Source organism: Lolium perenne, chromosome 3 (genome assembly GCF_019359855.2).
Source record: "Lolium perenne isolate Kyuss_39 chromosome 3, Kyuss_2.0, whole genome shotgun sequence".
Lineage (NCBI taxonomy): Eukaryota > Viridiplantae > Streptophyta > Magnoliopsida > Poales > Poaceae > Lolium > Lolium perenne.
This window is the reverse complement of record NC_067246.2, coordinates 311,674,809-311,746,897: the sequence shown is the minus strand read 5'-3', so window position 1 is coordinate 311,746,897 and position 72,089 is coordinate 311,674,809. Positions and strand designations below refer to the sequence as shown.

The window sequence follows — 72,089 nt, the reverse complement described above, 5'->3', positions numbered from 1 at the left end:
CGTTCCTCTCCCTCCAAATGGTCTCAAGATCGAGTCTCCTCCTCACACTCCACCCTACCCCGGCGCTCCATCGGATCTTCCTCCCGGCTAGGCTAGCGCCGACCCTTGGGACGTGTAGTTCCTCCTGTTCCTTTTTGGTGCCTTGGTGCCAAAGGGGGAGAGTGAGACCTTATTAGGTTGCTCTCCGTTGGGTATTTTCATGGGGGAGTCATAAGCTCGTGTTGTCTTTGATTTTTATCGCGTGTGATTCCATTTATCTTTGTGGTGTCGAACTTTGTTCCTAGCTTTTATGTGGTTTGTGAACCTTATCTATGTGTATGGAACCTTATCGTTGTGTATGGTAAACTCCGGATGTGAGTCTTCTATGGTTATCTATGTGTGCATGATCTATCTATCTATATGCTTATCACTATGTTGTATTGCTAACCCATGGAAGATGGATGCAAGATATAGGGGGAGCTTCTTATTTGTTAATGCTTGTTGTTTACGTTATTCATTCCTTGCAAATACTTGTGTTGTCATCAAACACCAAAAAGGGGGAGATTGAAAGAACATTTCCCGCCCTTTTGGGTTTTGTGTGTTTGATGTCATCACTAGGTATATATTTATGTGTGTTGATGTAGATAGGTACATGGTTTCATTATATATTCATGGCTGGTGAATTGGAATGGCAAATCTGAAGCTGCGGCTGGTTTTTCACTTCTGGCGGAAGTTTCGGCCCCTGCCGGCGGAACTTCCGCCCAGATTCTCCTCTCAGCAGTCCCACAGCGCCCCTCACAGTTGGAGCTTTCGAAAGCTGGCCGGAAGTTCCGGTGCAGTTGGCCGGAAGTTCCGGTCAGTGGAACTTCCTCCCAACTTCCGGGCAAGTTTCGGAAACATGACACTTGTGGCTCAGTATGTTCTGTAAGGTTTTCTTGGTTTTCCGGAACTTGGCTGGAACTTCCGGTCACCGGAAGTTCCGCCCTAGTTCAGCCTGGATTCTGCCTGCCAACTCGTCTGACGCGGAAGCATCCTGTCGGAACTTCCGGCCCTCCTGGCCGGAACTTCCGGTGTCCAGCCCGAACTTCCGGCCCTCCTGGACGGAACTTCCGGTGTTACTGAAATCGTCCATAACGGTCAGATCTGAGAGCTCCACTCATATAAATAGCTCTCTTCTCTATTGGGACAAGTTGCTCAATCATTGGATAAAAAATCTGCCAAGCTTCACCACCATTAGAGCCACCTCAAGAACTCAAGATTTGCAAGATCTCCTCCCTCCCCCAACCAAAGCTCTTGATCTTTGGAGATTCAAAGGAGAAGACACCGATCTACATCCTCACCGAAGCGATTTACATTTCACCCTCATTTTCTTGAGGGCCCTCTTGCTAGTGTTCCTCTTTGGATCCCTAGTTGATTGTTGTTGATGTATTGTTGTTGATTGTTGTGTTGTTACAGATTTGGGAGCCTCCAATTTGGTTGTGGATGTGTGCCCCAAGAACCTTGTAAAGGCCCGGTTTCCACCTCGAGGAAATCCCTTAGTGGAAGTGGGCTAGGCCTTCGTGGCGTTGCTCACAGGAGATCTGAGTGAAGCCTTCATGGCTGTTGGTTTGGCTTTCGTAGAAACCACACTCCTACAAATGTAGACGTACCTTTTTGCAAAGGAAGGGAACTACGAGAATCATCTCCGTGTCATCGCGTGCTCCACTCTCGGTTACCTCTATCCTATTCTATCTCCTATATATTGCGTAGCTATATCTTGCTTAGTTGGTAACCTTGTCATATAGGTAAATTCACTTAGTTGCATATCTAGAGAATTTACCTTTGTGTCAAGCCTAAATTGAAAAAGAACTAAAAATTGGCTAGGACCTATTCACCCCCCCTCTAGGTGCGGCAAACGATCCTTTCACAAGCACAAAGTAAAAATAGAGTATCGGTAGTTCATGCTAGGTAATTTCCTCGGGTTTGGGCACAAATTTTGTATTCGAGTAGATTTCCAACAAATGTGATGTATGCACAAACTCTCTACTCCCTCCGTCCCGGTTTATAGGACTTACATCTTTAGATCATCAAGAGCAAGTCTGGGGAAATCTCCACAACTTAAGTTGTGTCTTTGAAGGTGGCAAATGAACCTTTACAACAAGCATGGGGAAAGCTCCATAACTTAAATGGAGTCTTCCAAGAACCACCATGAAGCTTTACATCATACAGATTGAGCTTTGAGGTGTCATCAACCATCTAGAGTTCCAATAAATCAAGAGAAATTAATAAGCACAAAAACTTTCATCAGGGAGAACTCAAAATGATGCAACAAGTGCAATGATAATAACACAATAAGTGCAGAAGTCCTTCTCTCGTAAATCCCACCAAACAACAAATGCTATGGAGGAATAATAGAGAAGGAACAAGGGAGGAAATCAACAAATGAATTCAGGATCTCACCCTCACAAAGAGGAAATATCGCTTCGTGGAAATATATGTCTTCATCTCTTCTCTCTCTTTTTCCTCAAATAGATGCAAGAACCATAGAAATGATCGAGAGATGGAAAAATCAAGAGGGTCAAAAAATTGAGGGGAAAAGCAGGCTAAAAAACTTGGGAACCATTGAGAAAAAAGAACACATTAAAAAGGTTCCCTGAAAATACAACAGTTACAACTTTACAGCGCGAGGGCCGAAACTTCGAGGGCAGGATCACCAAAACTTCCATCCCTAAGATCCAGTACATAAACATCCACAATTTTTGCATCCTCACTCCAATTTTGGTAAACTTGTGCTCGTTTTGAAGATAAAAACAAACTCTAGAACTCCATACAAAGAAAAACCAAATAAAACCAAAGCAGGAAACCAAAAGATGATTTTTTATCTCTTAAGATTTTTTAGCAAAATCCAAAAAACAAAAAAAAGCAACAGATGTGTCATTTGAAAACCAGTTTTGATTAACTTGATCTTCTCTTGGAGATAACCACAAGCTCTAAATCCCCACAGAGATAAAATAGAAATAAAACAATTTGTATGAAGTTAAGATTATCTTCATGCAAATGTTTGATCTCTATACGAACAATGAAATCAATTTAATCACTTGAGAGCCGAATTGATAGTACAAATATCAATTCTATAACCTGATCTTCCAACTAATAGAGACAGGTAAAAGGAAAAACCTATCAAGGATATCCCTTTTCCTTGCGCATTCCCCTTAATCCAGATGATCACGATCTTGACCTCCTCAAGTAGCAACACCTTTTTGATTATGCTCGCTCGATGAAGACTTTTAAATTGCTCCCCATAGAACAATATGGGAGAGCCTATCTTAGGCACATCTTCACATGACCATTATCACCAAATGGAAGAAATTTTTTAAGCATACACATTTTTTCAAGATGTTCATCTTGAACTTGCACTTCTCAAACTTCTTGAAAATCACCCATTTATTTCATCCTCCTATGGTTATATGAAATCTTCATTTTGATGCATGCCCATATAGAGATACATAAACCCACATGGAAACACCAGACCCAAAGATCATGGGTTAGTTCACAAAGTGCAATCATCAATTTCTTACCATACCACGTGAGATCACTTGATCCCACTCGGTAAATCGTCTACGCCTTGTGTGTTTTGATCAATTTGAATCCACTATTTGCACTTTGTATGTATCAAACATGTATCATTTGTTCTCTTTTCATCATCTTCTCCTCCTCCTCCTCCTCTTCCTCATCCTCCTCCTCATTCTCATGCTTCTTCTTCTTCAAGAAATGCTCAACATTAGCTCAACTCTCCCATGACCAACTCCGGACAACTCCTTAAAAAACCCTTAATCATCACCTAATATTCTTTTGTCAACCTTGAAGCCAACATATGGTTCAAGAATTATACATAGACAAACCCTTCAAGTATATATCAATGCAAACAATAGTCCATAGAGATTTTTCATTAATTACTAAAACCACGCATTTGGATCAATGCTCTTTCAATAAGTTTTAAAGAATAATACGATGAATTTGGTGACCGCATCATCATTTGTGTCTAGTATAATGGGAGAGTATGATCGGAGTCAAGGATTGTTTTAATCTAAGAAAAAATAAGCTATTTTGGGATACGCCTAGTATTGCTAGATCTTTTCACACGACCCGCAACTTTGTGGTGAATAGGTTATCTAACTCTTGGAATCGTGTAAAACCTTTCAGTTATGATTGCCTCGATCCTACATAGGTGAACGACTTGACCACCAACACTTGTGTCGCATCGAACCCTAACCTAGTATTGCACAAATCCAATTAGTGTAGGAAACTATTCCAGTTCCACTCGGGTCTAGCCCTCGTGACCTGTTTCAATCGGATCATGTATAAATGTTCCGTTCCCCTTAAGTCTATGACCTTGTATATGTTCATTACCACTCGAACATGACTGGTGAGATATGCAACAATGTCTGGTCCTCCTAATTTCGCTTGCACTTTGTTTGGATGAAATGAATCTGAGCTGGAATTGAATTGGACTGGGAATTCCAAATGCAATATGGAAATGAATTAGCCACCAATTCGAATTATGTTGTTTGGGTGTTCTTGGAATTTGCTATTGGAACCAAAGGGTGTACCCAATTCCAATTCTTATTTGGATGTACATACCATGTAATTTGATGTTTGTTGAGTTTGAACAATATAAACTTGTGTAAATGTATAAAAAATAGCATATGTATAATAGAATTATATATATTATTTTCCACACATAAGAAAACATTAAAATATTGGAATAAGGAGAAAACTACAACACACATGACACAAAATACTTTTCAAGTATCGAAAACATAGATAATAATTGTTTCTCTAACAAATAGCACAAAGTGGGTAGTTTATGTTTGTTATAGAGAACACACAAATAGCACACATGTAGTTCATAAACAAGAAAGTAGATAGTAGTTTATAACAATGACCACACATCATAGCAACCATCAAGGCAAGGCCAAGATACATGGCTTCTTCAATTCCTCCAGAAGCACAAATGTCCTTCAAACAAGCGCTCATTGATGATCAACTTTATATAAGCTCTCACCATATCAGAATTCTTTAAACCTACCTTATTTGGCGCATCAATGATTTTAGTTGGAGGATTCACCTTTGGCATAGGAAGTGACTCGGTTGTTTTTAAATCTTCATCAAAAGATGCCCTCATTTATACCATCATGCACAAGATATCTTTTCTGAGGCACCTCTAAAGATTCTTCAGGAACTAGTGTGTCTTGTTTGTCTAGTTTGTGAACAAACTCAACTCGTGTCCTAGCACTTGCACGAGTTGCATGGTCTTTTGAATATATAGTACGAACAGCTTACTAATTCATCACCACCTTGTTTCTATAGCAACCCACATCCTTGTTGGCCTATATGTGTGTATTGTATAGGGCAACATAACTTTCTTCTCTATTCAGTTGGCGACATGTAAAAGTCTCTTCTCAACAATTTACATTTCTCCTAGTCAAAATGTCCTTGCCATAACCATGAGGCCATTGAAAAGGTGGCGAGTTCTACAACGAAAAAGGGGGAAACAAATAAAGAGTAAAGTGCAAAATAGCGCATTTGAATACTCAAAATAGACAAGTGCTTGAACAAATGAGACGTTACAACAGGAAGTAGGGCTCGTTTGATGCACACAACTGTCGAAACAAAGCAATATAAAAAACACAAAGTTTGGATGGCTTATACTCTTGAATCTTATATGATTTGAATAGTAATGGAACTTAGCTCAAAGAGTATTTGACACCACATGAGAAATAATTAAACTCTAGCAAGAGTTCCAAGTGGATGTAGAATTTTCCTCCAAAATAGAGTCCATATAAATCCCTCACAAAAAAACCCAAATATGTCAGCCCAACAAATCAAACAACTAGCATCCAAAATACTTGTAAGTACTGTATAAAAATCTTCCAAAAGGTAAACAAAATTCATGTGAACCAAAGAAGCCCTAAGTAAATAATTCAGTAGCATCACAAGCACCCATGATCCAACATAACCTTACAAATATGAATACATGTTGTTTGTTTAATATATTTCCTCCTAGAACCCAAAATACAGCAATATATTTCCCCTGGTAAATACTGTATGTTCCACTTGGTAAATGCCAAAAATACAAGAGAGTGTGGAGTCTGAACAACACGGAGTCAAAAAGTCCAACGTGGAAACTGCCAAACGGTCGTCACAAAAGACCCGCCGCTGTCCGGCGTCGGAGACCGGTCGCCCATTTCCCTCCCTCCTTCCCTTCTCAGCTTCCCGCTTCCTCCCGTTGTCTACTCTCCGCCCTGCTCCCGACGCCACATGACGCGGCGCGGCCATGGGATGCACCCTCGGTAAGCTCGCCGCCTCGCCGGGCTGCTGCTCTCTCTTCTTCCCCTCCGTCACCATCGCCGCGCCTGCCCTTGCCGGAGGAGTCGGAGGGGCTGACAAGGTGCAGCTCAACGCGCCGCCCCCGGAGCACATCGCGGCGGTGAAGAAGGATGCGACCGGGTGGCCGCTCTGGCTGTCCTCTGCCGCCGGTGACGCACTCCAGGGCTGGGCGCCACGCTCCGCCGACGCCTTCCACAAGCTCGAGAAGGTGAGGATCGCTCCCTGACCATCTGTTAGCTGCTTCTAGCTGCTTGGCTAGCTAACCCGTCCGGCCATCTTTGGTGGTTGCCGGAAAAGCTTGGCCTTTTCTTGGAAACGTCTAAACGGGAGGACAGAGTAGTTGGTGATTGCTGAAAGTTTTTCTTGAAATTTCACCTCCGTTTTCCTGTGTGTTCTGATTCGCAATTTCGTTCTTCCCCAGTTGCTCTGTTTGTGATCCTAGATTGCTAAAAACAAGGCGTATGGAGTATAATTTTAGTTTTAGAACTTACAGTTCGTGTTCTTGCTAATCTGAAAAATCCAACCTCTTTTGCCAAGTTGCAAAGAAGTAAAGAACAAGGGTGATAGGACAGAAAAAGTAATCATTGATGATGTCTTCTTATAGTTCGACACATAAACAAACTCCAAGAGCCGAACCGTTAAACTAAAACAGATATGAACAAATCCCAAGCTCTGTTCAGGTTTAAGATATCAGCGACCTCGATTTCCCTTCATATTTTTTTCTCTACTGTCCGCATCGCAAGAACCCGTAAGCCTGAAGTGAAGGTGTCAAAAGTCAACTAGCGGTGTTCATATAGTATAGTATTTTCATACTCATACACTTTCTTATTTCTTCCAAGAAAAGTTCCATTCTGTTTATTAATCTATTTTGATTCGGATATCTGGGGCGTACTAGGCAGAGAAAAATAGAGAAATTATTAAAATTTGGAACATGTTCGAGCAAATAATTTGTGATCGTGCAGATTGGTTCGGGGACTTACAGCAACGTGTACAAGGCGATCGAGGTGGAGAGCGGCGCTGTGGTGGCACTGAAGAAGGTACGGGTGGATGGCGTGGGTGAGGCCGAGAGTGCGCGGTTCATGGTGCGGGAGATCGCCCTGCTCCGCCACCTCGGTGCCCACGACAATGTCGTCCGCCTCCACGGCCTCGTCACGTCCCGTCTTGCCACCGCGCCATCACTCTACCTTGTCTTCGAATACATGGACCATGACCTCACCGGACTCGCAGCAGCAGCTGCTGCCTCCGGCGCCCGCTTCACCTTGCCCCAGGTTCGTACGTCCACTTCACCTGCATCTTGATACATTGATCTGTTTCTTAAAAAACAACTATATGTACCATTTAGAGTTCAGTACAACATAGAAGCCAACCACTTTGTTAACCTGGTTCACGAACTGGATGTTTGTGATTTACGTGGGATGATCTGTATTTACATTGACTAACATGGACTGCTTTGTTGTTAAGATAAAATTGAACATATCTTGAAGCACTAGAATTACTGTATGTACAAATTTGTAATTTCAGAAGAAATAAGGAACATTTTATATGTAGCATCTGGATTCAAGTTCTCATGCACACCAATTATGTTTCCTACATATATACTGTCAGGGTTTTTCTTACAGTCTTTTAAAAGGAAAAGAAGAAATAATTTATATTCTACAGTAATTTCGAAATATAGTTGATCAACACAAGCAGAATTTTCTTCTGTTCTAGAAGAAGAATCATTGACTGATCACGTGCAGGGAATTAGAGTTTTGGCTTTTTGTGAACATGCAAACAAATTCGTCGCTGAGAAACACGTGGACCTGGAAATCTACTAGGTTTGAACTTTGAATGCGAGTTTCAGTCCGAGTGACAGAGACAGGCACTCCATGATATATGTTCACACAATGCTTACAAGAAATCCCTTCAGATGTTTCAACTGTCAACATTGGCTGCAATTCACTCATTTCACATAGAATTGTCAAAAGTGAGAAGATGCCTATCTTTTCCCAAAAGCAAGGCTGCACTGCAACAAGGACTGATTTTTCCAGGAAAACAGTATTGGACACAATTATGATCACGATTGAATTTTGTTTCTTTTATTCATAGTCTTATTGTTTGTGTGCAGGTAAAGTGCTACATGAAACAACTACTATCTGGAATCGAACACTGTCACAACAAGGGTGTCCTTCACCGTGACATCAAGAGTTCAAACCTGCTTGTCAGCGATGATGGGATCCTTAAGATAGCCGACTTTGGACTGGCTACTAATTTTGACCCCGATAACGCGCGGCCCATGACTAGCCAAGTGATCACGCTTTGGTATCGTCCGCCTGAACTACTGTTAGGTGCCACTCACTACAGCGTTGGCGTCGATCTTTGGAGTGTGGGCTGCGTGTTTGCGGAACTCCTTCTAGGCGAGCCAATATTCCCAGGAAGAACAGAGGTACTTGTTTGGTCCTTATGGATACCCGTTTTCCATAATTATCTGCATAAAACTGCACACTTTGGGGACTAACTTGTGTTAATCAGGTGGAACAACTGCACAAGGTTTTCAAGCTATGTGGTACCCCATCAGAAGATTACTGGGACAAAATGAAGTTCCCGCATCCTACATTCAAGCCATATGAACGGTGTATAGCTCAAAAATTTAAGGATGTGGCGCCATCTGCCCTATCACTACTAGATACTCTACTATCTATTGACCCAGATATGAGAGGCACGGCAACTGACGCTCTCAACAGTGAGGTTAATACTACTGAACCATCAAGGCATCTATTTGAACCTGTAGAAGTCAGTCTTAACTTCAAACATTGTTAAAATTTGACCGAAAACTAGAGATAAATTCAGAGTACTCAGCAAACAAGAAGATAATTTATGATCAAGCCAACAAATAGTAGTAGTCTTCTCCTCACAAGTACTTACCAGTTGCTGCAAATTCAGTTCTTCAGGACAGAACCATATGCCTGTGAGCCATCAAGCCTTCCGCAGTATCCGCCATGTAAAGAAATAGATATCAAAATGAAGTATGAGAAGCACAAAAGGTCCTGCTCACTTATTTTCGAACTTATTATGATACTTCCTTATGTCAACTAGAGCTTCAATATCTGTTATGATATGTCTTTCAGACAATCAAGGGCAAATGGGTCAGTGGAACGGCAGACAAAAACAAGAAAGCCCATGCTACAAAATCATGGTCGCAGAAGGGTATTTACTCCAGATGTCAATAATAAGCCAAATGGAAATCCAAGGGTATGTTCCCCCTCTTTTTGCTTCTGAATTATTATCCTGAGCTGTATCATACTAAAATAAAAAATACCCCTGACAAAAAAATCATACTGCTATGTCTTCTTCTCGTGTTCTCTGCTTATCTGATACTTTTATCGAAAGCTCTATTTAGAGTTTTAGACATATATTAGAGCTATGACTAAAAGGCGAATGTGCTTATTATTGTTCTCCAGATACCAAGGCTGGTGACAAGCACGAGCACAACCAAACTCGAGAGATTTCCTCCGCCGCATCTGGATGCATCAATTGGTTATAGTATAGATTCCTCAGCTGACGGAAGAACCAACGAGTTCTTCACATCATCGGTTGTGGAGCTAAGGAGAATGCCGAGCCTATTATTTGGTCACATGAAATCTTACCTTGGCAGTCCAAAGAACGGAATGCACAAGGCCAAGCCAAGCCTCAAGATGGCACCTTCCACGGTTCTCATAGGTGCATTTCGGCCTTACTCGCTTGGCCATCCAATGGAGGTGAGAAGAAAGAATAGGGATCAGCTTAGAGCTAAAGGAAAAATTGCAGTAGGTGCAGTCAAATGACAAGCTAATTGTGTCCCTGTTATTCCAATCTTTCTTTTCCTTTTCTTTTCTTACATTCGTCTGTCCCGGTAGCAGTTCATCTTAGTACACGATTGATAGGCAATACTTGTATAGTTAGAGAGTATATAATAAAGGAGAGTTGTGAAGACGAACTTATGTATATATGAGAATTCACCAGTGAAACAGATTCGGGTGATATATTATCGTCAGGCAACTCTGTAGGTGTCTTCTCGCAATATATACAAATCAGAGAAGAAGAGTGAAATGGGTAGTGCAGATAACAGAATTGATCTTAATCTTGGGACATGCTTGCTTCCAAACTTCAAGCATTCAGAAAGGAATAAAAAGTCCCAGAACAGAAGGCTTGCATGAACAGCTTCCAAACTAGTATGATTATCCTTTTTCTGTAACACTAATCAGTATCCTTGTCTAATAACCAAAAGGTGCATTCATGCACTGATGCTCCTTACATCACAGACGAAATCAGTTAGTTGCTCATATGCAGGGTCAGCTTACAAACGACGGCCAGGATCAAGTACAGGAGGTGAGTGAATCAGCCGCATTTTACACGCTACTGAATGATCAGAAAAAGGGTCGTGGAGGAGCAGGTCTAGGTGGCAAAACAACATGGGGTTGATCAGGTTTTGCAGCAACAACAGCAGCAGGAGGAGGATGAGGATGAGGAGGATTGTGAGCTGAAGCTGCCTTGCTGCGGCAGACGATCAAGCTGTACAGCGCGTCGACGAGCGCCAGGCCTCTGAACTTCATCCACCCGCTTTGCTCCTTGGATTTGGACAGCTGCGTTTCGTATGTAGGCAAGATTTAGAAACAGCAGCAGGGAAGCCGTAGCTGCATTTGCAATTGCTGAATTTGCCTAGGTATGATCATGAGCAGATCATGTCTGAACCTACCTCGTCGGAGCCGCCTGCAAGATCGTTGTTCCTGATCGCCAGAGACGCCTCTGCCAAGGTGTAGGGCGAGTCAAAGTGTCAGCGCAATGCACCTGAAGAAATCAGATACGGTGCAGAAGAAGCAAGCAGCACAGTACGGACAAAGAAAGGGAACTAACTAATTACCCGTGGCCCTGGCGAGCTCGTCCCTGTCGTCGGCGGCGTCGGAGGCGGCCACCAGGGCGTCGACTCGGGACGTATCCTGGCAGTAGATCCTAAAGCTTGGAGATCCCGGCTGCGCCGCCGCCGGCTCTCCACCCTCCTTCGGCTCCGGTGACACCTTACACCCCCTTCTCGTAACATCTGCGGCCTCCGTATCCTCCGGAATCGTCACCAGGGGCCCCGCGGTGGACGCGTCGCCTTGACCCAGCGGCCGGTCCCGCCTCCGCCGCTCGGCCCTGTCGGTCGACGCCGCGGATCCCATCGCAGGCGAAGACGAAGGGCAGGGTGGGCGAGAGGGGGGACGGCTGCGCCATTTCTCGCGTGTCCTTAGTACCGGAGGCGCACGAGGTGGTTGCGCCGCTGTGCTGCAGCGAGCGGCGGCGAGGGATTCGCGGGAGGACGGAGCCCAAATTTGGCGGGGAAAGGAGGAGGTGGCCGATCGCAGCTTGGTCCCACCAGGCAGTAAGACTGCTGTATTTGGGCTATCCTGGGCCATTTTCCCTTGCCTTTTAGAGCCCACGTAGGAGATAGGTCGATTTCCTTTGTTTTTGGCGATAATGAAACTAGAGAAGCTGATGTGTTTAAACTAGATAATAAAATAGGATTTCTCAAAAAAAAAAAGATAATAAAACAGGAAGGATTGAGTATATTGACGGACCCTTCGGGATCCTATCCTAGCACTTGTCCTCGGTCTAGGCGAGGAGCATAGGGGACCAAGCCCATGTGCTCTGGCGACGCAATAGGCGACGCGAGAGCCCCGTCGGCCGCCGCCGCGGCGGCCGCCGGCCACAGCCAGACACCACCACCTCCACTCCACCACCCCCCTCTACCCTCCACCCACCCTGCTGCTCCGTTCCTTGGCGGCGGAAACCCGGAAAGCTCCCATCTGTGGGATGGTGGCGGCGCGGTCACCGGTCGCGCTCGCGATGCCGACAAGCTTGTCCCAGGCCAGGTTTTCCGGAATATGTCCTTGCCCAGTTCTCTTCTCTAGTGCCCTTCTCCCCCCAGCTCCCGCTGATCTCCGGTGAGATCTGGGTCACACCACCCTTCTCCTCCCCGTGTTTCTGTCCATCTTCAATGGAGAGCATCCTCTCCTTCTTCCTTTGCGGTCAGGGTGTCCGCCTCTCTGTCGAGTGCGTCTCCAATGGCGTCTTCCACGTCGTGGTTGCCTCGCCGGCGGTGGCGCGCTTCCTCCTGCGCTCCGGTCCCAAGCATTGCGAGCGCTTTCAGCTTGGATTTCACGCCTCCCTGCCTGCCGCCAGAGACGCTGCTGCCGCTGTCACCCTGGCCCCAACTCCCCCGCCGCCACGTAAGCGACGTGCGCGTCGCCGTAAACCTGCATGGTCTCGCTTGCCCGCCTCCTCGGTAGGGTTTGGTGGCAAGAGTTTAATTCCGCTCCCCCGCGCCGGAAACCTGGAAAGTTTACGCGCCTCGACCGCCGTCGCTCAGCCTGTCCCGTCCCCGTTTAAGGAAGCCGCGTCCGCCGCTGCACCCCTACCGCCCTACACCGGCGAGCCCATGCATCCTCCCCTCGAGCCCAACGCCACCAGTTATGGCGCTCCCCCTTCTCCGGCTGCCAACCGCGTTGGATGCTTCAATGCTCCTGCCGCAACCCCCGCTCCGCGCTCCTATTTGGACGTCGCCAGCTCGCCTCCCTCGCCGTGCCCTAAAACCCCTGCAGCCCCTTTCAAGCTTTTGAGCTTAGACGGCTGCTTTCGCTGCCTCTCCCCTCTGCACCTCGTTAGAGAGTGTCGCGACCCCATCCGCTGCCGTGCTTGTGGCCGTTCTGGTCATCGGCGCCGCGAGTGCACCATGCCGTTCCCGCAACCCACCTTTGTTCCCACCGTCCGCACGCCGCGCCCCGCCGCCGCTGTGACTGCGCCACCCCGCCGTGTCACGCCTTACCCCTCCGCCCTGTCCTCGCCACTGTCCCCGTCCCCTTCCGCCCGGCGTGCCAGATCCTTGTCGCCTCCTCGCCGCATGGGGCCTCTGTTTGAGGTTGGGGAATCCAGCCACCCGCCCATTCCCGAGGAGGAGCGCCTCATCCACGTTGTCGAGCCGCCGCAGCCTACCCGTGCTGAACCTGTTGGGTCGCTGGTCGATGACGAGGAGGAGGTGGAGTCCGGCGACGACTCTGACGAGCCTCCGGATGAGGTTTTCATGCCTCCCGACGACATGTTCACGGCCCGCTGCATGGCGGTGGCGTACGTCGAATTGCTGCCGCCGTTCACCTCCCCCGGCGCCGCCATCGCCGAGGCCATCTTCACCGAGCTCCCAGGGCTTCACGTCACGCTGGTCCCGTCCTCCCTCGGTGACATGTACGCCAAATTCCTGTCGGAGGAGGAGAGCTGGCCGTTCTCCACCAGCCTTTCCACCTTGACAGGGCTACCATTCGCCTTGTGCGCGAGGAGGAAGCCGACCGCGTCCCCTGTGACATGTAGTGGGTCGCTCTCGTCGTGGTTCGGAGAGTGCCGGCGGAGCACCTGAGCTAGCTCAACATCTCTGCCGCCCTCAGCAGTTTTGGCACTGTCCTTGAGGTGGATGGGGCTTGCCTGTGTGGCACTGACTACGCCTTGGTGCGCGCCGTTGTTCTTATTAAGGATGCTCAGCGCGTGCCGCGCGAGGTCCTCCTCACCAGGCTGCCTTGGGGCTCACGCCTCATCACCATCCGCAAGGTCAGAGTCTAGCGCGCCACCGACTCCTACAACGCGGACGGCGAGTATGTGCATGATGACCCACAAGTATAGGGGGTGTATCGTAGTATCTTCGATAAGTAAGAATGTCGATCCCAACGAGGAGCAGAAGGTGTTGACAAGCAGTTTCGATGAAGGATTCACTGTAAATGCTCACAGACAAGTATTCAGGGGGTTTTGATGTAACAGTTGAATTAAGTACGAGTAAGTAAAGTGCGAGAGTAACAATTGCAGCGAGTGGCCCAATCCTTTTTAGCACAAAGGACAAGCCGGTTTGTTTACTTATAATGACCAAACGTTCTCGAGGACACACGGGATTTTAGTCTAGTGCTTTCGCTACATACGGCTAAATAATCTTCATTGTTGTGATAAGTGTTGTGTGGGTGAACCTATGCTAATGTACCGCCCTTCCTAGGACTAATACATACTTGTGATTATACCCCTTGCAAGCATCCGCAACTACAAGAAAGTAATTAAGAATAAATCTAACCACAGCCTTAAACTCTGAGATCCTGCGATCCCTCCTGCATCGATATACCAGCGGGGGTTTAGGTTTCTGTCACTCCGGCAACCCCGCAATTGGCAAACGAGTACAAGATGCATTCCCCTAGGCCCATAAATGGTGAAGTGTCATGTAGTCGACGTTCACATGACACCACTAGAAGAATAACACCACAACTTAAATATCACACCATTGAATATTACTCAACCATAATTCACTACTAACATTTAGACTTCACCCATGTCCTCAAGAACTAAACGAACTACTCACGAGACATCATATGGAACATGATCAGAGGTGGTATGATGATGAATAACAATCTGAACATAAACTTGGTTCAATGGTTTCACTCAATAGCATCAACAACAAGTAGAGATCGATACCGGGAGAGTTTCCCCTATCAAACAATCAAGATCAAACCCAAATTGCTACGGCGGTGACGGTGTCCAGCGGTGATGACGGCGGTGATGATGGTGGAGATGATGATGATGGTGATGGCGATGATGTCCAGCTCGATGATGGTGACGATGGCGTTGATTTCCCCCTCCCGGAGGGAATTTCCCCGGCGGATTCCTGCCCGCCGGAGAGCTCTTTTCTCTCTGGTGTTCTCCGCCCCGCAGAGGCGGCTGTAACTCTTCACGAGGTACCCCTTCTGGCTTAGGTCTTCGGGACGAAGGGTTTGGCGAAGAAAAGGAGGCGAAAAGGGTCGTGGGCCCCCCACACCACAGGCCGGCGCGGCCAGGGGCACAGGCCGCGCCGCCCTAGGGTGTGGGCCCACCCTGGCTGCTCCCGGCTCCTCCTTCCGCTTCCTTCGTCATCTTGAAAAATAGGATTTTTGGTATAATTTCCTTCCAGAGTTGATCTTCCGAAATATTGCGTTCTGACGGTGCTTTTTCCAGCAGAATCCTGGCTCCGGTGTTCGATCCTCCAATAACGATGAAACATGCAAAATAGATGAAATAACATAAGTAATGTGTCCCAATATGAAATATATCAATGAATAACAGCAAATTATGATATAAAATAGTGATGCAAATTGGACGTATCAACTCCCCCCAAGCTTAGACTTCGCTTCTCCCCAAGCGAAACTGAGCTCGATAGACATGACCACATGTTTATGGAGTGAAGAGTCGATAAATAAAATACGGACAAGAAGCATCATATTCATTCACACAGGACATTATAGTAGACAACCTCTTATAACTCATATTGAAACAAGTATAGGGTAATCACAAGTAAAGATGCATGAGAAATCATGATTGGTGATGGCAAACTTCGTTCTTGGTCAGAGAACAACTAACAGATTATATTTATCTTATTGAGCAGCGCTCTCATGTTAAAGTTTATAAGGCACAACTTGCATACTCAATCATAATGGTCTTCTCATGGTCATTGATAACTTGCAAAGCTATATTCATTCAGATAAAACTTGTACTAAACAAGGAAGAATAAAAGACATGATGTAGCAAATCGCAATATAATGGTTTGATCACAACTACTCAAATGCTTGCTTGAGATGGAGGGAAATAGGTTTACTGACTCAACATAAAGTAAAAGACAGGCCCTTCGCAGAGGGAAGCAGGGATTAAATCATGTGCTAGAGCTTTTTCAGTTTTGCAATCATATAAAGAGAATAAAAGTAACATTTTGAGAGGTGTTTGTTGTTGTCAACGACTGGTAGCGGGTACTCTAACCCCCTTGCCAGACAACCTCCTAAGAGCGGCTCCCATATTATTTTCATTTTGTGTGGCACTCCTTCCAACCTTTCTTTCACAAACCATGGCTAACCGAATCCTCGGGTGCCTGCCAACAATCTCATACCATGAAGGAGTGCCTTTTTATTTTAGTTTTATTATGATGATGACACTCCCCCCAACCTTTGCTTACACAAGCCATGGCTAACCGAATCCTTCGGGTGCCGTCCATCAATCACATACCATGGAGGAGTGTCTATTTAGTTTAATTAATTTGGGACTGGGAATCCCATTGCCAGCTCTTTTTGCAGAATTATTTAAAGGTAGCACATGAAGTATTTACTTGGAATGGCAGAAAATACCATTTAGTAGGTAGGTATGGTGGACACAAATGACATAGGTTTGGGTTAAGGTTTGGATGCACGAGAAGTATTCCCTCTCAGTACAGGTCTTTGGCTAGCAAGGTTAATTAGCAAGCATAAGAGTCGAGGGAAGCAAACAAATATACATGTGATAGAAACAATCATGCATCTTCCTTGTAAGCACAAACAATTTTAACTTCAGAATAATAAGCTATGAGCTAACAAGAAAGACAATGAAACATCTACATGTATTTCTCTTTTCTATTTAAACCTTAAAGTGTTGTTGCTATTGACCCATGCTAAGTTTGCCAAAACCAAATAGATTTATTCAATGCTCCCAAAGTGATACCAATACTAACAACAAGGTAAATCATATAGTACAGATTGCAAACTAGAATAGGATGTGCAATATGTAAATGATAAGGCTTCTCATTAATATTCCATAACGATAACTCACACCAAGGGATACATAGATAACCAACTTAAAGGAGAGATACTTCCAAACGCAACCCATCTTATATGATAACTTCCCTACTCATGATATGACACTACTTGACAATAAAAGTAAAAGGTAGTGATAATGTGATACCGCGGCACTCCCCCAAGCTTGGATCAAACCAAGGGGATGCCAATACCGATGATGAATTACTCCTGCGGAGATGGTGGTGATGAACTCCTCCCGCGCTTCTTGATAAACTCCTTCAACTTCAGTTTCTCAGCTTGACAATTCTGCACTAAGATGCGAAGAGATTCATTATTATCTGAAGTTGGCGATGACGACCTTGTGATGCGAATCGAGTGGTATTCCAGCATTCTTCGGAGACGACAATTCTCCTCTTGGATTATCTCCACTTCTCTTCTTAGGGCCCGATATTGATCACAAAACTCATCGGTAGTCCGTAGAACTTCTTCCTCCGAAAGCCCCTTGCCCTTGTTGTTGGAGGTCATGGTGCTTCTAGACCGAAAACAGATCCTGGCAGAAACAGCTCGAAACAAAACACGTCGAGAACACGATATACGGACCTCCAGGGGTCCGGGAGATTATATAGCAAAATTTTTCACGACAAACGGAAAGTACCAGATCGAACCAGAGTCGGAAAGGGGCGACGGGGCGGCCAAACCATAGGCCGGCGCGGGCCCAGGTCAGGCCGCGCCGCCCTATGGTGGCACCCCCTCGTGCGTCCTTTCCACTCCGTTTCGAACTCGTAATTTCTCATATTTTCCAAAAACAGCAAAAATATAGTTCGGAAGGTAAATTGCGTACTTTTCATTACCAGTACTGTTACCTATTCAAAGTCGAGTTCTGGCGGACTGTCAATTTGCCCTTTGATGAAAGCTTCCGGTGTTTCCACTTGAATAATATCAACATCAACATTATAGGAATCACCTGAGATATAATGCTTGAGTCTTTGTCCATTCACCACTTGTGTAGCATTGCCTTGGAGAGAGCTAATTTTGATTGCTCCTGAACGATACACCTCCTCGACAACATATGGTCCTTCCCATTTCGAGAGTAATTTCCCTGCAAAGAATCTGAGACGAGACCGATACAATAGGACTTTATCCCCAATATTAAATTCTCTTTTGATAATCCTCCTATCATGCCATTTTTTAACTTTCTCTTTAAAGAGTTTAGCATTTTCATAGGCTTCACTTCTCCATTCATCTAGAGAACTTAATTGCAACAACCTCTTATCACCGGCAAGTTTAGGATCTTTATTTAATTCTCTAACAGCCCAATAAGCTTTGTGCTCTAGTTCTAAAGGTAAATGACAAGCTTTCCCATAAACCATTTTATAAGGTGACATTCCCATGGGATTTTTATAAGCAGTTCTATAAGCCCAAAGTGCATCCTTCAATTTACTAGCCCAATTCTTTCTAGTTTTATTAACGGTCTTTCCCAAAATAGATTTAATCTCTCTATTTGATAATTCTACTTGACCACTAGTTTGAGGATGATAAGCGGAAGCAATTCTATGATTAATACCATACCTAGCAAGAGTTTTTCTAAAACCTCCATGAATAAAATAAGAACCTCCATCAGTCATAATATATCTAGGTACTCCAAATCTAGGAAAAATAATATCTAAGAGCATTCTTAAAGAGGTCTCACCGTCAGCACTTTTTGTAGGTATAGCCTCCACCCATTTAGTAACATAATCAACAGCAACAAGTATATGAGTGTTACCTTCTGAAGACGGAAAAGGTCCCATGAAGTCAAATCCCCAACAATCAAACGGTTCAATAACAAGAGTATAATTCATAGGCATTTCATTGCGTCTGGAGATATTACCAACCCTTTGGCATTCATCACAAGATAAAATAAACTTTCTCGCATCTTTGAAGAGAGTTGGCCAATAAAAACCTGATTGTAGAACCTTTTGCGCGGTTCTTTCTCCGGCGTGATGTCCTCCATAAGCACTACCATGACATTTACTCAATATCTCCTGTTGTTCATATTCGGGGACACATCTTCGCATAATACCATCCACTCCTTCTTTATATAAGTGTGGGTCATCCCAGAAATAATGCCTCAAATCATAAAAGAATTTCCTCCTTTGCTGAGCTGAAAAGGTTGGAGGCAAGTACTTGGAAACAATAAAGTTAGCATAATCAGCATACCAAGGACTGTCTCGCGAGCTCACCTTTATTACAGCCAATTGTTCATTTGGAAAACTATCATTAACAGGAACAGGATCATAAGCAATATTTTCCAATCTAGACAAATTATCAAGCAACGGGATTATCAGCACCTTTCCTATCTACAATATGTAAGTCAAATTCTTGCAAATGTAGTACCGATCTAATAAGCCTCGGCTTAGCATCTTTCTTTGTCATAAGGTATCTAATTGCAGCATGATCAGTATGAATAGTAACTTTTGAATCAACAATATAAGATCTAAATTTATCACAAGCAAAGACTACAGCTAATAATTCCTTTTCAGTTGTAGCATAATTTCTTTGAGCAGCATCAAGAGTTTTACTAGCATAATGAATAACATTCAGTTTTTTATCTACTCGCTGTCCAAGAACAGCGCCTACAGCAAAATCACTAGCATCACACATAATTTCAAAGGGTAAATTCCAATCAGGAGGTTCAACTATAGGAGCAGTTGTTAAGGCTTTCTTAAGAGTTTCAAACGCTTCCTTACAATCATCATCAAAAACAAATGGTACATCTTTTTGAAGAAGATTAGTAAGAGGCTTTGAAATCTTAGAGAAATCTTTAATAAATCTCCTATAAAACCCAGCATGACCAAGAACACTACGAATACCTTTAACATCCCTCGGATAAGGCATCTTCTCGATTGCTTCAACTTTAGCTCTATCAACTTCAATACCTCTCTCAGAAATTTTATGTCCCAATACAATTCCTTCATTAACCATAAAGTGGCATTTCTCCCAATTAAGAACAAGGTTAGTTTCTTCACATCTCTGCAAAACTTTATCAAGGTTTCGCAAGCAGCTATCAAAAGAATTCCCATAGACGGAAAAATCATCCATGAATACCTCTACAATACTTTCACAAAAACCATGAAAAATAGCAGACATGCATCTTTGAAAAGTAGCAGGAGCATTACATAAACCAAAAGGCATGCGTCTATAAGCATAAGTTCCATAAGGACAAGTAAAGGTGGTTTTCTCTTGATCCTTAGCTTTAACAGCAATTTGTGAAAACCCAGAATAACCATCAAAAAGCAAAAATGAGTATTTTTAGACAATCTTTCTAGCATTTGATCAATAAATGGTAAAGGGTAATGATCTTTTTTAGTAACTTTATTAACTTTTCGAAAATCAATGCACATTCTATACCCTACAACTACTCTTTGAGGAATGAGCTCATCATTATCATTAGGCACAACAGTCATACCTCCTTTCTTGGGAACGCAATGCACAGGACTAACCCATCTACTATCAGCAATAGGATATATAATACCAGCTTCAAGAAGTCGTAATACCTCATTCCTTACCACTTCCTTCATCTTTGGAATTAGACGACGCTGAGGTTCAACAACAGGCTTTGCATCATCTTCCATATTAATAGCATGTTGGCAAATAGAAGGAGAAATCCCCTTCAAATCATCAAGAGTGTAGCCAATAGCGCCTCGATGCTTCTTCAATATTTCCAATAACCTTTCTTCCTCAATCTCTGAAAGCTTAGAACTAATAATAACAGGATATATTTTCTTATCATCAATATGAGCATATTTAAGATTATCAGGTAAAGGCTTTAAATCAAAAACAGGATCTTCCTTTGGTGGCGGTGTTGTACCCAAATCTTCCACCGGTAAATCATGCTTGAGAATAGGTTGGCGAAGAAAAATTTCCTCAAGCTCATCTCTTTCTTTCCTGAAAATTTCGCTCTCGCTATCCTCCAAATGTTGCTGCAAAGGATTATTAGGAACAAGAACAATAGATGCACATTGCTCCATTTTAATATCATTACTAGGCAAATCAGCTTTATAAGGAGTTTTAGTAAATTTAGAGAAGTTAAACTCATAAGATTCACCAGCAAATTTAGTCAAAATTTTCTCTTTCTTGCAATCTATAATAGCTCCACAAGTATTTAGAAAAGGTCTACCAAAAATAATAGGACAATAATCACTAGCAGCAGAACCAAGTACCAAAAAGTCAGCAGGATATTTAATCTTACCGCATAAAACTTCCACATCTCGAACAATACCAATTGGAGAAATAGTTTCTCTATTAGCCAGCTGAATAACCACATCAATATCTTCAAGTTCACAAGAATCAATTTCGTGCATAATCTCCGTGTAAAGCTCATACGGAATAGCACTAACACTTGCACCAATATCACATAATCCATAATAGCAATGATCACCAATTCTAACGAGATAGCATAGGAACACTAGCTTGTTTGGGTTTATTAGGATGTGAAACAATATTAGAAGCATCTTCACGAGAAAATAATATGACCATCCTCCACGTTTTCAGTCACAAGATCTTTAATTATTGCAACGGCGAGTTCAACTTTTATTTGTTCTTCGTGTTCTACAGGTTTCTTGACACTATTATGACCCGCACGATTTACAACCGAGTACTCCTTCCTATTGGCAGGGAAAGGAGTTTTTCAATATAAACCTCGGGAATAACATGATCAGCGGTTTCAACTACAACACATTTATTAATAGATGAATCAATTTTATCTTTATACGGTTCATGATACTTATCAAAATTCTTCTTTGGCAATTCATAATGAGAGGCAAAAGCTTTAAAAAGATTTACAGCAACTTGAGAATCAAGACCATATGTAGCACTCATATTACGAAATTTATCAGTATCCATAAAAGCTTCAATGCATTTATAATCATAAATTATACCTGATTCTCTATCCTTGTCGTTCTCCCATCCTTCAGTATTTTCTTGGATCCGATCAAGAAGGTCCCTTTTAAACTCTTCTTTGTTGCGTGTAAATGATCCAGAACAAGAAGTATCCAGCAAGGTCTTGTCTTGAAAAGAAAGTCTTGCATAGAAATTATCAATAATAACATTACCAGGAAGCTCATGAATGGGGCATTTGAGCATTAAAGACTTCAATCTCCCCCAAGCTTGGGCAATACTCTCTCCATCATGAGGCCAAAAATTATATATGCGATTCCGATCCTTATGAATTTCACTTGGAGGATAGAACTTAGAATAAAACCGGGCACAATATCATTCCATTCAAGAGAATCCCCATTATCCAGTAATTTATACCAATGCGCCGCTTTACCAGACAGCGATAAAGAGAATAATTTCTTCCTCACTTCATCCATAGCAATACCTGCACATTTGAATAACCCGCATAATTCATGCAAAAACAGTAAATGATCACCAGGATGGACAGTTCCATCCCCTTCATAGCGGTTATCCATAACACGTTCAATAATTTTCATAGGTATTTTATATGGTATTACTTCCTCACCTGGCGCTTCATCCACTACCGTTGCAGTAGTAGTAGATTTCCCAAATAAAAATTGAAGAGAAGATCTCTCCATAATGACTTATAGCAGCAAAGTAAATAAAATCAGCACAACAAGAAAGGTTTTCCTTACCAATTCCACTTACCAATAGCGCTTCACTCCCCGGCAACGGCGCTAGAAAATAGTCTTGATGACCCACAAGTATAGGGGGTGTATCGTAGTATCTTCGATAAGTAAGAATGTCGATCCCAACGAGGAGCAGAAGGTGTTGACAAGCAGTTTCGATGAAGGATTCACTGTAAATGCTCACAGACAAGTATTCAGGGGGTTTTGATGTAACAGTTGAATTAAGTACGAGTAAGTAAAGTGCGAGAGTAACAATTGCAGCGAGTGGCCCAATCCTTTTTAGCACAAAGGACAAGCCGGTTTGTTTACTTATAATGACCAAACGTTCTCGAGGACACACGGGATTTTAGTCTAGTGCTTTCGCTACATACGGCTAAATAATCTTCATTGTTGTGATAAGTGTTGTGTGGGTGAACCTATGCTAATGTACCGCCCTTCCTAGGACTAATACATACTTGTGATTATACCCCTTGCAAGCATCCGCAACTACAAGAAAGTAATTAAGAATAAATCTAACCACAGCCTTAAACTACGAGATCCTGCGATCCCTCCCGCATCGATATACCAGCGGGGTTTAGGTTTGTCACTCCGGCAACCCCGCAATTGGCAAACGAGTACAAGATGCATTCCCCTAGGCCCATAAATGGTGAAGTGTCATGTAGTCGACGTTCACATGACACCACTAGAAGAATAACACCACAACTTAAATATCACACCATTGAATATTACTCAACCATAATTCACTACTAACATTTAGACTTCACCCATGTCCTCAAGAACTAAACGAACTACTCACGAGACATCATATGGAACATGATCAGAGGTGGTATGATGATGAATAACAATCTGAACATAAACTTGGTTCAATGGTTTCACTCAATAGCATCAACAACAAGTAGAGATCGATACCGGGAGAGTTTCCCCTATCAAACAATCAAGATCAAACCCAAATTGCTACGGCGGTGACGGTGTCCAGCGGTGATGACGGCGGTGATGATGGTGGAGATGATGATGATGGTGATGGCGATGATGTCCAGCTCGATGATGGTGACGATGGCGTCGATTTCCCCCTCCCGGAGGGAATTTCCGGCCAGTTCCTGCCCGCCGGAGAGCTCTTTTCTCTCTGGTGTTCTCCGCCCCGCAGAGGCGGCTGTAACTCTTCACGAGGTACCCCTTCTGGCTTAGGTCTTCGGGACGAAGGGTTTGGCGAAGAAAAGGAGGCGAAAAGGGTCGTGGGCCCCCCACACCACAGGCCGGCGCGGCCAGGGCCTGGGCCGCGCCGCCCTAGGGTGTGGGCCCACCCTGGCTGCTCCTGGCTCCTCCTTCTGGCTTCCTTCGTCATCTTGAAAAATAGGATTTTTGGTATAATTTCCTTCCAGAGTTGATCTTCCGAAATATTGCGTTCTGACGGTGCTTTTTCCAGCAGAATCCTGGCTCCGGTGTTCGATCCTCCAATAACGATGAAACATGCAAAATAGATGAAATAACATAAGTAATGTGTCCCAATATGAAATATATCAATGAATAACAGCAAATTATGATATAAAATAGTGATGCAAATTGGACGTATCAGTGCACTTCTTCAGCCCGCCGCCGCCGTACGTCCGGACTCGTACTGGCCACCTGCCCCTGGCTCCCCCGCGCCTCCCTCCCGCGCCTGACACTACCAACCTGGATGACGTCGATGCCCGCAGCGCGGTGGGCCTGGCGCACGAGGCTCTGCTCGCACTCCTCGACAGCGTGGCATCATCCCCGACTCGTGCCAGCTCTCCGCCCTCCTCCCTCTAATCGCTCACCATCTCCTGGTGCAGTGGCGTGGGGTCTTCTGGGGATTCCGGCTCGCTCGGGTCTGGGCCGCCCCTGTCGGCCACCAGGCGCCACAGCGTCGTGATCATGGAGCTGGAGGAGGTGCTTCCGATGCCGGTGGTGATCACGGAGCTCGTGCCCGTGCCCGCCAGCAACACGGCGCCCCCCCCCCCCCAGTGGTCAAACGCAGCCCACGCCTGGCGCTTAAGGAGCCCCAGCTCTACGAACCCATTGAGGCTCGTGCCATGAAGCTCCGTGGCCTGCGTGACGCGCTCGGCGGCTGCACCGCTGCTCTCCAGAAGCAGGTCAAGAAGCACTCGACGCTGTCGGCTTATGCTAAACCCCTCCGCAAGCGTGTTGTTGCCGCCATTGCGGCCTCTGTCTGCGCTTCCTCAAGGCCGGTGCAAGCTGGGTCCGATGTGTAGACGTGCTCCGCGCTCTGTCCGCCTGGGCCGCGGCTGGCTTGGCCCGCGGCGTGGCGTCCTCAAGAAGATGACCATGTCGTTGTATCCCTTCTCTCACCCGGTTTTTCCTTTTTTTTCGTGTTTTTCCTCCCTTTGTAATCCCTGTAACTCGTGTAATCTCTCTGGTGCTGCTCATTCCTATGATTAGTGCCTTTCGTGATGTTAGGATCGAATCGTGGAACACGCAAGGCCTCGGTTGTGTTAAAAAACGACCCATTGTCCGTGACGCGATCTGCTCCTCTGCTCCCCACGTTATCTGTATCCAGGAAACTAAGCTGCGAGCGATCGACCGCTTCGTCTTAGCCTCCTTCCTCCCGTCGCATCTCTCGGGTTATGACACGGTGGATGCGATTGGGAGCTCCGGCGGCATTCTCACCGCCTGGGATCCTCAGTTCCTCTCGCTGGACTCATCCCGCAGAGACCACTTCTCTCTTTCTACTGTCCTTTCGTCCTCCCTTACTGATAGGGCAAAGGCGATCTTTCGATGAGATGGGGATAAATTGATTTGTTGGTGGAGTTCGTGCTTGACGATCTGACTACACGTGCAAAGCTCGTGCGCCAATGCAATCGCTAGGACAATCTCCGGGAGTTACTGATCTTGCGGGAGCACGATCAGCCTGACCAGCAAGGGTCTTAATTCCTACCTGAAATCGAGAACAAGTAAGAACTAAAGATGCAATCAGAATATTGCGGATATAGATGAAAGCTTGATTGATAATGGTGGGATTCCGAATAGTCGGTCTTGTTCTGGGCGTTGGCCTCAAAAGAAGAACACGTAGTTGCAGCAATTGGCTAACTTTTAATCTAATCAAAATCCGAGTTCTAATGACGACTAGAGAGGGATATATATGGGGGAAGTCAAGGGATTTTCGTCCAACCAGCTAGGGTTGGCCAAAAACACCCCTAAATGGGCCTTCCTCCACTTATATGGCCTCTTAAAATCCCCTAAAATACCTAATCCGAAAATACATGGGCCTGGCCCATTAAATAAGGTGACGCAGCACCATAAATAACTCTTTGGACGAATTTTATGATGGAGTAACTTGTATAATTCCTCCAATCATCATTGCTTCACTATGGTGGCTTCAATGTTCTGAAATCCTCGCTTGCAACGCCATCCTGAATCCTTGCAGGTATGCTGCCATCTCCATGCACGTTCCTAATCCAATGCTTGGCGTCCATGCTAGATCCATTCCTAAATAATATAAATACATTTGATTTAGGCAGCATCATATTCTCATATATATCAGGAAGGATTCCTAGTAACGAATGTACCTGAGATGTGGTTGTAGGAGTATTGGTTGTATCTATCATAGAGATGTCCTCATCATCCTCCCCTACTTGAATTGAAGTCGTCCTCGACGTAGTCTCATCTTTTTCACCAAAATATGCCTTCAAATCGGAGGTAATCATGTCCTCATCACTTACGGCGCTCACTTTCGTTGTGACGAATGTTTACGCGCCGGCGGATCACTCCCTCACGCCGCTCTTCCTGGAAGAATTGGAGAGCCTCGGCCCTCCCTTCAAAGATCTTCCATGGATGATTGTTGGAGATTTCAACCTCCTCCGCTGCCCCACTGACAAAAACAATCCCAATTTCGACCTCTCCCTCGCCAACGCTTTCAACGACTCCATCCGCTCGCTGGCTCTTTTCGAGCTGCCCCTGCTCGATCGTTTGTACACTTGGTCGAACAAACGTGAGACGCCCACCCTCGCCCGCCTCGACCGAGCCCTTTTCAATCAAGCTTGGAATCTGGCTCTTCCCAACTCCTCCCTCTCCTCCCTCCCCCGTCCCACCTCCGACCATGTTCCCCTCCTGGTCACTGCCTCCACAAAAAACCCCCGGGCGGCTTGTTTTCGATTCAAGAACTCTTGGCTGAAAACCCCCTTTTCCTCCCCTCTACTCTTCCTGCCTAGGACAGTCCTCCGGCCCTCGCTGACGCTGCTGGTGATCTCGCTGCCCGCCTTAAGTCTTTCCGCAACGCTGCCAAGGTCTGGAAACGCACCCACCACTTCAACCCTAAATTCCAAAATAATTGCTCTTTTTGTAGGATAACGTTGCATAGAAAACAAAAAATTTCCTACCGCGAACACGCAATCCAAGCCAAGATGCAATCTAGAAGACGGTAGCAACGAGGGGATTATCGAGTCTCACCCTTGAAGAGATTCCAAAGCCTACAAGATGAGGCTCTTGTTGCTGCGGTAGACGTTCACTTGCCGCTTGCAAAAGCGCGTAGAAGATCTTGATCACCGGCGCCACGAACGGGCAGCACCTCCGTACTCGGTCACACGTTCGGTTGTTGATGAAGACGACATCCACCTCCCGTTCCAGCGGGCAGCAGAAGTAGTAGCTCCTCTTGAATCCGACAGCACGACGTCGTGGTGTCGGTGGCGGTGGAGAACTCCGGTGGAGCTTCGCTAAGCGTGCGGGAGCTTATGGAGGAGAGGGGGGTGGCTAGGGTTTGGGAGGGGGTGGCCGGCCACTCAAGGGGGGAGGCCAGGTTGTGGTCTTAGGGTGGCCGGCCCCCTCCCCTTGGCCCCTCATTATATAGGTGGAAGCCCCAAGTGTTGGACTACAAGTCTCCGAATAAGACCCGAACCCAAAACCTTCTATGTGATAGGGAAACCTACCCAAGGTGGGAATCCCACTTGGGGTGGGATTCCCCCCTTCCATGTGGGGGGGAGGGGGGTGGCCGGCCCCCATAGGGGGAGTCCACTTGGGACTCCTCCCCACTAGGGTTGGCCGGCCATGGAGGTGGAGTCCCTCCGGGACTCCACCTTCCTTGGTGGTTTCTTCCGGACTTTTCTAGAACCTTCTAGAACCTTCCATAGAACCTTCCGGATCATTTTAATTCACATAAAATGACATCCTATATATGAATCTTATTCTCCGGACCATTCCGGAACTCCTAGTGATGTCCGGGATCTCATCCGGGACTCCGAACAAATATTCGAACTCCATTCCATATACAAGTTCTACCATTTCAACATCCAACTTTAAGTGTGTCACCCTACGGTTCGTGAACTATGCGGACATGGTTGAGTACTCACTCCGACCAATAACCAATAGCGGGATCTGGAGATCCATAATGGCTCCCACATATTCAACGATGACTTTAGTGATTGAATGAACCATTCACATACGATACCAATTCCCTTTGTCACGCGATATTTTACTTGTCCGAGGTTTGATCTTCGGTATCACTCTATACCTTGTTCAACCTCGTCTCCTGACAAGTACTCTTTACTCGTACCGTGGTATGTGGTCTCTTATGAACTTATTCATATGCTTGCAAGACATTAGAGGACATTCCACCGAGAGGGCCCAGAGTATATCTATCCGTCATCGGGATGGACAAATCCCACTGTTGATCCATATGCCTCAACTCATACTTTCCGGATACTTAATCCCACCTTTATAACCACCCATTTACGCAGTGGCGTTTGGTGTAATCAAAGTACCTTTCCGATATAAGTGATTTACATGATCCCATGGTCATAAGGACTAGGTAACTATGTATCGAAAGCTTATAGCAAATAACTTAATGACGAGATCTTATGCTACGCTTAATTGGGTGTGTCCATTACATCATTCATACAATGATATAACCTTGTTATTAATAACATCCAGTGTTCATGATTATGAAACTAATCATCCATTAATTAACAAGCTAGTTAAGAGGCATACTAGGGACTCTTTGTTTGTCTACATATCACACATGTACTAATGTTTCGGTTAATACAATTATAGCATGACATATAAACATTTATCATAAACATAAAGATATAAATAATAACCACTTTATTATTGCCTCTAGGGCATATCTCCTTCAGTCTCCCACTTGCACTAGAGTCAATAATCTAGATTACATTGTAATATACCTAACACCCATGGCTTTCTGGTGTTGGTCATGCTTTGCCCTAGGGAGAGCTTTAGTCAACGGATCTGCTACATTCAGATCAGTGTGTACTTTGCAAATCTTTACTTCTCCATCTTCGATGTACTCGCGAATTGAGTGGTAACGCAGCTTGATATGCTTCAGCCTCTTGTGTGACCTTGGCTCTTGTGCATTGGCGATGGCACCCATGTTATCACAGTAAATGATTAATGGGTCCAATGCACTAGGAACCACACCGAGCTCTACAATGAACCTCTTCATCTATACCGCTTCTGATGAAGCCTCTGAAGCCGCTATGTACTCTGATTCTGTTGAAGACTTCGCTACCGTGCACTGCTTCGAGCTTGCCCAGCTTACTGCAGCACCATTCAATATAAACACGTACCCAGACTGTGACTTAGAGTCATCAGGATCAGTGTTCCAACTTGCATCGGTGTAACCACTTACAACGAGCTCTTGGTCACCTCCATAACAAAGAAACATATCCTTAGTTCTTTTCAAGTACTTCAGGATATTCTTGACCGCTGTCTAGTGTTCCATTACTGGATCACTTTGATATCTGCTAGTCAAACTAACAGCATGTGCTATATCCGGTCTAGTACATAGCATGGCATACATGATAGATCCTACTGCCGAGGCATAGGGGATATTACTCATCCTTTCTCTTTCTTACTGTAGTAGCCGGTCCTTGAGTCTTACTCAAGACCTTGCCTGGTAACATAGGTAAGAACCCTTTCTTACTTTCGTCCATTCTAAACTTCTTTAGAATCTTGTCCAGATATGTACTCTGTGATAGCCCTATTAGGCGTCTTGATCTATCTCTATAAATCTTGATGCCTAATATATACGATGCTTCACCAAGGTCTTTCATTGAAAAACTATTATTCAAATAACCTTTTACACTGCTTAATAGTTCTATATCATTCCCAATCAATAATATGTCATCTACATATAATATCAGGAATGCTACAGAGCTCCCACTCACTTTCTTGTAAATACAGGCCTCTCCATGACGCTGTATAAACCCGAAGTCTTTGATCACCTTATCAAAGCGTCGGTTCCAACTTCTTGATGCTTGCTTCTGTCCATAGATTGAACGCTGAAGTTTGCATACTTTGTCAGCATTTTTAGGATCGACAAAACCTTTGGGTTGTACCATATACAACTCTTCCTCAATGTCTCCATTAAGGAACGCCGTTTTGACATCCATCTGCCAAATCTCATAATCGAAAAATGCAGCTATTGCTAACAAAATCCTCACAGATTTTAGATTCGCTACAGGTGAGAAAGTCTCATCGTAGTCAACTCCTTGAATTTGTCGGAAACCCTTTGCGACAAGTCGAGCTTTATAGACAGTAATATTACCATCAGCATCTGTTTTTCTCTTGAAGATCCATTTATTCTCGACAGCCTTTCGGCTATCAGGTAAGTCTACCAAAGTCCATACTTTGTTATCATACATGGATCCCATTTCGGATTTCATGGCTTCTTGCCATTTGTTGGAATCTGGGCTCATCATCGCTTCTTCATACGTCGCAGGGTCCTCATCATTGTTATCCACAATCATTACATTTAGACAAGGATCATAGCAATCAGGAGTGGCACGCTCCCTTGTCAATCTGCGAGGTTCGATGAGTTTCCTCGTTCGAAGTTTCATGATCATTATCATTAGCTTCCTCTGTTGCCGGTGTAGGCGGTGCAGGTACAACTTCGATCTTTGCGCTACTCTGATCAATGAGTATAGATTCATCAATCTCATCGAGTTCTACTTTTCTTCCAGTCACTTCTTTAGTGAGAAATTCTTTCTCAAGAAAGGTTCCGTTCTTAGCAACAAAGATTTTGCCTTCGGATTTGTGATAGAAAGTGTACCCTATAGTTTCCTTAGGGTATCCTATGAAGACGCATTTCTCCGCTTTGGGTTCTAGCTTGTCCGGTTGTAACTTCTTTACATAGGCTTCGCAACCCCAAACTTTCAGGAACGACAGCTTAGGTTTCTTATTAAACCATAATTCATACGGTGTCGTTTCTACGGATTTTGATGGTGCTCTATTTAAAGTGAATGCGGCTGTCTCTAATGCATAACTCCAAAAAGATAACGACAAATCAGTAAGAGACATCATAGAACGAACCATATCTAAGAGAGTTCGATTACGATGTTCGGACACACCGTTTCGTTGTGGTGTTCCCGGCGGTGTCAATTGTGAAAGTATTCTGCATTTCTTTAAATGCATGCCAAACTCATAACTCAGATATTCACCTCCACGATCAGATCGTAGAAATTTAATTTTCTTGTTATGTTGATTTTCTACTTCACTTTGGAATTCCTTAAACTTCTCGAAAGTTTCGGATTTATGTTTCATGAAATAGATATACCCATATCTACTCAGATCATCTGTGAAGGTTAGAACATAACGATAACCACCGCGCGATGCTACACTCATTGGTCCGCACACATCGGTATGTATGATTTCCAATAAGTCAGTAGCTCGCTCCATCATGCCAGAAAATGGAGTCTTAGTCATTTTGCCCATTAGACATGCTTCGCATCTATCAAGTGACTCAAAGTCAAGTGATTCAAGTAATCCATCGGTATGGAGTTTCTTCATGCGTTTCACTCCAATATGACCAAGACGACAGTGCCATATATAAGTAGAATTATCATTCAATTTAATTCGCTTAGCATCAATGTTATGTATATGCGTATCACTACTATCGAGATCTAACAGAAATAAGCCATTCTTTTCTGGTGCTCGACCATAAAAGATATTATTCATAAAAATAGAACAACCATTATTCTCAGACTTGAATGAATAACCGTCTTGCATTAAACAAGATCCAGATATAATGTTCATGCTCAACGCGGGTACAAAATAACAATTATTTAGGCTTAAAACTAATCCCGAAGGTAGATGTAGAGGACGTGTGCCGACAAATGATCACATCGACTTTGGATCCATTCCAACGCGCATCGTCACTTCATCTTTCAGTAGTCTTCGTTTATTCTTTATTTCCTGTTTCAAGTTACAAATATGAGCAACCGAACCAGAATCAAATACAAAGGTACTAGAACGAGAACAATTGAGATAAACATATAAAACATGTATATCAGATATACCTTCTTTCTTCTTCTTGACAAGGCCGCTCTTCAGATCAGCTAGATACTTGGAGCAATTACGCTTCCAGTGTCCCTTCTCCTTGCAGTAATAGCACTCAGCATCAGGCTTAGGGCCGTTCTTAGGTTTCACAGGAGGCGTGGCAGCTTTCTTGCCACCCTTCTTGAATTTTCCCTTAGACTTGCCCTGTTTCTTGAAACTGGTGGTCTTGTTGACCATCAACACTTGGTGCTCTTTCTTGATCTCAATCTCAGCAGCTTTTAGCATGCCAAAGAGTTCAGGTAACTCCTTGTTCATGTTCTGCATATTGTAGTTCATCACAAAGTTCTTGTAACTTGGTGGCAGTGATTGAAGGACACGATTAATCCCCAGTCTGTTAGGAATCACTATTCCCAAGTCACTGAGTTTCTTCGCATGCCCGGTCATGGCGAGCATGTGCTCACTAACGGAGCTGCCTTCTTCCATCATGCAGCCGAAGAATTGTTTCGATGCTTCATAGCATTCCACGGCCGCATGAGTGATGACCCACAAGTATAGGGGGTGTATCGTAGTATCTTCGATAAGTAAGAATGTCGATCCCAACGAGGAGCAGAAGGTGTTGACAAGCAGTTTCGATGAAGGATTCACTGTAAATGCTCACAGACAAGTATTCAGTGGGTTTTGGTGTAACAGTTGAATAAAGTACGAGTAAGTAAAGTGCGAGAGTAATAATTGCAGCGAGTGGCCCAATCCTTTTTAGCACAAAGGACAAGCCGGTTTGTTTACTTATAATGACCAAACGTTCTCGAGGACACACGGGATTTTAGTCTAGTGCTTTCGCTACATACGGCTAAATAATCTTCATTGTTATGATAAGTGCTGTGTGGGTGAACCTATGCTAATGTACCGCCCTTCCTAGGACTAATACATACTTGTGATTATACCCCTTGCAAGCATCCGCAACTACAAGAAAGTAATTAAGAATAAATCTAACCACAGCCTTAAACTCTGAGATCCTGCGATCCCTCCTGCATCGATATACCAACGGGGGTTTAGGTTTCTGTCACTCCGGCAACCCCGCAATTAGCAAACGAATACAAGATGCATTCCCCTAGGCCCATAAATGGTGAAGTGTCATGTAGTCGACGTTCACATGACACCACTAGAAGAATAACACCACAACTTAAATATCATACCATTGAATATTACTCAACCATAGTTCACTACTAACATTTAGACTTCACCCATGTCCTCAAGAACTAAACGAACTACTCACGAGACATCATATGGAACATGATCAGAGGTGATATGATGATGAATAACAATCTGAACATAAACTTGGTTCAATGGTTTCACTCAATAGCATCAACAACAAGTAGAGATCGATACCGGGAGAGTTTCCCCTATCAAACAATCAAGATCAAACCCAAATTGCTACGGCGGTGACGGTGTCCAGCGGTGGAGACGGCGGTGATGATGGTGGAGATGATGATGATGGTGATGGCGATGATGTCTGATACGTCCAAAACGTATCTACTTTCCCGAACACTTTTGCTATTGTTTTGCCTCTAATTTGTGTGTTTTGGATGCAACTAACACGGACTAACGCTGTTTTCAGCAGAATTGCTCTGGTGTCTCGTTTTTGTGCAGAAATCCAACTTTCGGGAAAAACCTCGGAATTTATGCAGAAGGCCCTATTTTCCCAGGAAACTAACGGAGCCAGAAGGGCAATTGAAGTGGAGGCCCGAGGGCCCCACACCATAGGGCGGCGCGGCCCTGGGGGGGCCCGCGCGGCCCTGTGGTGTGGCCCCCTCGGCCGGCCTCCGACGCCCTCCTGCGGACTATTTATCGGCCTCGACCTAAACGCACGGGGAGAAGTCGAAATCGCCGAAACCCTCCGAGAACGCCGCCACATCGCGAAACTCCGTCGCGGGAGCCGAGAAGTCTCCGTTACGGCACTCCGCCGGGACGGGGAATTGGAGGAGATCATCGCCGCCATCACCGCCAACGCCTCTACATCAACCAGCCATGTTTCCCCCATCCATGTGTGAGTAATTCCCCCGCTGTAGGCCGAAGGGGATGGTAGGGATTGGATGAGATTGGTCATGTAATAGCATAAGATTGTTAGGGCATAGTGCCTAGTGTCCGTAGTTGGTACTTTGATGATATTGTTGCAACTTGTTATGCTTAATGCTTGTCACTAGGGCCCGAGTGCCATGATCTCAGATCTGAACATGTTATTGTTTCATCATGATATTCATTGTTTATGGTCTTACCTATAAGTTGTATACACATGTCATTGTCCAGGAACCAATGGCCCCGAAGTGACAAGAATTGGGACAACCGGAGGGAATGGTAGCGATGTGAGGATCACATGTGTTCACGGAGTGTTAATGCTTTGCTCCGGTACTCTATTAAAAGGAGTACCTTAATATCCGATGAGTTTCCCTTGAGGCCCGGCTGCCACCGGCTGGTAGGACAAAAGATGTTGTGCAAGTTTCTCATTGCGAGCGCGCACGACTATATATGGAACACATGCCTATTGATTGCTTTGTACTTGGACACCGTTTTATTATTATCTGCAAATGCCCTGCTATGATTGTTACATGAGTTTCTCTCATCCATGCAACGCCCGTCATCCGTCCCCGTGCCTACGGTATTTTAATCCTGCTGTTTACTAAAATCACTACCGCTGTCTCTCTACATTACTGCTGCTGTTATTTCACTACCTGCTCGCTATAAACCTTTATTACTCTTGATAAACCCTTGCGAGCAAGTCTGTTTCCAGGTGCAACTGAATTGACAACTCCGTTGTTAAGGCTTCCAAGTGTTCTTTGTCTCCCCTTGTGTCGAATCAATAAATTGGGTTTTACTTCCCTCGAAAGACCATTGCGATCCCCTATACTTGTGGGTCATCAAGACTATTTTTAAAGCGCTCGTTGCCGGGGAGCATAGCTTTATTTGGAAGTTCACTTGGATTAATATTGTTCGCTACAAATTCTCCATCATGGGTAAACCTCGCGATACTAAGATCGCCATATTACCATCCACTACAAGAAAAGGTACAATTCTGAATACCTCTGTTGCTCTTGATTCACCATACGTGATTGATAAATTTGTTTCTCCGCTACATGCTTCGCATGCGGGTACATCTGCTGAATCTGAACACTCTCATAATATTGATAATGTTTCTGCTGTGCTTGATGATAGTGGTTCATTGGGATCTTTTCTAGATGCTACAATTGCTAGGTCTAGACAAATTGAAAATACTGAAACTCCTAATGCTACTACACCTGTTAGTTCACATGAACTTGGTTATTTTAGTGATGATCCTGAGGAAGAATATGAGGAGCATAAAGATGATTTTAATGAAAAATGCAATGCTACTACGATGCAAGAAAAATTAAAAAGTTGCTTGCAGAACATGTGTTAGATATAAAGCGTCTCTGATCCTAAGTTTGCCACATCTCCTATAAACATTAGGGATAAAGATTATGATTTTTCTCTTGATCTATCTCATATAGCTATTGTTGAGAAAACACCCTTTTGTGGTACTGAAAAAGAAAGTGCTTCGTTGAACACATGGTGAGCTATCTACTCTTAGTAGCTTGTTTTTACGATGATGTTAAGATGCGTACTTACTTTGTTGCTAAAATATTTCCATTCTCATTAAAGGATGACGCTAAAACTTGGTATAATAATTTGCCACCTAATTCTATTAAAAGTCCGAAAGAATTGCTTGATGTTTTCTTCCGCAAATACTTTCCTGCTAGTGCTCAACATATTGCTTTGCAGAGAATTTATAATTTTAATCAGGGAGATGAAGAGAAATTGCACGAGGCTTGGTCGAGATTCTGCTCTCTTATTAGAGCTCGACTGAGCATGATTTGGAAAAGCATGATTTACTTGATATATTTTATAGTGGACTAACCATTGAGTCTAGGGCATACCTGGATAGTTGTGCTGGTTGTGTTTTCAGGGAAAAGAACTCCAGGGCAGCGCCGAAGAATTATTGGCTAAAATAAGCCGGAATCATGATGATTGGACTACGCTGAACCGACTCCAACTCCAATATTGAAGAAGCGGGGTTTAATTAAATTGAATGATGAAGATATGAGGGAAGCCAAGAAGTCTCTCAAGGAGAAAGGTATTAAATCTGAAGATGTGAAGAATCTACCTCCTATTGAAGATATATGTGAGATAATTCCCCCTTCATCCATGATTGAGGTAAACTCCCTTCAACGCTTTACTAGGGAAGATATTCCATATTTGAAACCTCCTGCACAATGCTTAGATGAGTTTGATAATTATATTGTTAAGCAAGAAAATTTTAATATGAGAGTAGAGAATCATTTAATGGAAAATTCTCAAGCTATTAGTGAATTGCATGATATTGTGGAGAGAACCTCCAATGATGTTAAGATGCTTGTTAAACATTTTCAAATGATTCAAACTCAAATTGATCAACTCACTAAAGTGCAAAATGACTTGTTAGGGAATAATTCTAAAGAGAAACATGCTTATGAAGTAACAACTAGAGGTGGTGTCTCTACCCAGGATCCTCTATATCCTGAAGGGCATCCCAAAAGAGTTGAACAAGATTCTCAATGCATTGAACCTAGTGCTCATTCTAGGAAGAAAAAGAAGAAGAAACATAAAAATGTTGTAGAATCCTCTGAACCTGTTAATGATCCTAATAGTATTTCTATTTCTGATGCTGAAACTGAAAGTGATAATGATAATGATAATGATAAGAATGATACTCCTGATAAAGAAGAGGTTGAAGAAGAACCTGAAAAGCATGCTAAAAATAAAAAGTACACTAAAGAAGATTTTATTGCTGAGAAACATGGTAATGAAAGAGAACCTTGGGTGCAAAAGAAAATGCCTTTTCCTGCTAAGAAATTAAAATCAAAGGAAGAAGAACACTATAATAAATTTTGCGATTGGATGAAACCTTTATTCTTGCAAATCCCTTTGACTGATGCTATTAAATTGCCACCTTATTCAAAGTATATGAAAGATATTGTTACTAACAAAAGGAAAATCCCCAATGAGGAAATTTCCACTATGCTTGCTAATTACTCTTTCAATGGCAAAGTTCCGAAGAAGTTGGGCGACCCGGGTATACCTACTATTCCTTGTTCTATTAAGAATAATTATGTTAAAACTGCTCTATGTGATTTGGGAGCTGGTGTTAGTGTTATGCCTTTTTCTCTTTATAAGAGACTTTACTTAGATAAGTTGATACCTACTGATATATCTTTGCAAATGGCTGATAAATCTACTGCTATTCCTGTTGGTATATGTGAGAATGTTCCTGTTCAAGTTACTACTAACTGCTTAATATTAACTGATTTTGTTGTGTTGGAAATGCCTGAAGATGATAATATGTCTATTATTCTTGGGAGACCTTTTCTTAACACCGCAGGGGCTGTTATTGATTGCAATAAAGGAAAGGTTACTTTCAATGTTGATGATAGGGAGCATACCGTTTATTTTCCTAAGAAGATTGAGAAAGCGTGTGGAGTTAATACTATTTCTAATGTGAGAACTATCAAAGTGGGAACTATTGATTGTCCTATATATGAGCCTAAGGAAGAATATCAAATTCTCGTGATTGGATCCATATCAATACAATTCAAGGTAACATGATTGATTTGAGGTTTATTTCTTCTTATGCTATGTAAAATTTATTTGGTGACAAGACTTGATCAACCTTGTTAACGGATACTTTTTATATGCATAGAGGAGGTAAACAACATATCTTTCTTCCTCCACTTGCTCTAGTTGCTGTAGCACTTTTAATTTGCAAAGTTCTTTAGTTATTTGAAGATTTCAAAATTTTTCTGGCCAGTAATAATAAACTAAATACCCAGAAATGTGCGTTTTTCAAAGTTTTCAAAAATTCACAAAAATTATACCGTTGGTTCTATTTTTCGACGAGGCACCTGGGAGCACCAGAGGATGACCTGTGGGGCACCAGAGGGGGCCAGACCACAGGCCGACGCGGCCAAGGAGGTGGCCGCGCCACCATGTGGTGTGGGTCCCCCTCTGCCCCACTTTGTCATCTCTTTCGCCCAGAACAGTCTCTCTCCCGAAAAAACTCGTACCAAGTTCCTCTCTCTCGCGTTTTTGCTTCAGAACTCCAGATTTTTCGATCTCTTTGCTCAGCCCAGATTTCTGTCTGAAATTTGGCACATTTGCTCTTCGGTATGTGACTCCTCCACCCATCCAAGTAGAATTTCGTTTGGTTGAGTATATCTTGAATATTTTGCTGCTATAGGTAACATGTTTAGTGAGCTTGCATGCTTGTTCTAAGTGGTAGAAACTAGTTTTGATGCATGATTAGTACTCTAGCAAGTTCCTATGGTAGTTTCCCTCAATTATATGTCACCAAATCAAAATTTTTTATGTCATTTGTTGAAAATTTCAGAGAAGCTATGAAGAAGTTTAGCTTTGGAGAGTTGTTCAAGAAGGGGACAACCAGCACCGGGAGGCCTTCTAGGGCCGCCACCCGGATTAGGCAATCATATAATGAAGATATCCTCGCGCCTAGCTTCGCGCCTGAAGAGGACAACGGTCCTCCTAATGCTTCTACTTTTCCATGTTATGATTTTCTAAGGAATGCAGGGATACTGGAGGATTTCTTAACCCTTGTCAACAGGGCAGGGTTAACCACTTATATGGGCGATGAAAGGGAGCAATACTACTTGCTCACCAAAATCTTCGTCGAGAGTTTCCAGTTCAACAACAAACACTATGAGCCAACAAGCCATGCGTTCAGGATTTATGGTAATACTGTAACTATGCCATTGAAGGATTTTTGTTGTGCCTTGGATATTGCCCCTGTAGGTACAGCAAGTAGGATTGATGACAACCCCCGGGACTTGCTGGAGCTCTACCGTGGGATCACCGACGATGATTGTCGCACCATTCAGCGGGGCAAGATAAGGAACATTCAACTCCCCGCCATTAAATATTTTGCATACTACATTGCTACTAGCATTCTTGGTAGGGAGAACACTAGTAATATCTCTAGCTACCATCTTGCTTTCCTGAATATTGCACTTACTGGTCAAACCTCCTATCACCTTGGTGCTCTTATTGCTCGCCGCCTGACTACCAGGGGGCCTATTTTTGGAGGAACCATTGCACTGCGCGTTTTAACATATCTTAATCTTCCTATTGATCCTAATGATGTGCCATTGGCCCCTAGGAGACTTGATATTACTGCTATGAAGAGTCATCATTTTGTTACTACTGACTCTACTTTAGATAGTATTGTGTATAGAATGTTGTTTTCTGACGGGGAGGAGAAGGAAATCCCTCTTCCCCAACCTAGTTTGTTGAGTATTGACAGGCAGTCATGGTCGTGCACTAAGGAGGAGGTGGATGAACATTTGAAGATAAGAGACTTCCACCAGCAACATGACTCCGAGGATGTCGGGACCTCCTACGACCACACCGTCACATATCCGGGTGCTTCTTCTAGCACATACCCGGAATACGACCCATCTTCATATTACGGAGACACTACTTCATGGGATCGATGGGATTGAACTCCACTTAGGCCAAAAGCCTAAGCTTGGGGGGAGGTATACCAGCATCACTCATTCTTTGCATATTATGGTTGCTGGATACTTGTACATACTTGTTTTGTTCGATTGAGTGGCTTTCTAATGAGAGGAAGATGATATTTGGGGAAATGCTGCCTGAAAACAGATTCTGGAATGTTACTGTAAAAATCGTCAAAAATAGCCAGAGCGTCATTTTGCGCTGCAAATTTTTGTGTAGGTTCCCCAGGTTGTTATCTAACTTTCATTAGTTGAACACTTTTCGATCTGAGCAACGTAAGATTTTTGTTAAAATCGATTTCTGTACTGCTGTCAGGTTTTGGCAGATTTCTGCCATTTCGCTTTTCTGTGTTTCTTTTAGTTTGCTATTTCTTGATTTCGCTTTGTTTCCTTCCCAAAACACAAAAAGACCAAAAATATTTCTGTTATTTCTCTTCACCATTTGTTTGCTTTAGTTTCTTGCATTTGTTTCACTTTATTTGCTATTGCTAGTTTGCTATAAGAAAACCCAAAAAGATTTTGCTTTGTTTGTTTGTTTCCTCTTGTTCTTATTTGCAATTTGAAAACACCAAAAATATTTGCTGTTCTTCTCTGGTTTGTAAAGTTCTTTATGAGTTCAATGGTCTTCGGTGGCTGGAGCGTGGTTTTCATTTCATATTATCCAAGCTGTACAAGTGAAAAGGCAATAATGACGATCTACGACAATCTGATTGTGGTGAGAGGCTGGTATGAACTCTATTTGTTTTCATTTTTGTACATATGCTCATCCATGTGAGCATGCTTAGTTGGTTCATGTGAGGTATATGTTATTTGAGAAAGTCTAGTAGTTCATGATCTCTCATGTTTAGCTCCAATTTATTAATATGAGTAGCATGTCATGTATGTTTGTTTGCATTGTTTTATTCATAAGTAAGTATGGCATTGTGGTATCCTCCTCTGAATAATTCATTTATATCGACTTGGCACATGCTCACGCATGCATATGACTGAACAAAAAGTCAATTAAGCCTCGATGATTTATATTGCTTCAGAGTTCTTGTATAAATTTTATGCATCCGTTAATTTATTTTGCCGCAAGCATGATTATGACAATTCTTTGCTCTCTTGATTTGTCGCTCCCTAGTCTATTGCTAGCCTTCACTTGTACTGAGCGGGAACGCTGCTCGTACTTCCAAACACATGAAAACCAAGTTATTCCAGAGTGTCCACCATAAATACCTATGCATGGCATTTCAAACCATTCCAAGTAAATTCTCATGCGCTACCTTTAAAACCTTCAAAATGCTTCTCAATTTGTGTTTATGTTTCATAGCTCATGAGGAAGTATGTGGTGTTTAGCTTTCAACCTTGTCATTTACTTTTGACGGACTCTCATATGGACTAGTGGCACATCCGCTTATCCAATAATTTTGCAAAAAGAGTTGGCAATGGGATTCCCAGTCCCGAATTAATTAACTTAATTAGACACTCCTCCATGGTTTGTGATTGTTGGACGGCACCCGAAGGATTCGGTTAGCCATGGCTTGTGTAAGCAAAGGTTGGGGGGAGTGTCATCATCATAATAAAACCAAAATAAAAAAGGCACTCCTTCATGGTATGAGATTGTTGGCAGGCACCCGAGGATTCGGTTAGCCATGGTTTGTGAAAGAAAGGTTGGAAGGAGTGCCAAATAAATATGCAATAATTCATGGGAGCCGCTCTTGAAAGTCCGGTTAGCGAGGTAGTTAGTGTACCCATTACCATTCGTTGACAACAACAAACACCTCTCAAAATAATTTTACCCCTGTCTTTATAAAAATGAAAAGCTCTAGCGCATGTTAATCCCTGCTTCCCTCTGCGAAGGGTCAATCTTTTACTTTTATGTTGTGTCTCCATTATTTCTTTGAGCACTATCTTGAGAGCACAACTGTCATTCTTAGTATAATATGCTTGTCTCAAAATATGATTGATTGTGGTATAACTTTGATGCATTTATCTTTTGACAATCACTACTTCTAGTCTTTCTATGAACTCCAAAGGTGCCCGGGCATTTATGTTTTGCCAACCAAATACAGGCAAGCGAGATACCACTTTATCATACTCTCTTATGAATATTGCAATCTTGCTTATACACATGATTCATGATGCTTCTTATTAATTGTTGGTACCTCTCCATGATTGACATAGCTGTTAGATGATCTTATTTGTATATATCTCATTATGAACTGCTCGAGTATTAGCCATAGCATGAGAATATATACATCATATGAGCAAATGTGTTCGTGAAAGTTCTTTTATCGCTCAGTTGTTAACTGAATTGCTTGAGGACAAGCAATAAGCTAAGCTTGGGGGGAGTTGATACGTCCAAAACGTATCTACTTTCCCGAACACTTTTGCTATTGTTTTGCCTCTAATTTGTGTGTTTTGGATGCAACTAACACGGACTAACGCTGTTTTCAGCAGAACTGCTCTGGTGTCTCGTTTTTGTGCAGAAATCCAACTTTCGGGAAAAACCTCGGAATTTATGCAGAAGGCCCTATTTTCCGAGGAAACTAACGGAGCCAGAAGGGAAATTGAAGTGGAGGCCCGAGGGCCCCACACCATAGGGCGGCGCGACCCAGGGGGGGCCCGCGCGGCCCTGTGGTGTGGCCCCCTCGGCCGGCCTCCGACGCCCTCCTTCGGACTATTTATCGGCCTCGACCTAAAAACGCACGGGGAGAAGTCGAAATCGCCAGAAACCCTCCAGAACGCCGCCACATCGCGAAACTCCGTCGCGGGAGCCAGAAGTCTCCGTTCTGGCACTCCGCCGGGACGGGGAATTGGAGGAGATCATCGCCGCCATCACCGCCAACGCCTCTACATCAACCAGCCATGTTTCCCCCATCCATGTGTGAGTAATTCCCCCGCTGTAGGCCGAAGGGGATGGTAGGGATTGGATGAGATTGGTCATGTAATAGCATAAGATTGTTAGGGCATAGTGCCTAGTGTCCGTAGTTGGTACTTTGATGATATTGTTGCAACTTGTTATGCTTAATGCTTGTCACTAGGGCCCGAGTGCCATGATCTCAGATCTGAACATGTTATTGTTTCATCATGATATTCATTGTTTATGGTCTTACCTATAAGTTGTATACACATGTCGCTGTCCGGAACCAATGGCCCCGAAGTGACAAGAATTGGGACAACCGGAGGGAATGGTAGCGATGTGAGGATCACATGTGTTCACGGAGTGTTAATGCTTTGCTCCGGTACTCTATTAAAAGGAGTACCTTAATATCCAGTAGTTTCCCTTGAGGCCCGGCTGCCACCGGCTGGTAGGACAAAAGATGTTGTGCAAGTTTCTCATTGCGAGCGCGCACGACTATATATGGAACACATGCCTATTGATTGCTTTGTACTTGGACACCGTTTTATTATTATCTGCAAATGCCCTGCTATGATTGTTACATGAGTTTCTCTCATCCATGCAACGCCCGTCATCCGTCCCCGTGCCTACAGTATTTTAATCCTGCTGTTTACTAAAATCACTACTGCTGTCTCTGTTACTCTGCTGTTATTTCACTATCACATCGCTATAAACCTGTTACTACTGATAAACCCTTGCGAGCAAGTCTGTTTCCAGGTGCAACTGAATTGACAACTCCGTTGTTAAGGCTTCCAAGTGTTCTTTGTCTCCCCTTGTGTCGAATCAATAAATTGGGTTTTACTTCCCTCGAAGACTGTTGCGATCCCCTATACTTGTGGGTCATCAATGTCCAGCTCGATGACGGTGATGATGGCGTCGATTTCCCCCTCCCGGAGGGAATTTCCCCGGCGGATTCCTGCCCGCCGGAGAGCTCTTTTCTCTCTGGTGTTCTCCGCCCCGCAGAGGCGGCTGTAACTCTTCGCGAGGTACCCTCTGTGGCTTAGGTTTTCGGGACGAAGGATTTCGCGCAGAAAAGGAGGCGAAAGGGGTCGTGGGCCCCCCAAACCACATGGCGGCGCGGCCAGGGCATGGGCCGCGCCGCCCTAGGGTGTGGGCCCACCCTGGGTCCTCCTGGCCCCTCCTTCTGGCTTCCTTCGTCATCTTGAAAAATAGGATTTTTGGTATAATTTCCTCCCACAGTTGATCTTCCAAAATATTGCGTTCTGACGGTGCTTTTTTCCAGCAGAATCCTGGCTCCGGTGCTTGATCCTCCAATAATGATGAAACATGCAAAATAGATGAGATAACATAAGTATTGTGTCCCAATATGAAATATATCAATGAATAACAGCAAATTATGATATAACATAGTGATGCAAATTGGACGTATCAGCTCCCCCCAAGCTTAGACTTCGCTTGTCCCCAAGCGAAACTGAACTCGATAGACAGGACCACATGTTTATGGAGTGAAGAGTCGATAAATAAAATACGGACAAGAAGCATCATATTCATTCACACAAGACATTATAGTAAACAACCTCTCATAACTCAACTTGAAACAAGTATAAGGTAATCACAAGTAAAGGTGCATAAGAAATCATAATTGGTGATGGCAAACTTCATTCTTGGTCAGAGAACAATTAACAGATTATATTTACCTCATTGAGCAGCACTCTCATGTTAAAGTTTATAAGGCACAACTTGCATACTCAATCATAATGGTCTTTTCATGATCATTGATAACTTGCAAAGCTATATTCATTCAGATAAAACTTGTACTAAACAAGGAAGAATAAAAGACATGATGAAGCAAATCACAATATAATGGTTTGATCACAACTACTCAAATGCTTGCTTGAGATGGAGGGAAATAGGTTTACTGACTCAACATAAAGTAAAAGACAGGCCCTTCGCAGAGGGAAGCAGGGATTAAATCATGTGCTAGAGCTTTTTCAGTTTTGCAATCATATAAAGAGAATAAAAGTAACATTTTGAGAAGTGTTTGTTGTTGTCAACGACTGGTAGCGGGTACTCTAACCCCCTTGCCAGACAACCTCCTAAGAGCGGCTCCCATATTATTTTCATTTTGTGTGGCACTCCTTCCAACCTTTCTTTCACAAACCATGGCTAACCGAATCCTCGGGTGCCTGCCAACAATCTCATACCATGAAGGAGTGCCTTTTTATTTTAGCTTTATTGTGATGATGACACTCCCCCCAACCTTTGCTTACACAAGCCATGGCTAACCGAATCCTTCGGGTGCCGTCCATCAATCACATACCATGGAGGAGTGTCTATTTAGTTTGATTAGTTTGGGACTGGGAATCCCATTGCCAGCTCTTTTTGCAAAATTATTGGATAAGCGGATGAAGCCACTAGTCCATTGGTGGAAGTTGCCCAACAAGATTGAAAGATAAAACACCACATACTTCCTCATGAGCTATGAAACATTGACACAAATAAGAGATAACAAGTTTTGAATTGTTTAAAGGTAGCACATGAAGTATTTACTTGGAATGGCAGAAAATACCATGTAGTAGGTAGGTATGGTGGACACAAATGACATAGGTTTGGGTTAAGGTTTGGATGCACGAGAAGTATTCCCTCTCAGTACAGGTCTTTGGCTAGCAAGGTTAATTAGCAAGCATAAGAGTCGAGGGAAACAAACAAACATACATGTGATGGAAACAATCATGCATCTTCCTTGTAAGCGCAAACAATTTTAATCTTCAGAATAACAAGCTATGAGCTAACAAGAAAGAAAGACAATGAAACATCTACATGTATTTCTCTTTTCTATTTAAACCTCAAAGTGTTGTTGCTATTGACCAATGCTAAGTTTGCCAAAACCAAATAGATTTATTCAATGCTCCCAAAGTGATACCAATACTAACAACAAGGTAAATCATATGATAGAGATTGCAAACTAGAATAAGATGTGCAATATGTAAATGATAAGACTTCTCATTAATATTCCATAACGATAACTCACACCAAGGGATACATAGATAACCAACTAAAGGAGAGATACTTCCAAACGCAACCCATCTTATATGATAACTTCCCTACTCATGATATGACACTACTTGACAATAAAAGTAAAAGGTAGTGATGATGTGATACCGCGGCACTCCCCCAAGCTTGGAACAAACCAAGGGGATGCCAATACCGATGATGAATTACTCCTTTGGCGATGGTGGTGATGAACTCCTCCCGCGCTTCTTAATAAACTCCTTCAACTTCAGTTTCTCAGCTTGACAATTCTGCACTAAGATTCGAAGAGATTCATTGTTATCTGAAGTTGGCGATGATGACCTTGTGATGCGAATCGAGTGGTATTCCAGCATTCTTCGGAGACGGCAATTCTCCTCTTGGAGTATCTCCACTTCTCTTCTTAGAGCCCGATATTGATCACAAAACTCATCAGTAGTCCGTAGAACTTCTTCCAACATGGGGAAGGAGTCGAAGCTAAGAGCGGGTGGTAAAGGTCCCTGCAGGTTATGAGAAAAAGAACGTCGAGTGTCAACAGATCCCACTAATATTTGCTTGCTCCTTCCGGCTTGCTGCCCTTGTCTTGATGGCACCTCCTTCACTTCTTCCTCCGAAAGCCCCTTGCCCTTGTTGTTGGAGACCATGGTGCTTCTAAACTGAAAACAGATCCTGGCAGAAACAGCTCGAAACAAAACACGTAGAGAACACGATATACGGACCTCCAGGGGTCCGGGGGATTATATAGCAAAAATTTTCGCGACACAAGGAAAGTACCAGATCGAACCAGAGTCGGAAAGGGGAGACGGGGCGGCCAAACCATAGGTCGGCGCGGGCCCAGGCTTGGCCGCGCCGGCCTATGGTGCCACGCCCTCGTGCGTCCTTTCCACTCCGTTTCGAACTCGTAATTTTTCATATTTTCCAAAAACAGCAAAAATATTGTTCGGAAAGTAAATTGCGTACTTTTCATTACCAGTACTGTTACCTATTCAAAGTCGAGTTCTGGCGGACTGTCAATTTTCCCTTTGATGAAAGCTTCCGGTGTTTCCACTTGAATAATATCAACATCAACATTATAAGAATCACCTGAGATGTAATGCTTGAGTCTTTGTCCATTCACCACTTGCGTAGCATTGCCTTGGAGAGAGCTAATTTTGATTGCTCCTGAACGATACACCTCCTCGACAACATACGGTCCTTCCCATTTCGAGAGTAATTTCCCTGCAAAGAATCTGAGACGAGACCGATACAATAGGACTTTATCCCCAATATTAAATTCTCTTTTGATAATCCTCCTATCATGCCATTTTTTAACTTTCTCTTTAAAGAGTTTAGCATTTTCATAAGCTTCACTTCTCCATTCATCTAGAGAGCTTAATTGCAACAACCTCTTATCACCGGCAAGTTTAGGATCTTTATTTAATTCTCTAACAGCCCAATAAGCTTTGTGCTCTAGTTCTAAAGGTAAATGACAAGCTTTCCCATAAACCATTTTATAAGGTGACATTCCCATGGGGTTTTTATAAGCAGTTCTATAAGCCCATAGTGCATCCTTCAATTTACTAGCCCAATTCTTTCTAGTTTTATTAACAGTCTTTCCCAAAATAGATTTAATCTCTCTATTTGATAATTCTACTTGACCACTAGTTTGAGGATGATAAGCGGAAGCAATTCTATGATTAATACCATACTTAGCAAGAGTTTTTCTAAAACCTCCATGAATAAAATGAGAACCTCCATCAGTCATAATATATCTAGGTACTCCAAATCTAGGAAAAATAATATCTAAAAGCATTCTTAAAGAGGTCTCACCATCGGCACTTTTTGTAGGTATGGCTTCCACCCATTTAGTAACATAATCAACAGCAACAAGTATGTGAGTGTTACCTTCTGAAGACGGAAAAGGTCCCATGAAGTCAAATCCCCAACAATCAAACGGTTCAATAACAAGAGTATAATTCATAGGCATTTCATTACGTCTGGAGATATTACCAACCCGTTGGCATTCATCGCAAGATAAAATAAACTTTCTCGCATCCTTGAAGAGAGTTGGCCAATAAAAACCTGATTGTAGAACCTTTTGCGCGGTTCTTTCTCCGGCGTGATGTCCTCCATAAGCACTACCATGACATTTACTCAATATCTCTTGTTGTTCATATTCGGGAACACATCTTCGCATAATACCATCCACTCCTTCTTTATATAAGTGTGGGTCATCCCAGAAATAATGCCTCAAGTCATAAAAGAATTTCCTCCTTTGCTGAGCTGAAAAGGTTGGAGGCAAGTACTTGGAAACAATAAAGTTAGCATAATCAGCATACCAAGGACTGTCTCGCGAGCTCACCTTTATTACAGCCAATTGTTCATTTGGAAAACTATCATTAACTTGAGGAATGGATCATAAGCAATATTTTCCAATCTAGACAAATTATCAGCAACAGGATTATCAGCACCTTTCCTATCTACAATATGTAAATCAAATTCTTGCAAAAGAAGTACCCATCTAATAAGCCTAGGCTTAGCATCTTTCTTTGTCATAAGGTATCTAATTGCAGCATGATCAGTATGAATAGTAACTTTTGAATCAACAATATAAGATCTAAATTTATCACAAGCAAAGACTACAGCTAATAATTCTTTTTCAGTCGTAGCATAATTTCTTTGAGCAGCATCAAGAGTTTTACTAGCATAATGAATAACATTCAGTTTTTTATCTACTCGCTGTCCAAGAACATGCCTACAAAGAAAATCACTAGCATCACACATAATCTCAAAGGGTAAGTTCCAATCGGAGGTTCAACTATAGGAGCAGCTTGTTAAGGCTTTCTTAAGAGTTTCAAAAGCTTCCTTACAATCATCATCAAAAACAAATGGTACATCTTTTTGAAGAAGATTAGTAAGAGGCTTTGAAATCTTGGAGAAATCTTTAATAAATCTCCTATAAAACCCAGCATGACCAAGAACACTACGAATACCTTTAACATCCCTCGGATAGGGCATTTTCTCAATTGCTTCAACTTTAGCTCTATCAACTTCAATACCTCTCTCAGAAATTTTATGTCCCAATACAATTCCTTCATTAACCATAAAGTGGCATTTCTCCCAATTAAGAACAAGGTTAGTTTCTTCACATCTCTGCAAAACTTTATCAAGGTTTCGCAAACAACTATCAAAAGAATTCCCGTAGACGGAAAAATCATCCATGAATACCTCTACAATACTTTCACAAAAACCATGAAAAATAGCAGACATGCATCTTTGAAAAGTAGCAGGAGCATTACATAAACCAAAAGGCATACGTCTATAAGCATAAGTTCCATAGGGACAAGTGAAAGTGGTTTTCTCTTGATCTTTAGCTTTAACAGCAATTTGTGAAAACCCAGAATAACCATCAAGAAAGCAAAAATGAGTATTTTTAGACAATCTTTCTAGCATTTGATCAATAAATGGTAAAGGGTAATGATCTTTCTTAGTAACTTTATTAACTTTTCGAAAATCAATGCACATTCTATACCCTACAACTACTCTTTGAGGGATGAGCTCATCATTATCATTTGGCACAACAGTCATTCCTCCTTTCTTGGGAACGCAATGCACAGGACTAACCCATATACTATCAGCAATGGGATATATAATACCAGCTTCAAGAAGTCTTAATACCTCATTCCTTACCACTTCCTTCATCTTCGGAATTAGACGACGCTGATGTTCAACAACAGGCTTTGCATCATCTTCCATATTAATAGCATGTTGGCAAATAGAAGGAGAAATCCCTTTCAAATCATCAAGAGTGTAACCAATAGCTCCTCGGTGCTTCTTCAATATTTCCAATAACCTTTCTTCCTCAATCTCTGAAAGCTTAGAACTAATAATAACAGGATATATTTTCTTATCATCAATATGAGCATATTTAAGATTATCAGGTAAAGGCTTTAAATCAAAAACAGGATCTTCCTTTGGTGGCGGTGTTGTACCCAAATCTTCAACCGGTAAATCATGCTTAAGAATAGGTTGGCGAAGAAAAATTTCCTCGAGCTCATCTCTTTCTTTCCTAAAAACTTCACTCTCGCTATCCTCCAAATGTTGCTGCAAAGGATTATTAGGAACAAGAACAATAGATGCACATTGCTCCATTTTAAAATCATTACTAGGCAAATCAGCTTTATAAGGAGTTTTAGTAAATTTAGAGAAGTTAAACTCATAAGATTCACCAGCAAATTTAGTCAAAATTTTCTCTTTCTTACAATCTATAATAGCTCCACAAGTATTTAGAAAAGGTCTACCAAAAATAATAGGACAATAATCACTAGCAGCAGAACCAAGTACCAAAAAGTCAGCAGGATATTTAATCTTACCGCATAAAACTTCCACATCTCGAACAATACCAATTGGAGAAATAGTTTCTCTATTAGCCAGCTGAATAACCACATCAATATCTTCAAGTTCACAAGAATCAATTTCGTGCATAATCTCCGTGTAAAGCTCATACGGAATAGCACTAACACTTGCACCAATATCACATAATCCATAATAGCAATGATCACCAATTCTAACAGATAGCATAGGAACACTAGCTTGTTTGGGTTTATTAGGATGTGAAACAATATTAGAAGCATCTTCACAGAAAATAATATGACCATCCTCCACATTTTCAGTCACAAGATCTTTAATTATTGCAACAAAGGTTCAACTTTTATTTGTTCTTCGGGTTCTATAGGTTTCTTTTCACTTTTATGAACCGCACTATTTATAACAGTACTCCTTCATTTTAGCAGGGAAAGGAGTTTTTTCAATATAAGCTTCAGAATAACATGATCAGCAGCTTCAACTACAACGCATTTATTAATAGATGAATCAATTTTATCTTTATACGGTTCATGATACTTATCAAAATTCTTCTTAGGCAATTCATAATGAGAGGCAAAAGCTTTATAAAGATTTACAAAGAACTTGAGAATCAAGACCATATGTAGCACTCATATTACGAAATTTATCAAGATCCATAAAAGCTTCAATGCATTTATAATCATAAATTATACCTGATTCTCTATCCTTGTCGTTCTCCCAACCTTCGTATTTTCTTGGATCCGATCAAGAAGGTCCCTTTTAAACTCTTCTTTGTTGCGTGTAAATGATCCGTAACAAGAAGTATCCAGCAAGGTCTTGTCTTGAAAAGAAAGTCTTGCATAGAAATTATCAATAATAACATTACCAGAAGCTCATGAATGGGGCATTTGAGCATTAAAGACTTCAATCTCCCCCAAGCTTGGGCAATACTCTCTCCATCATGAGGCCAAAAATTATATATGCGATTCCGATCCTTATGAATTTCACTTGGAGGATAGAACTTAGAATAAAACCGGGGCACAATATCATTCCATTCAAGAGAATCCCCATTATCCAGTAATTTATACCAATGCGCCGCCTTACCAGACAGCGATAAAGAGAATAGTTTCTTCCTCACTTCATCCATAGCAATACCTGCACATTTGAATAACCCGCATAATTCATGCAAAAACAGTAAATGATCACCGGGGTGGACAGTTCCATCCCCTTCATAGCGGTTATCCATAACACGTTCAATAATTTTCATAGGTATTTTATATGGTATCACTTCCTCACCTGGCGCCTCATCCACTACCGTTGCAGTAGTAGTAGATTTCCCAAATAAAAATTGAAGAGAAGATCTCTCCATAATGACTTATAGCGAGTGCAGAAATAAAATCAGCACAACAAGTAAGGTTTTCCTTACCAATTCCACTTACCAATAGCGCTTCACTCCGACAACGGCGCCGGAGAAAATAGTCTTGATGACCCACAAGTATAGGGGTGTATCGTAGTATCTTCGATAAGTAAGAATGTCGATCCCAACGAGGAGCAGAAGGTGTTGACAAGCGGTTTCGATGAAGGATTCTTGTAAATGCTCACAGACAAGTATTCAGGGGGTTTTGGTGTAACAGTTGAATAAAGTACGAGTAAGTAAAGTGCGAGAGTAATAATTGCAGCGAGTGGCCCAATCCTTTTTAGCACAAAGGACAAGCCGGTTTGTTTACTTATAATGACCAAACGTTCTCGAGGACACACGGGATTTTAGTCTAGTGCTTTCGCTACATACGACTAAATAATCTTCATTGTTATGATAAGTGCTGTGTGGGTGAACCTATGCTAATGTACCGCCCTTCCTAGGACTAATACATACTTGTGATTATACCCCTTGCAAGCATCCGCAACTACAAGAAAGTAATTAAGAATAAATCTAACCACAGCCTTAAACTCTGAGATCCTGCGATCCCTCCCTGCATCGATATACCAACGGGGTTTAGGTTTCTGTCACTCCGGCAACCCCGCAATTAGCAAACGAATACAAGATGCATTCCCCTAGGCCCATAAATGGTGAAGTGTCATGTAGTCGACGTTCACATGACACCACTAGAAGAATAACACCACAACTTAAATATCATACCATTGAATATTACTCAACCATAGTTCACTACTAACATTTAGACTTCACCCATGTCCTCAAGAACTAAACGAACTACTCACGAGACATCATATGGAACATGATCAGAGGTGATATGATGATGAATAACAATCTGAACATAAACTTGGTTCAATGGTTTCACTCAATAGCATCAACAACAAGTAGAGATCGATACCGGGAGAGTTTCCCCTATCAAACAATCAAGATCAAACCCAAATTGCTACGGCGGTGATGGTGTCCAGCGGTGGAGACGGCGGTGATGATGGTGGAGATGATGATGATGGTGATGGCGATGATGTCCAGCTCGATGACGGTGATGATGGCGTCGATTTCCCCCTCCCGGAGGGAATTTCCCCGGCGGATTCCTGCCCGCCGGAGAGCTCTTTTCTCTCTGGTGTTCTCCGCCCCGCAGAGGCGGTTGTAACTCTTCGCGAGGTACCCTCTGTGGCTTAGGTTTTCGGGACGAAGGATTTCGCGCAGAAAAGGAGGCGAAAGGGGTCGTGGGCCCCCCAAACCACATGGCGGCGCGGCCAGGGCATGGGCCGCGCCGCCCTAGGGTGTGGGCCCACCCTGGGTCCTCCTGGCCCCTCCTTCTTGCTTCCTTCGTCATCTTGAAAAATAGGATTTTTGGTATAATTTCCTCCCACAGTTGATCTTCCGAAATATTGCGTTCTGACGGTGCTTTTTCCAGCAGAATCCTGGCTCCGGTGCTTGATCCTCCAATAATGATGAAACATGCAAAATAGATGAGATAACATAAGTATTGTGTCCCAATATGAAATATATCAATGAATAACAGCAAATTATGATATAAAATAGTGATGCAAATTGGACGTATCAATGAGTCTCAAAAATAGCTTTCAGCTCTTTCATCAACTCATGAGGATCGTGGTGCTCAAAACGTTTTTGAAGATCGGATTCCAGACTGCATAGGATGGCACACTGAACTTGAGAGTACCGAGTTTTTCGAGTCTCGTAAACAGCTTTTACTTCATCGGTTTCAGTTTCTGCAGGAGGGTCACCTAGCGGTGCATCAAGCACATATTGCAGATTTCCGCCAGAGAGGAAGATCCTCACATGACGGAACCAGTCGGTGAAGTTGCTACCGTTGCTCTTAAGTTTCTCTTTCTCTAGGAACTGATTAAAATTGATTGGGGACGCCATCTCTACAACATATATTTGCAAAAGTTTAGACTAAGTTTATGACAAATTGAGTTCAAATTTTAATTCAACATAATTAAAAATCTAGGTGAACTCCCACTCAAAACAATATCCCTCGCATTGTCTTAGTGATCACACGAACCAAATCCACCGCACCTATGTCCGATCATCACGAGACAATGTGTGATTTCAATGGCGAACACTCAAAGTGTTCATCATATCAACCATATGATTCATGCTCTACCTTTCGGTATCACGTGTTCCGAGACCATGTCTGTACATGCTAGGCTCGTCAAGGCCACCTTAGTATCCGCATGTGCAAAACTGTCTTGCACCCGTTGTATGCACTTGTTGATTCTATCACACCCGATCATCACGAGATGCTTCGAAACGAAAAGTCTTGGCAACGGTGCTACTAAGGATGAACACTTCATTATCTTGAGATTTTAGTGAGGGATCATCTTATAATGCTACCGTCGCGATCTAAGCAAAATAAGATGCATAAAAGGATTAACATCACATGCAGTTCATATGTGATATGATATGGCCCTTTTGTCTTTGCGCCTTTGATCTTCATCTCCAAAGCACGGACATGATCTCCATCATCTTCGGGCATGATCTCCATCATCGTCGGCGTAGCGTCAAGGTCAATGGCGCCGTCTTCATGATTGTCCTCCATGTAGCAACTATTACAACTACTTTGAAATACTACTCAACATGAAATTTAAAGACAACCATAAGGCTCCTGCCGGTTGCCACAATACAATAATGATCATCTCATACATATTCATCATCACATTATGGCCATATCACATCACCAAACCTTGCAAAAACAAGTTAGACGTCTCTAATTTGGTATGCATATTTTACGTGGTTTAGGGTTTTTGAGAGAGATCTAATCTACCTACGAACATGAACCACAACGTTGATACTAATGTTTTCAATAGAAGAGTAAATTGAATCTTCACTATAGTAGGAGAGACAGACACCCGCAAAGCCTCTTATGCAATACAAGTTGCATGTCGAACGAGGAACAAGTCTCATGAACGCGGTCATGTAAAGTTAGTCCGAGCCGCTTCATCCCACTATGCCACAAAGATGCAAAGTACTCAAACTAAAGATAACAAGAGCATCAACGCCCACAAAACCATTGTGTTCTACTCGTGCAACCATCTATGCATAGACACGGCTCTGATACCACTGCAGGATAACGTTGCATAGAAAACAAAAAAATTCCTACCGCGAACACGCAATCCAAGCCAAGATGCAATCTAGAAGACGGTAGCAACGAGGGGATTATCGAGTCTCACCCTTGAAGAGATTCCAAAGCCTACAAGATGAGGCTCTTGTTGCTGCGGTAGACGTTCACTTGCCGCTTGCAAAAGCGCGTAGAAGATCTTGATCACCGGCGCCACGAACGGGCAGCACCTCCGTACTCGGTCACACGTTCGGTTGTTGATGAAGACGACGTCCACCTCCCGTTCCAGCGGGCAGCAGAAGTAGTAGCTCCTCTTGAATCCGACAGCACGACGGCGTGGTGTCGGTGGCGGTGGAGAACTCCGGCGGAGCTTCGCTAAGCGTGCGGGAGCTTATGGAGGAGAGGGGGCGGCTAGGGTTTGGGAGGGGGTGGCCGGCCTCTCAAGGGGGGCGGCCAGGTTGTGGTTTTAGGGTGTCCGGCCCCCTCCCCTTGGCCCCTCATTATATAGGTGGAAGCCCCAAGTGTTGGACTACAAGTCTCCGAATAAGACCCGAACCCAAAACCTTCCATGTGATAGGGAAACCTACCCAAGGTGGGAATCCCACTTGGGGTGGGATTCCCCCCTTCCATGTGGGGGGGGGGGGGGGTGGCCGGCCCCCATAGGGGGAGTCCACTTGGGACTCCTCCCCACTAGGGTTGGCCGGCCATGGAGGTGGAGTCCCTCCGGGACTCCACCTTCCTTGGTGGTTTCTTCCGGACTTTTCTAGAACCTTCTAGAACCTTCCATAGAACCTTCCGGATCATTTTAATTCACATAAAATGACATCCTATATATGAATCTTATTCTCCGGACCATTCCGGAACTCCTCGTGATGTCCGGGATCTCATCCGGGACTCCGAACAAATATTCGAACTCCATTCCATATTCAAGTTCTACCATTTCAACATCCAACTTTAAGTGTGTCACCCTACGGTTCGTGAACTATGCGGACATGGTTGAGTACTCACTCCAACCAATAACCAATAGCGGGATCTGGATATCCATAATGGCTCCCACATATTCAACGATGACTTTAGTGATCGAATGAACCATTCACATACGATACCAATTCCCTTTGTCACGCGATATTTTACTTGTCCGAGGTTTGATCTTCGGTATCACTCTATACCTTGTTCAACCTCGTCTCCTGACAAGTACTCTTTACTCGTACCGTGGTATGTGGTCTCTTATGAACTTATTCATATGCTTGCAAGACATTAGACGACATTCCACCGAGAGGGCCCAGAGTATATCTATCCGTCATCGGGATGGACAAATCCCACTGTTGATCCATATGCCTCAACTCATACTTTCCGGATACTTAATCCCACCTTTATAACCACCCATTTACGCAGTGGCGTTTGGTGTAATCAAAGTACCTTTCCGGTATAAGTGATTTAAATGATCTCATGGTCATAAGGACTAGGTAACTATGTATCGAAAGCTTATAGCAAATAACTTAATGACGAGATCTTCTGCTACGCTTAATTGGGTGTGTCCATTACATCATTCATACAATGATATAACCTTGTTATTAATAACATCCAATGTTCATGATTATGAAACTAATCATCCATTAATTAACAAGCTAGTTAAGAGGCATACTAGGGACTCTTTGTTTGTCTACATATCACACATGTACTAATGTTTCGGTTAATACAATTATAGCATGACATATAAACATTTATCATAAACATAAAGATATAAATAATAACCACTTTATTATTGCCTCTAGGGCATATCTCCTTCACTTTTGTCATCGATCTTCTTGACCTGTTTGAAGAGACTCGGCCTCTTTCGGCGGAGGAGCTGGCTTTGCGTGTGTTGTGCATGGACACTTTGGAGCGGCTGATCCTGGAGCGCGCTGCCCATTGGAAGCAGCGCGAGAAATTTCGTGCCATTGTGGAGGGAGACGAAAACACCCGGTTCTTCCATGCCCGTGCGTCGCAGCGGATGCATCGCAATTCCATCCGCTCGCTTGACGTTGACGGGGCGGTCATTGTCTCCCACGAGGCAAAAGCGGCTGCTCTCCACTCCTTCTACGGCGAGCTCCTCGGCCGCGCCTCCGACGCGGTCTGGGAATTTGATGTCGATGAACTCTACGCCAACAACCGCGCCGTGGACGGGGACGCCCTTGTTGGGCCCTTTTCGGCCCAAGAAGTGGAGTCTGCCCTGCACTCCCTCGACTGCTCCAGCGCTGCTGGCCCGGACGGGTTTGGGCCGTCCTTCTACCGTGCGACATGGGCCACAGTCCGTGGCAGCCTGCTACGGCTTTTTGAAAAATTCCATTCCCGCGCGGCGGAGCTGGAGCGAATCAACCGATCCCACATTGTGCTGCTGCCGAAGACGGCGGGGTGCCTGTCGCCGGGCTCGTTCAGGCCGGTCTCTCTTCAAAAATGCAGCATCAAGACGTTGTGCAAAACCCTCACCATACGGCTGTAGCGTCAGATCGGGCGGCTGATCGACGTCGACCAAACTGGCTTTCTCGCCTGTCGGAGCATCTCCGAGACCTTCGTCTACGCGACGGAGCTTGTGCAAACCTGCTTCCGCCGCCGCGCGCCCAGTGTCGTCCTCAAGCTCGACTTCGCCAAAGCTTTCGACTCGGTCAATTGGGCGAGCCTGCGCAAAGTGATGCTTGCCCGAGGCTTCCCCAAGCTGTGGTGTGACTGGATGGACGACCTCTTCGCCTCCTCCCGCTCCGCTATCCTGCTCAATGGCATCCCCGGCAAGTGGATCAAGCTCATGCGCGGGCTCCGGCAGGGGGACCCGCTGTCGCCGTACCTGTGTCTGCTCGTGGCCGACGTGCTGCAGCGGCTGGTGCAGCGCGACGGCGCGCTCCAGCACCCCATCGTCGATGGCGCTCCATGCCCCATCCTCAAATATGCGGACGACACGCTCATCATCCTGCGTGCGGACGCCGCCGCGGCTCGTCGCCTACGGCTGCTGCTCGAACAGTTTGGAGCGGGACAGGGCTTCGCATCAACTTCCAGAAAAGCACGCTGGTGCCCATGCACGTTCCTCCCCCGCTGTTGGTCGAGATCCAAGATGTGCTCCAATGTCGTGTGGAGGGCTTCCCGCAGACGTACCTCGGCCTGCCTCTCTTCGCCGAGAAACTGAGGCTCGCGGCTTTCTTGCCGCTCATTGCAAAGGTTGACAAGTACCTGTCCGGGTGGCGGGCGCTCCTCTTGTCGCCAGGAGGGCGCATCGTCCTGCTCAACGCTGTGCTGGACGCGCTCCCCACCTTTGCCATGGGTGCCCTGGAGCTCCCGCCTGGGGTCACTACGGCCCTGGACAGGCTTCGTCGTGCCTTCCTCTGGGCTGCCACAGACCGTGTCACCGGGGCCAAGTGCCTCGTGGCCTGGGAATGGGTGTGCCGTTCGAAGGAAGAAGGTGGCCTTGGCGTCCGCTCCTTGCCTGCCCAAAATGCCTGCCTGCTCACCAAGTTGCTCCACCATCTCCACTGCGCTCCGGAAGAATCCTGGCCCCGCTGGGTCTGGCGCAGCCTTGATGGGCTGCCGCTTGATGACGCTGCCCGCTCCACGTCGCTCTCCGGCACGCACTGGACATCCCTGCTCCGCCTGCTCCCCCTGTACCGCGCCATCTCACGCGTGGCTGTCAGGGATGGCAAACGGACCTCGTTCTGGCGCGACCACTGGCTCCCTCTGGGCACCCTCGAGTCTGCCATGCCGGAGCTGTTCTCCCACTGTTCGTACCCATCCGCGACAGTTCGACACGTCTTGGATGCGGGGCTTGACTCGACTCTGGTTGCGCGTCTCTCGGCGACGGCTGCCAGACAGCGTGAGACGCTCCTCCCCATCCTGTCGCGCGTGATGCTTACTGATGGAGCCGACTCGCGCTCTCTACCGCTCTGCGCCCGTGGAGAGCGTCTGAGCACCTCCTCGCTCTATCGGCTCTGCACCGACGACGGCGTCCGTGACGAGCACCACCCCTTCGTCTGGTGCAACTCCGCCCCGGCGCGTGTCCGTTTCTTCGCTTGGCTGCTGGTCAGAGGGCGTATTCAGTGCCGCTCTAATCTGCTGCGCAAGGGCATCCTTGACGAGCACGACAGCCTCTGCCCCATCTATGATGGCCCCATCGAAACACCTGACCACATCATGTTTGGGTGTGAGTTCGCCTGCCGTTTTTGGTCTCTGCTGGGCGCCGATGCTGCCGCTACTCACAAGGTGACGGAGGCGTCTACCTGTCCCCTCCCTCCCTCGGCTCCGGCGGGTTCGGCAACGACACTACGGTTGCTCTGCCTCTGGCACCTTTGGAAGCATCGCAACGGAGTTGTCTTCAACGGGCTCGCTCCCTCTCTCTCCCTGGTGCGTAAGAACTGCAGAGAGGATGCCGTGCTCTGGCGTGCTCGTCTTCCCATGGAGCAGCGCGCCGACGTTGACCTCTGGCTCACCTACTTACTCCCTGTCCTATTTTTAGCCTAGCCTAGTCTGAGCTCGCCCCCGTCGCGTTGGGCGATGCCTCCCTCGTCCCCTTGTACTATGCTGATGTAAAACTATGGGGATTTCACCCCTGTCTTCCGACGTAAATGAAAATTATGCAGGTGGAGGCCTTGCGCCTCCCCCGGTGAACACTCAAAAAAAAATTCTTTCGCTTATAGCTAATTCTCACACAATTAGCTCCATGTTCATCGATTTGAAAAAAATGAATAAACTATCTAAAAACACACTGCTTTTACTCTAAATATATAGTCTATTTTTTGTGTTTCTGCTACTCTTTGATCTATAATAAGTGTTCGTAGAAGAAGCAAGCCCAAGTAGTACAATTCTTCCTCTTTGTTACTTTTTTTTTGTCATGTATGCTGGTTATCCCTAGCAGCTCGTTGTTTTTTGCTTTCTGTTGTTGCTATCGTTGTATTTCTGGCCGGTTGATGGACTCGTCAATTCAAAGTCAGGCTTTCGAGCTTTATATTTTTAAAAAGTGGCTACAATTCTTTCAGAATCCTCAAGGCATCGAACAAGTGAAGCTGGATGGCTCAACAGATCCCATTAATTGCAAGGCTTGTTCTTGCAGACATAGGCAACCTATGTAATGTAGGAGTACCCGTCTCCGTGTATGTGTATGTGTGACCCATACACTTGAATGCCTAAAAGCTATATGGATTGAGCTTGCAGGCAAGAGGCACCATCAGCCACCACTTGTGATCGAGCAGAGCACGCAAAGGAAGAATTCTCTAATTCGGTTTTGGTTTTCTTCCTTGACTTTCATGAAATTTCTTTTCATTGGAGAGGAGATAACCTAGAGTACTAGTAGTGCACTAGTGGTGGTTGTCCAGTTAAGTGCCACTAGTGATCAGAGAGTTAATTGAGGTGGTGGATCTTGCAGCTTGGGCATCTTAACCTAGTTAGCTTGGTAGGGAGTATCAAAAGGCAAGGAAGGCTCTTCTTCCACCCACTGGTTCCTTTTCGATTTGTTCTCCTACATCACTGCTGCTTCGTTGCTTCCTTGCGCCTCAAATCCAATCCATGGGGGCTCCTCCACATGCCAATGTCTCCTCGCTGCGCATGAAAAATGCTCATTTGAGTGCGTGAGGGAGCAGATCCACACACAGTTGTAGCATCGTACACATTCAATTCTTCATATACTCCACTCGAGTTTTATTTATTTGGATCGATCCATGGTTGTGAACTCAACTGGCACAAGCTCGTCAGATGCAAAAAATGATCGGAAAAAAATAAATCGACGGACATCGCTCTCCTCGTGCGATACCTAAAAATTTGATTGACCGATAATCAGCACATGCGTGACACTAGCATAGAGGTCCATGCATGCAGTTTAATGATGTGGTTTGCGAATCATTGATCGCAGGTAGGACCTCTTTATTTACATGATGGCAGTACTGTTTTGCAATTGGACTTCGCGAATGATCACAAATACACCTACTAGGGCCCTCTTTGATTCGCCGTGTTTCAGAAAACATAGAATTAAGGTTTCTTTCGATATAGATAAAAAAAATCAACCGAAGTTGTTGTTGCACCACATAAAAATGTATTGAAGTTGTTGTAGCCGTCCAATAGCAACTAGTAGGAAAACAAGGTAATGTAGAGCATGTTGAATTGAATCATGAGAAATATAGGAAGCATGGGTAATATTTAAAAATACGATGCTATTAAAAATTTAAACAATAGCTGCAAAACACTAGAAACAGTGGTAGAAATATGGTTCTATTTATGCAAACCTTCAGGTAGAAACACCTAAATTGACGTCTGAAACAAAGCTTGTAGCACAAGGGCAATATTTATCTTGCAAGTTGCAATGGCACTCGAAATCAAAAAGGAAGAAGCGTGGTTGTATTTAGCAAACATCTAGACCAAAGAAAAAAATTATAATGTACATATGAAGCATGTACATTTCGGAACAAGAGATCCTGCTATTTCAACATAATAAATCCTTTTTCATTTGCATTATGTAGCAAAAGACTAGCCCTATCCCAACATAAATCATCTGTATTGGAAGCATAGAATTTACATAAATACTATCTCAATTAGAAATTTCAAATTATATTAGTGCTATCTAAATAGATCGATCATGTAGCATAGTATTGGTCCATCAAGCTAGCTGCGTACGTGTAAATTGCTTCTGGCAAGGAAAGTTCCTATTAGAAGCAACCGGAGGCAGCTTTCTTTTTTTTAAAAAAAAATCTATCAGCTCTTGCAGGTTGCTCTCCGTCCAGTGGAAATACACGAGTCACATCAGCAGAAGCAAAGCGAGCTTGAAGCCAACACCGCCGGCCTTAGAGCATCTCCAACAGGCGCGCTATATCGGCCGCGCTGCAAAAAAACGGCCGGTATATCGCGAGGGAAGCGCTCCAGCAGGCGCGGTAAACGGCGCGGTGCTGTAAAAAATTTAGAGCGCGCGGCGTTTTGCACAAACCGGAGCGGCATATCTGACGCGTCGACTACAGCGCGCGGCATCGCTCGTCCAAGCGCGAAAAAACCCCGCGCTGAAACTTCCTCTTCCGCGTCGCCGCCCGAGCGCCCAATCCGTCATCTTCGCGCGCCGCCGCCGAAATCCCGACGATGGACGACCCCTCCGGCAACCCACCGACCCCTCCCTACTCCGTCCCACCCTCCGCCGCCGCCACCACTTCCGTCGCGCTGCCGCCAAACCCTAGCGGCGGCGCCGACGGCGGTAATGCAACGGCTGCTGCGCGCGCGCTCTTCGTCCCACCGCGCGGGGCGCTGCACGCAGGCGCAGCCGCCGCGCAGATGGCAGCCGCGCAGGGCGCCGGCAACGCGCGGCCCGCGCCGAGGAGGGGGAAGGCGCCGTCGACCAAACGGCCGCACATCGGTGCCGCCTCCGTCGCGCCGCCGAAGAAAGCGAAGGCGCCCGCCACCCGCCGGCCGCAACCTCCTCCGACGACGACGAACCAGGCGCCTCCTCCTCCTCCTCCTCCGACGAACCAGCCGGTGCCTCCGTCCGACAACCGCGCGGGCGCATATATGGGAGCACCACCGGGAGGCTTCGTGTCTTTCATGAATGCTACTATTCCTCCTTCAACCCAAGATGACGAGGAACAAGAAGAAGGTGTTGACTTGGAAAATGCGGAAGTGTGATATGCATTTGTGATATGCAAATTATGTGTTCCACTTTGTCCATTTGAACCATATGTCGTGTGTCATTGTTGAACTACGCCATTTTGTGTGTCGTTCTTGAACTATGTGATGTATGTTGCACTTTGTGTCATTTGTTTCATGAATTATGTGTGATTATTTGATCTTTGTGAATGCAAAATAGTCTACAAAACTGTTTTCCACGCCCGCGCGCGCTGTATTTTACCGCGCCCGGCGGAGGACCATTTTTTCAGCCGCGCACGCGCTACATATTAGCGCGTCCGGCGAAGGAAAAAACGGCACATCAGCGCTAGCTGTTTACCATGCGCAGATTCTGAGTTTTAGCGCGCCGCGATATAGCGCGCCTGTTGGAGATGCTCTTAGAACAACGGTCTCGGCAGCCGGTGGTGACAAGAGGTCAGGAGCGAGCGGCGGCCAATGCTACGGGTGCAATTGTGCTCTGCAGGATATTAGCGGCTTAGCTATCATGCCCTCATAGTAGCATTTCTTCTAACCTTATTTTCAGTTCAGCGGAGTAAGTTCCATCAAAATCTAGCGTGACTTGTAAAAGAAGAACAATATATCTAAGTTCAATCATAAAACAAAAGCTTTTGGTAACCGAAACTATCATAAAAGAAAACTTGCCAATATATAAAACTAGAAAGATGCCCCGCGCGTTGCATCGGGATCTCTGTTAAGAACACAAATTGTACGCATTTGTCAAGAATTATCCAAGACGTATATATTCAACCATTGACGACACACCTTTGTGGGAAATTCGAAATTCAATTTGCAGAAAATAAACTAAAGATCATTCACCCTTTAGGCATGCATGGTATCAAGATATAAGAAATATAAAGTGTGCAAGAAAACCTATGTATACTAATCTCAATCTGAATATTGTCAACGAAAACAAGGAGGCAATGAGGTCATCTCAACACATTACAATCACGTGTAGAATCAAAAGTCAAACGACCTGAATTTCTTCTCAGTACATGAACTTCCCTCCATACATCCGATACAGTGTAAACGGTTCAAAAACCATTTTAAAAGAGTTCCGTACAGTAACAACCAAAATCATACCAGCAAATGGTTCAGGCAGAAGGACCGAAACCTGAGACAAAAGATTTGTCAGGTTGCTGCATGTGTTTCGTAACTTCGACGAATATTTGGTGCTTATATTTTACTATATCAGCTATATCAAAAAACATAATATATTAGCATTACTACCAAAAAGACTCCACTCGAACTAACCATCAGTTAAGAAATAAATTTTCATGAAACTGGATAAACGGATAGGTTACTAAGCCTGGTATGACCGTGGGGATTAAAATTGGATGGAGAAGAGATAATCACCCCCAACCAATCTGCAGGAAGAAGAAACATCCAATATTCTGAAGACTGCAATGCCTGTTCAAAAGACTGCTCTTGAACAGCAGGCGGGTATTGAACGCCTCCATATCCTCCTATTTATCCCCGTGTTTTGCGGGAAAATGCACCAACGTCCCTCTCACGGTGATTTATGCAGCATGTAGAGGATGTCGAGCTGGTTGAGGATAGTAGGAGGCGGTGGCTGGCGAAGACAGGAGGTGGCCGGCTCCGTGGTAAACCAACGCCGCCACTGTCGAGCACCTCAATGTGGAGCTCGGCAAACTTGGTGAGACCAGCTCAAGTGTAGATATATAGGAGGAGCTGGTATTAAAAGGGACAGAGAACTTAGAAGCAACAGTGCCACTAAAGCATAGAATTTTCTAGACTCGCATTAGTTGCAAGGTGAAGCGACGACATGGCATTAATCTAAAGGAAGGTGAGACGCTTCATGCGTATTTCTTTACAGGAGACCATCGTTAGACATGTAGCATGTGACGATGGGTACATAACACAAATGGACGGATGGATGACTGTAATCGGATGGCTACGATTTGTTGATGATGCGGCTAGCTTGCATGTTGAAATAGACAACTTAAATGATATTCTCTAGTGGGGTTTTACTTTATAAGAGATATAGATAAAGCACTCATGGATGTGAGCATAAGAAACCCAATTGGCATAATGATCATTAAAATACTCATGTGGCTACAAGCATAAACAAATCACCGACAAATATTCATGTCTGCTATCTAAAGAATTGGCAGGAAATGACCGATTGTGCACCAGAAAATCATTCAAGCATATTTAAAATGTAAATAAGGTTATTTTTTTTGACTATATATGTTTTACTAGCCATCAATGACAGAGCCAAGAGAGACAGTGAGCTCACCTTAAATAAGCCTTTGCTCGAAGATACTTTAGTTTCCAGTCAGATATGCGATTTGGTTTTCTGTCTTTCTTTTTCTCGATAATACATTTGTTCCCAACCAGGTTGGATACGTCACATTGTTTTCCATCTTTTCTTTCCTTCTGAATTGGTAAGTCAAAGACATTATAATTTTAAAAGCATACAAACTAAAGGTGCATGATGCCATAAAATGCTAGAGGAAAGCAATCATATCAATATTGTATAAACTATGGCAAACCTTAGTATTAAATTAAAACGCGCAATTTGGAGATCATACAATGACCATTAATATGTACAAGAAAACTAGGTACTTTCTTTCACAAATGATATTTTGTAATAAAATGACAGATGTAGAGTTTCTAACAAAATTCATAATTAACATCCGTTCATGAGATGCAGGAACAAGTTGAACAATAATAATGTTGTGATTTAGTCGATCGAGTAACATAGCAATCACCTAATCGACCTAGTTAATGCCATGGTGATTCAACAATCCTTAATAATACATTAAATTATCTAGTCTAGCATATATTCTTTGCAGCATAAGAGAACGACTTAAGGAGCATACACTGAGATAGCAAAATGGTTAGCTATATATACCTGTTATCAAGTCGAGAAGCAAAGATCGCCGGCCACTCCACTTCGAAAGGAACGGTCTCCCTAGGGATGACGAAGCCCATGCGAGGCCAATCAACCACCGCCTCCATCATCCCGGTTTGTATGTCAACAGTGTACATGTTTTGGCTGTCGTTGACGAGCAATCTGCCGCACTTGTCTCCCAAGATAAATAGCTCTCGTCTTTCATTCTCCCTCTTTCCAAGTTGCTCTAGCTCAATTGTCCTTGTGCAGACCCATTCTGAACCTCCATCCTTATTTGGTTGTTCCACTTGCTGCTCCCAGATCTCCAGTTGGGTACCTTTCTTTTGCGTCCAAAGCAGTGAAAGCACCCCGTTGACGGCTAGAGTGAGGAGCATGTGACCTCTATTGTAGCAATACATTCCTTCGATTCCGAATGGGACCTTCGTCAACGAGATGTAGCCAGTCCGCATATTCAGGTTAAGGACGCTTAGACATAGTTCTCCGTGATTACAAAATAACCAATGCGCCGTGCCATGATGTACGACGGCACGACAGGATGACCCGTAGTTATTTAGTTGCACAATACCATCGAAGCAATGGGTACGAGCCCTCCAGCTTGCTTCATCTGAGGAGAATGTGTGGAGAGTACATTTCATTTCATCGTCTTCATCGTTTATGTGGAAGCTGATAATTACCACCTTGAAGAAGGATGGGTTGCTCGGAAGCACCATCTCTTCACTAGAGCGACAATCTTTACCGGTTAAAATGGCATAGCCGTTCGAATTAGACTCGTCAAAGACCGAGCCAAACATAAGAAGAGGGAGGATGTGCCAAGCGCCGGTGAGCAAGTTGCATATCGCCAGATCGAGGATGGTATGCCTATCGCTATCGAGGCTCACGAGGAGGAGGCTGTGGCGCAAGGCGAGCGGCCTCGCTCGGTCGAAGAGGCCCGCGGGCGCGGCTGTCATGAAGGAGCTGAGGGCGCGCCGGCCAGGGCCCAGAACCGACTGCGGCATCGGGGTGAACCACGGCAACGACCATGTGTGCATTAATTCCTGGCTGAAGAAGCCGACGAAGGAGGACGAGGCGTCCTGATCTGGCCAGCAGCGCCGGAGGAAGGCGGGTTCGACGATGAGACTGCGGCATCGCTTGCACGCCGTGGCACAGCGGAAGAGCACGGCCGGAACGTCCTTTAGGCGGAAGAGAATCTCGAGGAGGACGTCGTCCGGGAGCGAGGCTACCATGGCCGCCGCCGCCGCCGCCTCCTCCATCGATCTACTAGCAAGGGTTTGCGATTACGATCGACGTGTTTTGCGTGGCAGTACGTAGGCTCTCGACCCCTTTGTGACCTACTCCCTCCCGGTCGGATTTTATCCACGCGGAGGGAGGCTTGCCAATTTTTTGAGACCAGATCGAGGTACTAGTTTGGACCAACTCGTACGACTTGGATCGATCGTCACGTACCGGGCCGTGTTTCATTTGCCAAATGAAAAACTGCAATCCGCGTGGCCAAACCCTATACACCGACCAGGTCGGCGCGTACCGCGCGCCGCGCACCCCGCGCGCGGTACGGGCCGGCCCAGTTAGGTGCGGGCTGCCTCCTTTTTCGATTTTTTCTTTTCTTTTTTGTTTCTTTTTTCCTGTTTTCTTTTTTCTGTTTTCTGTTTTCGTTTTCCTTTTGTTTTTTCTGTTTCCTTTTTTTTATTTTTCAGATTCGAAAAATAAAAATATTTTAAAAAAATTGAAATTAAAAAATGTTCAAATATAAAAAACCATTCAAATTTAAAAATCGTTCAAACATGGAAATTGTTCAAACATGAAAAATATTCAAATTTAAAAACCGTTCAAATTTAAAAGTCGTTCAAACTTGAAAATTGTTCAAACATGAAAAATGTTCAAATTTAAAAACCGTTCAAACGTGGAAAATGTTCAAATTTTGAAAAATATAATTTTTGAAAAATATTCAAAATATAAAATTGTTCAAATTTTAAAACTGTTGAATTAAAAAATGTTCATATTTAAAAAAAATCTTGAAAAATAATTTCATAAAAAATGTTAGATTTTTAAAAATAAAAATATTAATAACAGAAAAAAACATAAGAAAGAGAAGAAGAAAAAAAGAAAAAAATCGTACCTGAGCTAATGGGCCGTGGCCCAAACTACCCGACCTGGTCGCTGGGGGTTTGCGGCATCCCGCACGCGCCGACCAGGTCGGCCTATAGCAGTTCCCATCCGCGTGGGCGTAGGTCGATGACGCGCCGATGACTCGACACACAGATTCCTTGACTGACTGAAAATTCATTGTTGCGGCAGTGCTAAAAACTGGTCAAAGCTTCAGTTGGTTTCTGGTTCGTGTGCACGCCGCCGAGTCTTCTAGTTCTCCTTGAGGGCCTGTCCAAAACTTCACGGCGCTTTGTTGTTTCAAGATTGCCAACTCTCGGCTCGGCTAGAGAACATTATATTGATGTTTTTTTTATCGGAGTGGGGCAAGAGAACATCTGGAGGTTCACCGGTTTCTATGGGGAACCAAGATGGGAGGATAAACATTTGTCGTGGCTTCACCGTAAAGAGCTGAAAGGAAGTCACGTTCATGCCATGGTAGTCATGGGGGATTTAAATGAAGTTTTATACTCTTTCGAAAAGGAGGGTGGTAGACCTAGACCGAACTAGTTTTTACTGGCCTTCCAAGAGGCACTAGCTGATTTAGGGTACGTTAGAGATAAATTTACCTGGCATAGAGGCGGGATTAGAGAACGCCTTGATTGAGCTATTGCATGTGATGTCTAGAGAATTAAATTTACTGATATTGTGGTTCAAAACCTAGAATATAGTAGATCGGACCATCGGCCCATTCTACTGACTATTGGTGATGAACAGACCCAAGAAGTGAGAGACCATGTGGTGCTGCGTTTTGAAGCCTGTAGGCTAAAGGAGAAGAATTTTCATGCTATTGTTCAAGAGGCTTGGGATGCTTCAGCCCATCAAATTCAATCTGATTTGGCGGGAAGACTCTCTGTAGTCCACGATAGTCTCCATCGATGGGATCGATCAATTCTGAAGAAACCTCATAAGAGAATTAAAGCTATAAAAAAGATTTTGAAGAGTTAACGCGTAGTGATTTAGAGGAGAACATTTTAAGAGAGAAGGAGTTAGCAGCGGAGATTGAAAAGTTACTTGAACAAGAGGAAATCCATTGGGCTCAAAGGAGTAGAATAAACTTGTTGTAGTTTGATGATAAAAACACTAGTTTTTTTCCACAATTTGGCAACAAGTCAGCGGAAGCGGAATAGAATCAAAAACCTGAGGGATGTAGATGGCAATCTACTGGAAGGCACAAAGCAGCTTAATCCATTTATTTCTAATTATTTCAATCGGTTATTCACCACGGAAGTAGATGAGCCAGATCCTGATCCAATAGGGAATGTAACACCACATGTGTCAGCGGCCATGAATGAAGAACTATTGAAGCCGTTTACAACGGATGAGGTAAGGAAGGCGTTGTTTTCTATTGGAGATATGAAAGCTCCAGGGGCTGATGACCTGCATGCATTGTTTTCAAGAAATGTTGGCATATACTTGGGACTAGTTTGATGGAGAAAGTTTTGAATGCAATCAACAATAGAAGTATACTATAAGGGTGGATTGACACTATCATCATGTTAATTCCAAAAGTTGATACTCCTGAAAACATTGCTCAATTCGGACCTATAAGTCTCTCCAATGTCCTCTATAAGGTAATATCAAAAAATGCTTGCTGCTCGTTTGAAGGTTATCCTTGATGAAATTATTTCGTAAGTCCAAAGTGCATTTGTTCATGGTCGCTTGATTACTGATAATATCCTTTTGGCGTACGAGTGATTACATAAGATAAAGAATAAAAAGAAAAGCAAGGAGGATTTCTGTGCGGTTAAACTAGATATGCACAAGGCATATGCTCGCGTAGAGTGTGTCTTTCTTGATCGTATGTTGACAGGATTAGGTTATGAAAAGGAGTTTGTGGATTTTCTTACGGCATGTGTACGATCGGTGAAGTACAAAATCCAATACAATGGTCAAGAAATGGAAGGATTTACACCTAGTAGGGGACTCCGCTAAGGGGATCCTCTTCCACCTTACTTAATTCTTATTTGTGCAGAAAGATTATCTAGTGCTCGGGCTCATGAAGAGGACGTTCGTGGCATTGAAAGGTGTTCGGATGTTCAGAAATGTACCATCAGTTTCCCATTTATTATTTGCTGAAGATTCCCTAATATTGATGAAGACAAGTTTGATTAATGCAACCTCATTGAGACAAGTTCTGGATCAGTATTGCGCAAGTTCGGATCAAATGGTGAGTGAAGCTAAGTGTAGTATTTTCTTAAGTCCTCATGTTGGTGTGGAGGTAAAATCTCAAGTTTGTGAGGAACTTAATATTATGAATGAAGCTATATCGGATAAATATCTTGGACTGCCCGCAATGGTGGGCCTTGATCGCACTGCTAGTTTTGGCAATTTATTGGAAAGGATTAATGCAAGGCTACAAGGATGGAAAGAGAGGTTCTTGTCCATGTGAGGGAATGAGATCCTGCTTAAAGCCATTATCCAAGCTATACCGGTTTTTGAAATGGCTGTGTTTAAAATACCAAAACAACTGTGCAAGGAGATGAATGATGCGATGGCTAGTTTCTGGTGGGGTGACACGGAGGATCAACGGAGGATGCATTGTTTCGCATGGTGGAGAATGTGTATACCAAAGAGAAAGGGAGGTACGGGTTTTCGAGATCTACATACCTTTAATATGGCCATGTTAGCTAAACAGAGTTGGGAACTAATTTTGAAACCAGGTTCTCTCAGTGCAAGAATTCTTAAGGCAAAGTATTATCCTCGTTATTCTTTATTAAATGCGCAGCCGAAGCAAGGATCTTCCTACAATTGGCAAAGTATCATGGCTAGTCTTCAAACATTTAAAAGGGGCCATGTGTGGAGAATTGGGTCGGGAGAAAAGGTGAACATATGGGAGGATCATTGGATCCCAACAAGCCCGACAATGAAGGTGATCACTAGGCGGGGTCAAATTTTGTTTCGAACAATAGATCAACTTATTGATCCATCCACTAATTCTTGGGATGAAGATCTAATTCGTATGCTATTTTTACAAATTGAAGTTGAACAGATTCTAAGGATCCCTCTGAGTTCTCAACTAGAGGAGGATTTTGTTGCTTGGCATCATACAAAGAATTATAATTTTTCTGTCCGATCAGCTTATTACATTGAATGGGAACATCAATTTGGCTCTAAGATTAGAAGAAGGGATGGTCAAGGGACGTCAGAAGATAATCCGGTCGGGGATACTGTATGGGCTTTGGACGTGCCTAGCAAAGTGAAGATTTTTATTTGGAATGCATGGAGTAGCACTACAAGAAAAGTTCTGATAGACAACGTCTCAAAATCGTCCGCTAAGGGGTATTTTTCGTCGTCTATGGGCCTAACCCGACGATATGGGTTCTGTTGTGGAAACTGCGTCAGGCAAAGTCCTACGACGATTTTTTCGGTCCGTCGCGCTTGGGCGCCCTTCCGCCACGGAAAATCGGACCGTTGCCCAAGTGTTTCCGGGAGCCCGTTGACTGCTGACGTCATGCAAACTGACACGTGGCAGACGCCGTTAACTGGCAGTTAACGGCGTTAACCGGCTGAAACCCCGTGGTAGATGGTAGGCCCACACGAGGCCTGCCACGTCTTAAGCGGGCCGGCCCAATAAGTTTGCGGGCCGGGCCAGCTGACATAGTTTGACCGGTCAACTATATAGCTGGGCTGGTCCATTAGTTACGTGGGCCGGGCCTAACCTCTAAGGTTGACTGGTCAAAACTTTAATGGGCCGGCCCACTAAGCATGTGGGCCGGGCCGAATGCACTCGATTGACCGGTCAACAGGCAAAAGGGCCGGCCCACAAGACATGTGGGACCCACTTTCCGGTACGGTCGCCCATTTACAAAGTGGGGTCCACATTAAAGCAACTGGGCCGGCCCAAGAAGTTAGTGGGCCGGCCCAATTAGCATGTGGGTCCCACTTTCCTGTTAAAAGGCCAGCCCATTTAGTATGTGGGGTCCACCATATAGCAAGTGGGCCGGCCCAACAAGATAGTGGGCCGGGCCAAAAACACGTGGGTCCCACTTTCTGTTACATGTGGCCCATTTAGCATGTGGGGTCCACCATAGAGCGAGTGGGCGGCCCAACAAGATAGTGGGTCGGCCAAAAAGTCTAGTGGGTCCCACTTCCTGTTAAAGGGCCGGCCCATTTAGTATGTGGGGTCCACCATATAGCAAGTGGGCCGGCCCAACAAGATAGTGGGCCGGGCCAAAACGCTGGTGGGTCCCACTTTCCTGGTTAAACGGCCGGCCCATTTAGTATGTGGGGTCCACCGTATAGCAAGTGGGCCGGCCCAACACGCTTGCGGGCCGGGCCAAAAACACAGTGGGTCCCACCTTCCGTAAAGGGCGGCCCATTTAGTATGTGGGGTCCACCATAGAGCAAGTGGGCCGGCCCAACAAAGCTAGTGGGCGGGCCAAAACACAAAGTGGGTCCCACATTCGTCTTAAAGGGCCGGCTCGTTTAGTACGTGGGGACCACCACAAAAGCAATTGGCTTTGGCCCAACTAGTTGGTGGGCCGGCCCGATGGTGGGTGGGGTCCACCTTAAAGCAAGTGGCCGGCCCAATAAAAGTGTGGGGTCCACAAGTTAATCAAGTGGGCCGGCCCAATAAGTAAGTGGGCCAGCCCGTTTAGTTGTCGTTTATATGCCGGCGTAAAAGGCGCTTTAGGATTTTGCGGGCAGCACGTATGTGATTTCGCTTAATTGGGCCGTTTAAGGGATGGGAATTCGTGATTTAGATACTGAGAATATTTACGCAGCATTGATTTCTGTCGGATAGCCTCACTTACGACAAGCACCAAAGAAAAAATGCGCGAAAGAACTATAAAAACTAACTAAATATTACATCACCGTAAGGCTTTGAAAAATATTACAGAACCCGGAGAAATTGAATGGTAATTAAACCTAGCAATACAATGAAGCGATCCGGCAATCTTTTAAGTTGTCCATGCAAGACCTATATCTGAAACAAAGACATTACAAGTTAAGACAAAGAACAATGGAAACGCAAATACACTGCAATATTGTTTGCCAAAGAATTTGGAACTCATCATTTCGTCGTTATAACAAGATCATTGTAATGCGCACAATAAGCAAACAAAGAGTGCATGCCGCATACCAACAGCCAATATAACAGAAAGCATGTTAGAATGAAACAAATAGACTTACTACGTCGAGTTCCATGCAAACCAACATGTTCAGGAGTACAAAATTGGCATGAACAACATAGTAGCAAAGCTATAAATTTTGTAACAACGATCGAGCAAGATGAAGTTATGATGGCTACATCTACAGCGGTGGAATGTAAACCAAAAATAGAAGTTACGATGGCAAAAGCTAAAGAGGAGGGAATGTGAACCAACATGTGCCAAGTGCAATT

General features: G+C 44.1%; 3 protein-coding genes across 3 annotated transcripts; 2 read left to right on the top strand and 1 right to left on the bottom strand.

The window, feature by feature from the left end:
* Positions 1 to 6,185: 6,185 nt before the first annotated feature.
* On the top strand, positions 6,186 to 10,365 carry LOC127345447 (probable serine/threonine-protein kinase At1g54610). The gene is made up of 7 exons (XM_051371923.2): positions 6,186 to 6,556; positions 7,311 to 7,616; positions 8,456 to 8,773; positions 8,860 to 9,075; positions 9,271 to 9,371; positions 9,456 to 9,579; positions 9,789 to 10,365. The coding sequence occupies exons 1-7, from the start codon at positions 6,296 to 6,298 to the stop codon at positions 10,149 to 10,151; spliced, it is 1,689 nt and encodes a 562-aa protein (XP_051227883.1). The 5' UTR covers positions 6,186 to 6,295; the 3' UTR covers positions 10,152 to 10,365.
* Positions 10,366 to 10,622: 257 nt separating this feature from the next.
* LOC127345448 (uncharacterized) lies at positions 10,623 to 11,625 on the bottom strand. The gene is made up of 3 exons (XM_051371924.2): positions 11,228 to 11,625; positions 11,063 to 11,112; positions 10,623 to 10,949 (listed from the first exon to the last, which is right to left on the bottom strand). Exons 1-3 carry the CDS (start codon positions 11,523 to 11,525, stop codon positions 10,734 to 10,736), a joined length of 564 nt encoding a protein of 187 aa, XP_051227884.1. The 5' UTR covers positions 11,526 to 11,625; the 3' UTR covers positions 10,623 to 10,733.
* Positions 11,626 to 26,245: 14,620 nt separating this feature from the next.
* LOC127340270 (uncharacterized) lies at positions 26,246 to 58,596 on the top strand. The gene is made up of 4 exons (XM_051366041.1): positions 26,246 to 26,804; positions 55,890 to 56,536; positions 56,597 to 57,079; positions 57,145 to 58,596. The coding sequence occupies exons 1-4, from the start codon at positions 26,246 to 26,248 to the stop codon at positions 58,594 to 58,596; spliced, it is 3,141 nt and encodes a 1,046-aa protein (XP_051222001.1).
* Positions 58,597 to 72,089: the final 13,493 nt, after the last annotated feature.

Coding starts and splice junctions, on each gene's coding strand:
- LOC127345447 (XM_051371923.2), top strand. CDS start 6,296: ATGGGATGCACCCTCGGTAAGCTCGCCGCCTCGCCGGGCTGCTGCTCT. Junction 8,774..8,859: donor TATTCCCAGGAAGAACAGAG/GTACTTGTTTGG, acceptor TGTGTTAATCAG/GTGGAACAACTGCACAAGGT. Junction 9,076..9,270: donor CTGACGCTCTCAACAGTGAG/GTTAATACTACT, acceptor CTGCAAATTCAG/TTCTTCAGGACAGAACCATA.
- LOC127345448 (XM_051371924.2), bottom strand. CDS start 11,525: ATGGGATCCGCGGCGTCGACCGACAGGGCCGAGCGGCGGAGGCGGGAC. Junction 11,113..11,227: donor CGAGCTCGCCAGGGCCACGG/GTAATTAGTTAG, acceptor ACACCTTGGCAG/AGGCGTCTCTGGCGATCAGG. Junction 10,950..11,062: donor TTGCAGGCGGCTCCGACGAG/GTAGGTTCAGAC, acceptor TACGAAACGCAG/CTGTCCAAATCCAAGGAGCA.
- LOC127340270 (XM_051366041.1), top strand. CDS start 26,246: ATGTCCTCATCACTTACGGCGCTCACTTTCGTTGTGACGAATGTTTAC. Junction 26,805..55,889: donor GATCTCGCTGCCCGCCTTAA/GTCTTTCCGCAA, acceptor TATTGCCTCTAG/GGCATATCTCCTTCACTTTT. Junction 56,537..56,596: donor CGCCGGGCTCGTTCAGGCCG/GTCTCTCTTCAA, acceptor ATACGGCTGTAG/CGTCAGATCGGGCGGCTGAT.